Source organism: Paroedura picta, chromosome 5 (assembly GCF_049243985.1).
Source record: "Paroedura picta isolate Pp20150507F chromosome 5, Ppicta_v3.0, whole genome shotgun sequence".
Classification (NCBI taxonomy): domain Eukaryota; kingdom Metazoa; phylum Chordata; class Lepidosauria; order Squamata; family Gekkonidae; genus Paroedura; species Paroedura picta.
The window spans coordinates 45,423,069-45,484,016 of record NC_135373.1 but is presented as its reverse complement, the minus strand read 5'-3'; the positions used below and the strand labels follow the sequence as shown (position 1 = coordinate 45,484,016).

General features: G+C 45.2%; 3 protein-coding genes across 5 annotated transcripts; 1 reads left to right on the top strand and 2 right to left on the bottom strand.

The window, feature by feature from the left end:
• The first annotated feature begins 1,622 nt into the window (after positions 1-1,622).
• On the top strand, positions 1,623-23,496 carry LOC143837616 (RH-like protein). 2 transcript variants are annotated; one of them, XM_077337649.1, is made up of 10 exons: positions 1,623-1,992; positions 5,843-6,029; positions 12,099-12,249; positions 14,463-14,610; positions 15,481-15,644; positions 17,075-17,212; positions 18,538-18,674; positions 18,810-18,889; positions 20,179-20,252; positions 21,914-23,496. In XM_077337649.1, the coding sequence occupies exons 1-10, from the start codon at positions 1,860-1,862 to the stop codon at positions 21,938-21,940; spliced, it is 1,239 nt and encodes a 412-aa protein (XP_077193764.1). In that variant the 5' UTR covers positions 1,623-1,859; the 3' UTR covers positions 21,941-23,496. The 2 variants fall into 2 exon arrangements, with proteins under 2 accessions (XP_077193764.1, XP_077193765.1); XM_077337650.1 differs by lacking the exon at positions 1,623-1,992 and adding an exon at positions 3,753-3,885.
• On the bottom strand, positions 23,178-31,700 carry TMEM50A (transmembrane protein 50A). 2 transcript variants are annotated; one of them, XM_077337651.1, is made up of 7 exons: positions 31,542-31,700; positions 29,825-29,968; positions 28,958-29,070; positions 27,411-27,478; positions 26,112-26,204; positions 24,665-24,725; positions 23,178-23,495 (listed from the first exon to the last, which is right to left on the bottom strand). In XM_077337651.1, the coding sequence occupies exons 2-7, from the start codon at positions 29,915-29,917 to the stop codon at positions 23,450-23,452; spliced, it is 474 nt and encodes a 157-aa protein (XP_077193766.1). In that variant the 5' UTR covers positions 29,918-29,968; positions 31,542-31,700; the 3' UTR covers positions 23,178-23,449. The 2 variants fall into 2 exon arrangements, with proteins under 2 accessions (XP_077193766.1, XP_077193767.1); XM_077337652.1 differs by lacking the exon at positions 31,542-31,700 and adding an exon at positions 31,401-31,530.
• A 1,331-nt stretch (positions 31,701-33,031) lies between these two features.
• Positions 33,032-41,865, bottom strand: SYF2 (SYF2 pre-mRNA splicing factor). The gene is made up of 7 exons (XM_077337644.1): positions 41,687-41,865; positions 39,328-39,435; positions 38,192-38,317; positions 36,777-36,894; positions 36,371-36,461; positions 35,075-35,173; positions 33,032-34,221 (listed from the first exon to the last, which is right to left on the bottom strand). The coding sequence occupies exons 1-7, from the start codon at positions 41,726-41,728 to the stop codon at positions 34,056-34,058; spliced, it is 750 nt and encodes a 249-aa protein (XP_077193759.1). The 5' UTR covers positions 41,729-41,865; the 3' UTR covers positions 33,032-34,055.
• Positions 41,866-60,948: the final 19,083 nt, after the last annotated feature.

Here is a 60,948-nt window from a genome sequence, read left to right as displayed (position 1 = left end):
GTATTGAGTCTGCCATGAAAACGCTGGAGGGCATCACCCCAAGGTGACTCGGTGCTTGCACTGGGGATACCTTTACCTCCCTTGGTTAGTGACACTTCCAGGGGTGACTTCCGGTAGTTATACAGTAAAGCACCATGTGACTTTCTTACTACCTCTGTAAGTTAAAACCTTACACATAGGCTCCTGATAGTATATAATCTTGACCCAAGGAGCAGCTCACTTGCCTCGAGAGTGAGAAAACCCAACAATGTGTCAGAAGAAAGTAATTCGATAAAGGATGGGGTCCGTATTCAGGTGAGGCCTGGAGTTCTCTTGGAATTACAACTGATCTCCAAACTACAGAGATCAGGCCCCCAGGTGAAAATGGCAGCTTTAGAGGGTGGCCTCCAGGGCATCACATTCCTACTGAATTCTCTGCCTTTCCAAAATGTTGTCATTCCCAGGCTCTGCTCCACAGCTCCAGGTATTTCTCAGCCTTGTTGGCTACCCTGAAGAAGAAGATGAAGAAGATGATGAAGAAGAAGAGTTGGTTCTTATATGCCACTTTTCTCTATCCGAAGAAGGTTCAAAGTGGCTTACAGTTGCCTTCCCTTTCCTCTCCCCACAACAGACACCCTGTGAGGTGGGTGAGGCTAAGAGAGCCCTGATATCACTGCTCACTCAGAACAGTTTTATCAGTGCCGTGGCGAGCCCAAGGTCACCCAGCTGGCTGCATATAATCCCCTCCACACACACACACAAGAGCCCATATGTTGTGTATCTGCTTGAGTTGTTGCTGGTTAACAGGATAGTTACAACTAGGGGTGCCAGCCTCCAGGTGGGACCTGACGATCCCCTGGAATTATAGGTAATCTCCAGACTAAAGAGAGATCAGTTCCCCTAGAGAAAATGGCTGCTTTGGAGGGTGGACTCTATAACATCATACTCCACTGAGGTCCCTCCCCACCCCAAATCCTGCTCACTCCCAGCTCCACCCCCAACATCTCCAGGTATTTCGCAACCCAGAACTGGCAACTCTAGTCCTACACTGGTTCAATTCCTATCTCACTGTCCAATTCCAGAAGGTGTTGTTGAGGAACAGTTGGTTGGATCTCTGCTTGTTATGCAGTGGAGTTAGCTCTTTCTGTTTGACACTTCCATAAAAACTGCTGAGAAATGTTGCCCAGAAACTGAGAATTAAGCTTCAACAGAATGTGCAGTTCTCTTTCTCCTTTCTCAGAGTGCCTAGTGAGGCAGCGGATGTTCCAGATCAGTGCTTGGATGAAGGCCAATGCACTGTAGCTTGGTCTGGAAAAAGATGGAGGTGCAGTTAGTAGTTTCTAAACCAAATCAGAGCCTGGGGCTAAACAAAGACACTTGGAACCTATGTACTCTGCCGCCTTTACTGCTATTCAGAATCTGTCACTCAAGACGGCTGCCTCTTTCTTCCCTTGAGGGTATCCTCACATCATCCCACAACCCTTTCTATTGTTTCTGTGACGATCCATTAAGCTGTCAAATGGCTTCATTCAGCCAGTGCTTCAGATCCACCAGGATATTGACTGGCACATGGAAACCATGTCATATGGAGGCGTTTCCAACAGTTGTGTCTGTAATAATCACCCTGAGAAGATATCCTCTGACTGCAGGGCACAAAATAGATAGCTGCTGCTGACACCCATCAATGCAAGCCAGGCCTGTTCTCCCACTGCTTCAGATAAGGACTAAGGAGGCCACTGCCTGGCGCTAAGGCCTAATCAGGACTCCCTTATCACGTTCAGACTTTCTCTGCTACATTCTTTTTTAATTTGAGACAGATGAAACATTGAAACAGAAGGACAGATACAAATGCCTGCTGGTCTTTTTTTTAATGCCGTACAATGACTTCCCAGTACCCTCCAAGTCTCCGGATTCATCTGCCAGTTCTGATCCTGATGTATGAGATAGCTTTCATCCTGGTATTTTATTTTTTTGTTTCATATGACAGTCAAGGGGACCTTACTATTTACCCGGGTAAGTCTGCAGATGCATTTTTATGGATTAAACCTCGATTAACTTCAGCGGGTAGTTTAATTAACAGGAAATGTCATTCAATCCGCTCGGGCTTTGGTGTGCACTAATATTTCATGTAAGGATCTGCCTGCCAGGCCGAGGACTTTCAAGATTCATTGTCATGATGGGGAACTGTGGCTTGCTGTTCTCTTGAAGTTATTTCAAGTGCTTTAGTGTCTCGAGAAGGCATCTGCTAGGGATGCCAGCCTCCAGGTGGGACCTGGGGATCCCTCAGTTTTACAGCACATCTCTACTGTGCAGAGATCAGTCCCCCCTGGGGAAAATTGATGCTTTGGAGGGTGGAACCTATGCTACTGTACCCCAATGAGGTCATTGTCCTTCCCAGGCTCTACTCCCAAATCTCCAGGAGTTTCCCAGCCTGGATCTGGCAACCCTGCCCCACCCCTGCCCCTGTAGTTGGAAAATAATTGACCAACTAACACCTTTCCTTGTGCTGTTCCTTATACAAAGATGATGTAAAATATTGGGTGAGATCCTATCAGCTTTTCTAATAGTGACAAAGGGAGGAAGCCCCCTGCCCCATTTGAACACCCCAAAGGGCTCTGCGGCAGGGATATTATTGCAGGACCCATGTGGACAAAGGCTGCCTAGGACAGTAGCTGTAGCAAGGAGGAGAGTTTGGTGAGATGGGAGTGGAAAAGCTCATGGGTTTCAAGCACCAGGACTGCCCCGGTTGAAGGATTTTTCAGCAGTGGAGAAATCAAGGCGTGTTTCCCCACAGGGGAAATAGCATCTCCCCAGAGAGTTCTATGAGCAGAGAAGCAATATGGAGCAGCCAACAGGAACAAAACAGGCAGTTCAAAGCTATTGTTGCATTGTCCCCTGCCTCCACTGTGTTGATGGGGCTGAGCAATCATTAACTAGTTCAGGGCAGCAGCCTTACAGATAGATGGGAACCAGGGAGGAAATACACCATGCGATCCTAAGTAGAGTTACATTCTTCTAAGACCACGGGTATCAATGGATTTGGAAGGGGTGTAACTCTTCCTAAGACCTAGGATTGCCAGACGCTCTGTGGCCACCAGCATGGATGGGGAGATGGAGTTGCCATCTCCAGTTTGGGAATCTCCTGGAGATTTAGGGATGAAGCCTGGAGAGGACGGGGAGCCCAATGGGGCACAATACCATACAGTTCACCTCCCAAGCATCCATTTTCTCCAGAGGAACTAATCTCTATAGCCTGGAGATGACCTGCAATTCCAGGGGATCCCCAGGTCCCACAGGAAGGCTGGCATCCTTACTCAGATCCCTGGGCCAAGCTGGAGGGAGTCTACATCACCTCCCACTACTGGGTTAGAGAGCCCAATTTCTTGGCTCAAGCAAAGCAGGTCTTCCATGTTAGTGTCAACAGATCCTCAGCTCTCAAGAATCTGCCTTCTAGATGATGTGCAATGTAGCTCTAAGCAATAAGGCATACACACATTGACACACGAGAAAAATGAACAGACAGGTTCTAGTGGTGTGCACTTGCATGTCACCAGTGCAGTTACAGTATTCCTTTTTCATTTTTGTAAAGTCCCAAACCCCATAGAGACTACCTCAAGTTCCAGGATGAAAGAAACTGGTGTGTGTGTGTGTGGGGGGGGGGGGAGGTACAGAGAAAAATGGAGAATCTAAATTAATGGCATTGTAAACCAAACCCTCCTTCCCTTCCTAGCCATTTTTCTCCTGGGTGACCTGAGTAACACATTCCCTACTAAGAAAGGAACACGATATATTTCCAGAGATTCTGCCCTGCTTAGAATGGATCTGGTCTCTGCAGCATGCCTGTTAAGGAACTCTTCCACCGAAGCCAAACTGGCTGGATGTGATAGTAGCCTGCTTATCACCAGGGTAGGTGCAGCATCTGTCCCATGCTGATGTTTAAACCAGCCCAACCCGTCTTAAGCCTCTTTGGCTGGTTATGCCATGCAACTGGTGCAAACACACAGGGGCGTGGTTAATGTTGGCATAGTTTCAATATGTAGAGGGAGCGCAGCTCCAGGCTGCTTAAAGAATAAAATAGTGTTTATTCAGAAGAGAAACAACTGTGTATAGAAAGAGAGAGAGAGAGACCTAACTAACTATTCTGATTTTTTTATGTAGTCTTTTTTGTTTGTTTGTTCAGCAACTCTTTTGGAGGCAAGCAGGGAGGAAGCATGCTCAAATAAGCAGGAATTCTCTTGTTGAGACAATCAGGACACTGGAGATTTTATCTAATTATGAGGAAATTCCTATTCCAATCATGCTAAATACACATCTCCTCTGATGTCCCCTGCAGGACACTCTTTGTATTCAGCTCAGTCTTGCATACTGCAGATCTTGCATATTCCAACAGTTAACAAGGTCACTCCAGGATCTAGGAGAGCCAGACTTGAATTCCCCTTCAGCCATGGAAGTTTGCTGGGTGACCTCTACCTCACCTACCTTGCACAGCTGTTGAGGGGATAATACAGGGGAGGGGAGGATGGTACTGGAAGCTGCTTTGGGTTACTATTGGGGAGACAGGCCAGCAGTTCTCCTACTAGCTGTTGTTTGTTTCCTCACCTGCAACTGGTCCCCACTTAGTGTTAGATTTGCAGCTTGATCTTAACTGCATTGACTAAGGAGGAGGCCCCTTTTTATTCTCAAGCCACTCTTTCTGTCTAGTATGTCTTGTCCTTCAAGGAACACTCAGGATGCTAAGAACATACCTCTTCCCATTATCCTTTTACCATCACAATAACCCCATATGATGTAGATAAAGGAAGAGAGCAACTGAATCCAAGTCACCCAGTGCATGGCATGGAAGTATGGGGATTTGAACCCAGGTTTCCCAGTTCTTAGTCTAATGCTCCCAGCTACTGCAGTTAACCACTAGCTGCCTTGGAGGCCCTTCTTGGGCAAAAGTTTGGCAGACATATTTTGTAAATAAATTTCTGTTTCTGAATGCTGAGAATTTTGCTGGAGTAGTGTCACCAAGTTTAGCTTTATTGGGACGAGAGAGCAGCCAAGGTTTATGGTACCCTTGAGAGACTGCTCATAAGCAAACAGGCACTCCCCAGCAGGCACCAAATTCCCAGTGAGACAGGAGAGGAGAGAGACCCTGCGCTGCTTTACCTTAAGCCTAGACCTCCAAAATGCTCAACTATCTTGTTCCATTCTGTTGTTCAGAAGATGGCTAAGGTTGCCAGTAGGGATGCCAGCCTCCAGGCGGGACCTGGGGATCTCCCAGAATTACAGCTCATCTCCAGGCAAGAGAGATCAGTTCCCCTGGAGAAAATGGATGCTTAGAAGGTGGACTGTCTGGCATTATACTTTGTCAAAGTGCCTCCCCTCCCCAAACCCCACCCTCTGCAGGCTCCGCCCCCAAAAGTCTCCAGGTTTATCCCAGCCTCGAGCTGCCAACCTCCATGTGGACCTAGAGATCTCCCAGAATTACAATTGATTTCTAGGTTACAGGAATACCCTGACTATAATGGATATGTTACAGGGTGGACTGTATGGCATTATGCCCAGCTAATGTTGTCTCCCACTTAAATTCCACGATCCCCAGACTTTTATTTGAAATCTCCAGGAATTTCAATACCCAGCATTGACTTCTTTACGATGGACACTAAAGAGGAAATGACCCCTAATAAACCCATGCAACACCAGCTGGTAGGCCTGCAGCAGCTTGACCATTGGAACACATACTGAGAAGCTAGATCAAGTGTCCTGCTTCATCCTAAGGAATATGATATTGTCCATGACAAAATTCATCTGCTGAGTTGTTTGTATTAGCAGTAAGATGCCCCTCATGTCCAGCATGACATTCTTCTCTGCCACACAGAATTTCAAGATGTCAGCGTCATGGTGTTTTTTGGTTTCGGCTTCTTCCTGTCTTTCTTGAGAAGATATGGCTTCAGCAGCACTGGATTTGGCCTTCTTCTCGCTGCCTTGGGAGTACAGTGGGCTGTGATCATGGATGGCTTCTTGTTCCATTTCTCAGACGGGAAAGTGAGGATCAGTCTTCAAAGGTAGCAAATGTGATTTGGAGTGCCTTTGAAAAATGGCGAGCAGATCTCGGACTGGGGGCATCCAACTGTTCTCCCAAGGAGTCTTCCTCCAACTTAAGAATCCCTTAAGTTGGAGAAAGGCTCCTTAGACTGGAGGAAGGCTTCAAACTTGAACCAAAAGAAAGCAGGGGTATTAGAGTGGCCAGCAGGGGAGAAATGGGGAGCACGACTCAAATAGGTCTACGTGTGTTAGAGGAGGATTTCGCCACACAACACAAGACCTTTCTGAAGTAAAACAAGATTCAAGTGGGTAGCCATGTTGGTCTGAAGCAGCAGAACAAAACAAAATCAGAGTCCAGTGGCACCTTTAAGACCAACAAAGATTTATTCAAGGCGTGAGCTTTCAAATTAATATTTGTGGGTCTTAAAGGTGCCACTGGACTCTGATTTTGTTTTGTTCTAGTAAAACAACTTACCTACTAAGGAATAAAAAGAAAAGTGGGGGAAAGAGACATGGAAGCCAGCTCTTGTAAAGCAGGGAAAGGGTTCTCCTGACCAGGCAGTGGGGAGGAAGTGTGGGGACAGGTCCCTGAAGCAGAGAAGCAAGAGGCTAACCATGAGGCTGGGGTCACAGGATGAGTCCCAAACCGGCTACAAAAAATGGGGCCAAGGGGTAATTCTTTATACTCTTTTGCTACAAAGGGGGCAGGGGGCTGGCAGTGGAATGTGGGAATAATAATGCAATCTTTTGAAGATAAGGCAGGCTGAAAATAAACCTTTTGGCTATATGGTAGAGGGGAATTTTCTCCTTTTGCATGGGGAATGTCTAAAGCAGTGGTCCCCAACCCCCGGTCCGTGGATCAGTCGGTACCGGGCCGTGGCTACTCCTCCCCAGCTGCTGCTTCTGGGGCTGCCCTGCCACTCTGCCACCGGCTTACCTTTGGTGCTCTCCAGCAGCTGCCATGGCTGGGGCTCCCCTTCAGCATGGCACTGGGCAGCTGCTGCTGGCAGTGCCCTCCAGCGGGCGGTGGGAAGTTGGGCACCGGCGGGAAAGCAAGTGGAGCAGGGGCTCAGGCAGCAGCGGTGACATCCCTCAGCAAAAGACTACCCCTCCTCCCGGGCCTCAGTAAAATTGTCAATTGTTGACCGGTCCCCAGTGATAAAAAGGTTGGGGACCACTGGTCTAAAGTATTCTGTTAGGGAGATCTGGGAGTTAGATATGGAAGGAATACTTGTAATGAATGGAAACTGGCAGGAATCTTCCTCTTTGGTCATTGAGGTATATGGAGGGAATTGCTGGGATCAGGCAGTTGCTTATTGTTTTGGAAATCTCAGTCACTACTTAGTAGCGTATTGTCTGGGAAGGGGCTCTGAGGTCTTTGGAAGAAATGGCCCTCCTCTGGTTGGTATTCACTTAATTGGCAGAGGAGCTGTGACCCTCCTGAGATCACTTTAATTCAGGCTCACACTTGAGGTATACATGTTTACAGAGAAAACTTGGGAGGGGGGACAAGCCATAATGAAAATGGGGGTCCTCAGGGGGTGAGGGTCTCAGAGACTGCAGGGACATGTTGCACACTGGTGTCCCCATGTGGCTGCCTCACCATGCATTCAACATGTGGCAGACCATTTTGACATGCCATGCAAGTTTGCGATGGGACATTATATTTGAAGTAGGCAGAAGAAAAAGAGTGTTACCATTTTCAGGTATATCATGCTAGAGAATAGATTCAAATAGATTACAAAACTCAATACTGTGACATACCCAGGACTCAATAGAGACAAAGGCTTTTTATCTCACTATTCATGCTAACCTTGTTCAGCTTGTGTATCCATATTCCTCACTATGTATTTTATTTGTGATAATATGACTGTAAGATATGGCATTGTAATGGAAGTTTGAGTTTGACTCTCTGGCCTTGGGAAGTGACCGCCAATTCCCTGGAAGGAATGTCTCACAGTTGTATGGAGCAAGCAACATATGGAGAGGTGATAGCCTTTGATCTCTAATAGCAACATTTTGGTTTCTCTCTGTAAAGTACACTAAATTCTAGGGGATTGATTGGCTGTTTTGACAAAGGATTATCATTGGCTGTATTTGGTTGTGACACAGATTAACAGAATTGATTTTTGCTATATATTCCCTGTCATGTAAGAAGATCATAGTCTGACAAAGGGTGCTTGCACTCGAAAGCTCACGCCTTGGATAAATCTTTGTTGGTCTTAAAGGTGCTACTGGACTCTGATTTTATTATGCTAGAGAATAGACGGTCATTTGCTTAAAGCCACTGTTCTATTTGGCTATGCCTAAATGTATCTGGTCAGTGGAGGCATTAGTATGAATGTATACGTGGATTTTAATGAGGCCATACTTTAAGCCTTTGGTTTTTAAGTTTAATAAATATTCATATTCAATTGTACATTACGTTTTACCATATAGAGGCTTGAGCACATTTTCCTTATTTTGACCCTTTGGGCAGGGGCGGGGGGCGGGGGGTGGGTCTTGACTTGGGTCAAGATATTTTCTCTTTTTTGTTGTGGACATGTGCTTAAAACATCATCAGAAATAGGTTCACTGAAATTTAAATTTAAAAAATGGCCTCATATTTCTGCCTTCGATGTTCCCAGGGGGCAGGGGCGGGGTGGGGGCAAACACAATTACAAGTCTAGCAGTGCCACCCTAAACTGAGTTCTATGTTTCTAAGCCCATTGATTTCAACATGATTATATCATGTGGTTTAATATATGGGGCACATAAACAGATTGGGGACCTTTAGTGTTACCTGCAAGGGAAATGCCATTCATTCAGAGGACAGGGTATCCAAATCTAGGTTGGAAATTCCTGGAGATTCTGGGGCGAAGCTTCGGAAAGGTGGGGTTTGGGGAGGGGAGGGACCTCAGTGAGGTACAGTGCCAAAGTAGCCACTTTCTCCATGGGAACTGGTCTCTGTTGTTTGAAGAGCCATTATTCCCACATTCCAGTGCCAGCAACCTGCCCCTCTTTAGTCTCAGCAAACAGCTATAAAGAATTCTGAGAGATCTACAGGCCCTACCCAGAGGTTGGTAAGCTTTAGCAGAAAATCCCTTCCTTCTAGGAGCTGGGCAGCAAACATAGAGCAACGGTGTGAGGTACACTACAGCAGAGGTGGCCAAACTGTGGCTCTCCAGAGGTTTGCCACAGTTTGGCACCTGTGGCGTATGCTGGCAGGGGCTCATGGGAATTGTAGTCCATGGACATCTCTAGAGTCACAGCTTGGCCACTTCTGGACTAGAATAAAAGAGAATGGCTGGCCCAGGTTCAACCAGTGAGCTTTAAGGCTGAGTGGGGATTTGATCCTAGTTTACCCATGAGAAAAGGAAAGGAAAACAAGATTTCTTCCCTGGGATCCATTCTACTTTGGGAGACAAGGTGTCCTCTCATGTTTATTGTTAGCCGCCATGAGCCTTTGTGTGAATGGTGGGGTATAAATATAATAAATAATTATAATGAGAAAGCATTATAATGAGAAACATCCAACCTGTTTTAAGTTAACCCCATCTCTGACTTATACTCCTTAATAGCTTTGATCCCTGTATCTCTGAAAGGACAGATAGGTTCCCCCCTTGTTTCTGAAGATCTGCTGATACCTAGATACAAGTTCCTTGAACAACTAATATTTTTGCATAGCTGCCTGTATTATATATGATCACAAAATTAATGGCCTTGTCTCCTATCTTAATCAGGCTCTCCATCTTCTTCCATGAAGCCCTTCACAAAATAATAATAATAATAATAGTAATAAATGTGCCCATTAGCTAGAAAATGAGCATTTGAGTGAGTGGATTAATCAACACATGTAGTTTATTGTGAAGGTATTTAGAACTGTTTGCATCTCTGCTGTTACTTAAGTCTCTATTGATTTCCTTTTTAAAGAAAAGGACAAGCAGAGTTGTTCAGTGTTCAGCAATGTTAGCACAGGCAAACAGGATCGAGGACAGCCTGCCAGTCTTGTGGGAATTACCAAAATCTCAGTATATTTGCTCATTTAAGCATTTATATTCCGGGTTTCACCCCAACTGGAGCTTAAAGCTGTTTACAACATAATTCCCTCTCCTCCATTTTATCCTCACAACCTTCCTGTGCTGTGGCTTAGACTGTGTAAGTGGCCCAAGGTCACCCAACCAGTTACCATGGTGAAGTGGGGGACTCAAACCTGGGTCTCCAAGATCCTAGTCCTCACTGCCATACCGACATACAACATTGCTTGTCTTCTTGGATTTATTTTATTGTTGCAAGCTGCTTTGAGCAGGTAAAGACTAAGAATCAGAATCACACAGAATTGGAAGAGACCACAGAGGACCATCCAGTCCAGCCCCCACTTTCTCAGGGGCTTAAAACACACACATTCCTGACAGGTGCTTATCCAATCTCCTCCTAAAAACTTCCAATGAAGGACACTCCACCACACTGCAAGGCCATCTACAGACAGCTCTCCCTGTCAGAAAATATTTAAATGGAACCTCCTTTCTCATAATTTGAACCCACTGTTCCTATCCCTTGTCTCTAAAGCTATAGTAAACAAGTTGGGCCCCCCTTCAACATGTCTGCCTTTTATGTAATTAAAAACAGCTATCATGTAGCCCCTTAACATCCTCTTTTTCAAGCTACACATACCCAACTCTCTCAATCTCCCCTTGATTCAGGTCAGATAAGCCCGAAAATTCATTTGAATATTTTTCAGGTTTATCCGATACTAATCAAATATCCCATCTGTTTAAATAAGCTTGATTCAGCTGATTCTTGATTCAGCTGACTAAGACAGACCCCGCCAAACAGTGCGGTATGAACAGGGAAAGGGGACACTGTGGATCCCCTTTGGGGAGAAAAGCAAGGTAAGTATCTAGGTAAGTAAATAGATAATAGATTTGTGGAGACTGCAAACTATTAGTATATAGGGAAAGTGAAGGACAGACAAGTAATGAAATAAAACAAAATCATTGCTTGAGATGTGCTTTTCATATGTTTAGCAAACAGAAAGGCAAACTGCATGATTTCAACTTGCTTTAGATTTCCCCTCATCCATGCATAGCAGCCAATGATATGAAGCAAGAGTGGGGCAATTTGAAACAGAACAATGGCATTTCCTTTCTTTTCACTGATAGGGAGAAAGAGGAGCAGACTTCTGATGTCAGCAGCAGTCGTACACCATATTCAGGGTCTATTCCACACATGTTGGATGATGCACTTCCAATGCACTTTAGAAGTAGTTTTTCATGTTTCACACAGGAAAATCCAGCTGAAAAAGTGCATTGAAAATGCATTATCTGACGTGTGCAGAATAGACACAAGTCTGCTTTCAGCCTCCAATTCATTCCTGTTGTCTCTGTTGCAACATGCCACGAGGAGAGGACAAGGAACAAACCTTGTACACCACAAGGTGTGTGCTAAACTCAGAAAAACGGGGCAGCTGGTTGAAGAGAGTGAGTCAAAGGAATAAGATCTTCTATAGATGGCATTTGACTCCTAATGTTATCAGTAAAATGTCTAAGCAAACTGATGGTAAATGCTGGAAATGTCACAATACTATTGGATCTTTCTTTCATATGTTGGGGAATTGTAAATAGATTTTAAAAATTTGGACAAAAGTCCATGATAAATTGCAAATTATGTTCAAATGCCAATTTGTATTAGAACAAAAAACTATGTTGTAATCTACCAGCAGGTCTCCCTAAGCAAGGGGCAGAATTTTTCTTTCATGCAACAAGAACAGCAAGGCTTATTGTCACTTCCGATTGGAAGCAACAACAGGAACCACACAAGGACTCAAGATGCTCAGAACTCAGAGAGCTAGCAGGAATGGCTAAACTAACACACTTGGCTAATCATAGATCTCCAGAAGAATATCAAAAATGTTGGGATGAGTATTTAAAATGTCTGTAAATTTCTATCCTACAGCTTTCTGTAATTTTGGAATATTGCTAAAATAATATTTTTCAAAAAGACAGTGAGTCAAAGAGTGCTGCAAAGACAAGTCTTCTCCCCTTCTCCTGACCTGCAGAACAAACCCTTCCCAGGCTCCAAATCAATATTGTTTTTTCCCTCCCTGAAAGCATCTTAACAGCCATTATGAGCATCCCCACGGTGTTGATTTCCTCTGGAGCTGTCCTGGGGAAAGCCAACCCAATCCAGTTGATCTTGATGGCGATGATAGAGGTGACCGTCTTCACCACTAACCGATGGATTGCTGTGGATATTCTGCAGGTATGGTAGCCTTCCTTGCTACAAAGAGCTGCCACAGATGGGAAAGGATTCACTCTCTTTAGAAGAGCTGAGGAGGACAGGGACTTCAGTGGACTAGAGTCCATCCCTTCTCTCTTGGGGAACTGATCTCTGTCACTTGGAGATGAGCTGCAATTCCAGAGCTGGGGAGGACAGGGACTTCAGTGGAGTACAATACTAGAGTCCATGCTCCAGACCATCCCCTTCTCTCTTAGGGAACTGATCTCTGCAATTCCAGGGGCTCTCCAGGTCCCACCTGGAGGCTGGCATCCTTATGGGGGCAGGGGCCTGGCAACCCTACATGGCACCATTCGAAATTAGGTACTGTGCATCTGGGAGTGGAGTTTCCAGTGGGAAACTGACTGTTGTGGTTTGTGCGGAACCAGGAGGGAAGCTTAACAATGTAATAAAGGTTGCCAGCTCTGGGCTGGAAAATATCAGGAAAGCCATCTTGGTGTAGTGGTTAGGAGTGAGGACTTCTAATCTGGCGAGCTAGGTTTGATTCTGCGCCCCCCCCCCCCACATGCAGCCAGCTGGGTGATCTTGGGCTTGCCACAGCGCTGATAAAGCTGTTTTAACTGAGCAGTAATATCAGGGCTCGCTCAGCCTCACCCAACTCACAGGGTGTCCTGTTGTGGGGAGAGGAAAGGGAAAGGGATTGTAAGCCGCTTTGAGACTCCTTCAGGTAAAGTAAAGCAGCATAGAAGAACCAACTCTTCTTTGGGGGTAGAGCTGGGAATGAGTGGAATTTGGGCCAGGGAGGGACTTTAGTGGAGTATAATGATATGTAGACCACCCTGCAAAGCAGCCATTTTCTTCAGGGAAACTGATCTCTGTCATCTAGAGATGGACTGTAAAACCAGGGGGTCCCCAGGTCCTACCTGGGGAGTTGCCTTTCATTTCAAGTGTTAACTTGAATGTGCCTCACCTTACTCATAATCCACCCTGCTCCCATTTTCACGCATGAAGGCGAATGAGGGAATAAAGCAGGGAGAGTCAAACTGCAGCCCTCCAGATGTCCATGGACTACAATTCCCAGGAGCCCCTGCCAGCATTTGCTGGCAGGGGCTCCTGGGAACTGTAGTCCATGGACATCTGGAGGGCCGTAGTTTGACTACCCCTGGGATAAAGGGAGGGAGGAGGGTCATCTGCACCACTTCGATGAGCAGGAGGGGAGGCCTGTATTGCAAAATCCTCTCCAGCAATAAACTCCCTGCAAATAGAAAATGAGCTCAGCGGGCAAAGAGTGGAGAACATTTCTTCCTGCCATGTTTTGTTTCCATGTGCTGGCTTTGGCCCTGAGATTATGGGAATGTGGGGCAAGGGTAGGGGACACTTAGTGGATAGCTTCAATACACTGACATGGAATCAAGCAGGGAGTGTGAGGGATGAGTTAATCACCCCTCTTAGAATTACTCCGGAGGTGTTCTCTTCCCCCACCTCCAGCCCCTATATAGGGTTGCCAGCTTCCAGATGGGCAAAAAAAGAAAACCTGCTGTGTAGTAACAACACAGCTAAGTAAGAGTTGACACAATATGGAAAAGGTTTATCCAGAGCTTTAAAAGCACAAACACAAAGTTGGCATACTCCAAAAGTGTGGAATGATAAGAATCCCACTGGAAATTCTGAATCCAAATGAGTTCCTGGATAAAACCTGCGTCCTCAGTGTACCCCAACCCAAAACCTTTACTGCGCAAGTGCCAAGAGGCCTCCAGATAATGAATCCTCATTAATATCTTCATGACTTTATTGCAGAGCAGCAACCAGTAAAACATACGGGACTGTGAGCTTCCAGATGGGGTTCGGAAGATCACTTTGAGTTGCAGCTGATTTCGAGACTGCAGAGATCAGTTCCCCAGGAGAAAATGGCTGCTTTGAAGGGTGGAGGGTGGACTTCAGTTGTCAGGTCCCTCCCCCCAACCATAGGCCAGGTGTACTCTATGGCAGGGGTAGTCAGCCTGTGGTCCTCCAGATGTTCGTGGACTACAATTCCCATGAGCCCCTGCCAGCGAAGGCTGGCAGGGGCTCATGGGAATTGTAGTCCACGAACATCTGTAGGACCACAGGTTGACTACCCCTTCTCTATGGCATTATACTTCATAGAGGCTCCACCCCCAAAATCTCTAGATAGTTCCCCACTCAGAGCTGGCAACCCTAGCTATGAATGAAATGGTGACTGTCTTTATCAATGGCAGGTGCCAAATCACTTGAGCCTGATGTACGTCCATGTGTTTGGAACATACTTTGGCTTAATGATAGCCTGGTGGCTGCATCATCCCTCCCTGAGTCAAAGGGCAGAGAAGGAGACTTCTAGGACAGTCTCTCATCTGTTTGCAATGCTGGGTAAGTTCCTTGAGTTGTACAGGGGTATGTGGGGAGGGGGGCACTATTCTCTCTTTTTGTGATGTATCGTCTTGGTTTCCTTAGAATGTATGGCCTCAATTAAACACATAATTGTTCGTGTTATTCAGGTTGTTTCTTGTAGTTACTGATTTTAAGGGGATACTAACCATCCTCCCACTCAACCACAATGATATTCTTCGAGGTGGAACCTCTTTCCTCTTCCCAAGGATGCTCTTTGCCACGTCTAGCCAGGATGGCTAAATGGAGCCTCCCTGTTTAGAGGCATTATATCTCAGAATGCCAGTTGCTGAGATACAGCGACTGGGAGGATACTTGACTCTTGGTGTTTTGATTTCTGAGTTTTCCAGGACATCTAGTTACACACGGCCCCATTCACTACTAACCTGTTCTGAAGGCAGAGCAGGCCACAATCCCACTGAGCCACTGGTGATCCTCAGTGCTGAATGGTATCCATGTTTTTCTCAGCTGTGTTTTGCTCTAAAAACAACCTTGTGAGGTAGGTTAAGCAGAGAGAGAGAGAGAGAGAGAGAGAGAGAGAGAGAGAGAGAGAGAGAGGGAGGGAGGGAGGGAGAGGGAGATTGGGCAAAGGTTTCCTAGAAAGCAGGGTCTCCCATGTCCTAGTCTAGCACTCAAAACTGCTACGTTACAACAGTGAGTTTGGTTGCAGAGTTAGTGGCATTTCACACTGCAGGTTTTTGGCATGGAAATGGCAGCTTGTTGGTGGCTGCTGTCTCAGAATGGCTTTGTGTACAGTCGGCTAAGTGAAGAGGGCTGCCAAAAAGAATGGCTTTGAATGGTCTGAAGGACTGCAAGGGCACTAATGGTCATTTTGGGGGGGGGATCTGACAGGTACTCTCTTTCTTTGGATGTTCTGGCCCAGCTTCAATTCAGTCCTGATCGATGCGAGGCTCAGAAGTGTCGCCATCTACAACACCTATTTTGCAATCGCTTCAAGCACCGTGGCTGCCTTTGCGCTTTCAGCGGCTGCCAACAAAGACGGAAAGCTCAGCATGGTGAGTGAGAGCCCTTCAGAAGGAAGACGCTTGCTTTTAAAATTCTTCCCATTGCATTTTCAGGCGTATTTAGGCCTCCCATTTGCCTGCTTTATTGGGGCCATCCCCAGTCCCAATTTCCTGCCCTTGTAGAACTGAGAAGGGAAAAAGGCCTCCACACAGTGACTCTCTAGGAATCACCCTAGCCTCTATGGTGAAGACCTTAGAGGCTAGGGCAGGCAGCCTAGGTTGTCACCCAGAAATGACAGCGCATTATTCCCAACCTCTACCTGCCACAAGCACTGCCCCCCAGTACCTCCTGATATTTGCCAAGGCATTGTTGGGAACTCTAGGTGTAGCTGTGGAGACAAATAGTAAAAATGTTTGGCTTGCAGGAAGCGCAGTGCTTCAATGAATATGGAACTTATCAGCTGGGTTATGTGTTTAATTGTGTTTGCTGGCATGGCTATGAGAATGTTAGTCAGTGACAATATTATCCTCTTTATAAAGGTAAAGGTATCCCCTGTGCAAGCACCGAGTCATGTCTGACCCTTGGGGTGACGCCCTCTAGCGTTTTCATGGCAGACTCAATACGGGGTGGTTTGCCAGTGCCTTCCCCAGTCATTACCGTTTACCCCCCAGCAAGCTGGGTACTCATTTAACCGACCTCGGAAGGATATATGGCTGAGTCAACCTTGAGCCGGCTGCTGGGATTGAACTCCCAGCCTCATGGGCAAAGCTTTCAGGCAGCTGCCTTACCACTCTGCGCCACAAGAGGCTCTAAGATCCTCAAGATCCTCTTTATATCAGTCTACAAATTATTTCTTTCCCTTTTTTGTATTTTGTGTGAAGTCTAAGTCTGTAACAAATAAATTGAATTGAGTCTGGGCCATGTACGCAAACAAGGAAGATGTATCTCTTGGAAAACTCCCCCCCCCCATATGTTGAAAAATACATCTTTGTAAGTTAACATGAGAGAATTCATTCCTAAAACAGAAAAGGAAAAAAACAACAACAGCTAAGTGAAGACTGAGCATGTCTCAGGAAGTGCCCATTGCTGACAGCAGATGAGCACCAGGAACAAAACAGGTGCAAGAGAGCCCTGTCAGTCTGCTAAAATGTAAAGTGTGCACACATTGCACTTGCCAATTGGACCAAAACTCATGGCCTGCCTAAGCCCCTGAAAGTGTATAGAATCCTGGAGACAGGGATGAAGCCAACACACCTGATAGCTCTGAGCTCAAGGACTGGGGCGAAGCGGAGTCAACATCAGGGAGCCAGAAATGCCCAAGACACAGCTAAGATGTTTTAACCAGGGCTACTGAAGCCTGTGGGTTGGGCCAAAGCTGATCTCCCTACCACAAGAAGCTGCACCAGATAATGTCTGTACATCATTAGGCTGCATTTCAACATTGGTGATCATTTTTCTTGGTTTTTTGCTTGTTCAAAAGGCCCAGATCCACAACGCTACACTGGCTGGTGGCGTTGCTATTGGTTTTTCGGCTTCCAGCATCCAACATCCTTGGATTGCAATCACTTTGGGCCTGCTGGCTGGGATCGTGTCCATTCTGGGGTCTGTCTTTTTGCAGGTAATCTATCACAAAATTCAAGCAGTTCAGTTCAAAGTGGGAACCATGAGAATTAGGATTACTGGATTCTTTTGCTGGTGGAAGGAGATCTGTAACAGGCCAGGGCACTGGCTCTGTCTTCCTGGGCAGAGAATGTAAACTCTGATGAGGGGTGGGTTGACTAGAACTACCCCCAAAGGCAAGATTTGAGGGTCCTCCAGAGGCATCCTCCGAACCTCCAGGAATTTTTTTGACCTGGAAGGTAAATTCAACAGAATCTGAACCCTTCATCCCTACATCTCAACCCTGTCCAAACTCTTCCCACCACGAGCAAGTGGGACACCTTAAGTGCTGACAGTCTATTCCAAGGAGGTAGGGTTTAATTCTCTCCTGGAAGGTGGACATAAAGGGTCAGCTGCTCTCCAATGAGGATGGGGGCCACCCTACCACACCACAACTCCCCCCCCATTTCCTTTAATCTAGTGTCAGTGGTCTTCTGCCTGGACACTTTCTCCCCACTCCTACCACTGGACTCTTCCTGAAAACGAGCATGTCATCTAAAGAGGTCCTTTTTGGCCTAGTTCAGTTTTAGGACCTGAGTGCCACATTCAGACTGCAGGACTGCGCCAAGGAGTGTTCATGTTTTCTCTGTGCCATTCATCTTACGGCAAAACCCGTCCAGCAATCATCATCATATAACAACAATTTTATTTTATAGCTCACCCTTTCTGGTTGGCTATAAATTCAAGTGGTATTTTTAAAAATAATAACTTAATGTCCTTATCAATTTTTACCATTTTGAAAAACTTTATTGTAGTTCTACTAGTTCTTTGGGATGAGAACACTGATACTGCCCCTCTCCTAAAGTCTTGTCTCTTTACCTGCTTAATGCTTGGAAACCACTGCCCACTTTCAACCATATACAGTATTTGCTGGCGTATAAGTCTACTTTCCCCCCCTGAAAAACATGCCTCCAAGTGGGGGGGTCGTCTTATACGCCGGGTGCACTTCAGTTGGGATAGACATAGCTGCCCATAGTGGCCCATAGTATTGTATTTTGAGTGGAAATGTTGGGGGGTCGTCTTATACGCCCAGTCTTCTTATACACCGGCAAATACGGGTACTTGTGGCAATAAGGGCTAGAAGCTTGTCCTTAAAAAACTAAAACTGAGATAATCTGGGAAGTGTATTTTATTCCCAATGTCTCTACAGTTCTGCGTCAGTGTGATACATGCACAATCTTCTTCCCAGCAGACCATGTCCCATTAAATAGTCTTTGACCTGCAATTGAAAATAATTCAGTGTCTCTCCGCCCCGTATTTTTAACATGTCCCTTTCCAATCCAGAAATGCTTGAATACTTACCTGAGGATCCATGACACCTGCGGAGTCCACTCCACGTTTGGTTTGCCCAGCTTGCTTGGTGGGGTAGCCCACATCCTTCATACCATAGTAGACCACTGGGGATCCAGCAGCCAGTCTCAGTAAGTTGAACCTCACTAAGCTCATGCAGGCCCAGCCAAATTTAGCATCTCACATGCAGGGCCATGAAGCCACACCTCCTCATTTTTGACTGACCCTTTGCTGGTGTGTGAAATTTCATTGTTCTAAATTTGCAGCTGGGGTTACATGGCTTTGATGGAACTCGGTGCACTCTCTCTGAGCATTATCCTAAGCCTGGGAGCTGGGCTTCTTACAGGTTTGTATCATCCAGCTTTTCTGGGGAGTACAGGTAAGTCATTGAAGGTGGAGGACTGGATGGGGTGTGTGTGACGTCCATATTCAGGTGGGAACCACTGATATATCTACAATGAAGCGAACGGTGGGCTTTGATAAGGTCAATCAAAGATAAGATGTAGAGAAAGGAGATTCCATGGATTTTCAGCAGCCCCAGGCAATGATTAACACCTATTCATGATTACTGCTAAGGACTGCCTGCCTGTTGCTTTAACCATGGTTAACCCTTCCCTTCCCCTAAAGCAGGGGTAGTCAACCTGTGGTCCTCTAGATGTTCATGGACTACAATTCCCATGAGCCCCTGCCAGAAAACACTGAACATCTGGAGGAACACCAGTTGACTACCCTTTAAGTTGTCAAGTTAAGCCCTAGAGACACTAGCAAAACTTTCTGATCACCTTAACAAGAGAGAGACTGGAAAACTGTCTTATCTATGGCTTTGGCTGTTGTACACGACAAGCAAGGGAAACCCAGAGCAATTTGAGAGTCTGGGAAGATTCCCTAAGCTCAGTCAGCATTGTGTAATTGTTAAGAGCTACAAACCCTAATCTCCTCCTCCACATGCAGCCAGCTGGGTGACTTTGGGCTAGTCATAGTTCTCTTAGATTTGTTCTTGAATAGCAGTTCTCTCAGAGCTATCTCAGCTCCACCTCTCTCTCAGGGTGTCTGTTGTGGGGAGAGGAAGGAAAAGGTGTTTGTAAGCTGCTTTGGGCCTCCTTTGGGTAATGAAAAGTGGGGTATAAAATGAGCTCTCTCTCCAGCTCTCTTTATATCCTGGTCTGCAGTCAATCTATGACCACATGATAGTTAAACAAGATGACTGCAGAACAAAATGGGAGTCCAGTGGCACCTTTTAAGACCAACAAAGATTTATTCAGGGTGTGTGCTTTCATGCGCAGGAACGCTTCCTCAGGCAATGGGACAAAAAAGATGACTGCAGAAAGCCAAAGTGTCTTAATAGGGATTGACTTTTCAGAATTTCAGGCCTCAGTAAGCAGTACTGAAATTATTTGGGTACCGAAACAAAATGCTCTTTTTCTAAAAACCTGATTGTTAAATATTTCAACATAACTGTGATGATGAAATATTTTAACTGGTTTCTAATTGCAATTTTATACTGTGGTTGTGAACCATCACAGGTCAGTATCCCCGAAAGAGGCAGAATAAAAATCTAAAAGTAAATAAACTAATTAAAGCCATTTGTGTAAAGTGCTGGCATTTTCACCCCAAAACATTTTCTTTTAAACCCAGGTTTCCTGTTAATTTCTAAATCATGGAAAGGACCCCATTTCACAAAGTACTTTGATGATCAAGCTTATTGGGAGGTAAGATTGGACTTTATGCGACCTTTGTGGCTTTGTGCAGCACAGGAAGCGCAAGTCACCATTTAAATCCACAGTCTTTCCTGCAAATGCAGGGCAGATACCTCCAGGGAAGGAGCACCATCAGCCAGCCTCCATCCTCTTGGAGGAAACAGGGAAACACAGTCCAAGAGGGGGAAAAAGGAGTTTAGGATCCTAGATGAGAGGGATATGGGCACTGTTCACTGTAGGCTAAACTGATTTAAGAGACATTCCCTCGTACAGGGGACTCTCAGGAATGGCAAAGAAAGATTCATGTCCTCTAGTACCTTAAAGATCAACAACATTTCCAGCTTTTGAGAATCCTAGCTCCCTAGAGGAGGCTGTGACAGCTAAAGCACTATGAAACAGACAGAACTGTGGTCCATCTATATATTGCACCATGTTACTCTCCCCCCTTCTATTGTGTTCTTAACCTCTGGTTTACCACAGCATCTAAACCACTTAGCTGCCCCTGAAGTTCTACTCTGGCAAAATATTATTCATAGAATCCTAGAGCTGGAAGGGGCCATACAGGCCATCTAGTCCAACCCCCTGCTCCATGCAGGATCAGCCTAAAGCATCCAAGATATCTGTCCAAGCTGCTGCCTGAAGACTATCAGTGAGGGGGAGCTCACTGTCTCCTTAGACAGCCTATTCCATGGCTAAACTACTCTGTGAAATCCCCTCCCCAATATCTAACCAGTATGTATAGTTTAAAACTGTTTCTGCAGGTCTTATCCTCTCTTACCAACAGGAACTGCTCCGTGCCCTCCTCTAAGTGACCACCTCTCACATAACTAAAGACAGCAATCATGGGTATTTTTTAATACCAATCAATATTATTGTTCAAACAGTCTGTGCATTTTGTGCATATGCGCTACCTTGTTTTACATTGATTAACCCTTTTTGGTAGTGGGGAGGCTGTTGGAAACATGCTGACATAGGTAATTTTGGATAATCTCCCCCCTTTATCCCTAAGCCAGATAACAAAGGCTGCTTCAAAACCAGTTTTAGGACTGTAGTGCATATCTACCTAAGGGCATGCTCCACTGAATCCAGTGGGTCTTATTTCTTAGTAAACATGCCACTGACTGAGCTACATCATCTGAAATACGAAAAAAACCATGCACTAAGCCTTTATGAACACTGATGTGTTTCAGCCAATAAAATGCCAAAGGCTTGGAATTAGGAAACTTAAAGTGAAAATTTTACTCAGCCCTGAATTCACCGAGATTGCCTTAGGAAAAACGTCACTATTGAGTGTTGCTTGTTCTTGTTAAAATGGGAGACATCCCTTGCAGATTTGAGACAAGGATGGATAGAGACTGCTTTGCAATGTTTGATTATCCAGGGGTGGGCAGGGGCGAAGCGTCTCCAACCTAAAAGTCACAAATTCTTCAGGTTGCCACGTTAATGGAATAAACACAAAAGAACTATGTTTGTCTCCCTTGCTCGGATCATGTCCTTTAGTAATAGTCCTGTTCATATCAAAATGGAGGTAGCCGAAGTAAAGGTTTAAGGATGTGGTATGAACAGTAAAAGTCTATATAAAGAATGAGAGTTTTAATGTATTGAACATGACTATGAACATATTTACCTCCAGCGTAGGTTTTCTCATCTCACCAATATTATTTCACTTCCAGTTCCCCCACTTAGCTGAAGGATACTGAATACAGACATCAAGACTGCTGCAAACCAGACGCCGGAGAGAATAATTTTCTGTTACTGTCAGACTGTGCGGAATACCATTATGAGACTTAACAGCTGTTTCTTTTGAAACCTCTAGCAATTCTGTGTTAAATGTTTCTCATTAAACATTTGTTTGCAATGCTAAATTAACATTATTTATATTCTTCCTTTTGCCTATGAGGACCCAAAGTGGGGTAGAACATTCTCCCTTTTGTGCATTTTTATCCTTACAACCATGCCGCAAAGTAGGTTTGACTCAGAGTGTGTGACTGGCACAAGGACACCCAAGTAGACCAAGTGGTCCTTAGTCAGACTTTCTAACCACTGCATGGCACTCCTTTCATTGCTCTTTCAGAAGGCTACCATTCACAGTAATACTTTATTAGCACATTTTTGAAAACAGATAGGATTTTGATGAAGGTGTGCAGGGACTGTAGAGCAAGTATTCTGAACTCCAGTCTCACATATGTACATTTCATGCTGGGCATAACTGGGGATGGATATGAATTGGCTCACAAATCAAAATTTGGCCAAACTTGAGCCAGTTCAGACCTTCAGACATCTGGCCGGTTTTGCTGTTCAGGGCCAGCCATTTAATTTAACCCTTTCGTTTTACTTTGCCCCTTCAAAGTGGGAGGGAGGCAAAACGGAAGGGTTAAATGGCTGGTTGCCATTTAAACCTAACAGCTGACCCATGGACCTGCTAAACAGTGAGGATTAAATAGCTGGCAGCCATTTAACCCTTCCAGGGTGATCCCTGCTCCCTTTCTCCAGAGGAAAGGGGAAAAGGTGGCCTTTCCTGGGCAAGCTCCCCTCCTTTCTCCCACCCCCAGTGATCTGCAGCTAGTAGAAAAGAGGAACTGAACTCCTTGGCTTGGTTTGGGTGGGGCCCTTTTGGCTCAGTTCAGGGTTCAGTTTGTGGGGTGCCCCAAACCACCCACATTTGTAATTAAATAGGTTTTTAGGTTCATTGTCCATCCCTAATGACTACAACTCCCACCTATAAGACCGTACCCTGTGGTTGTCTATTTACAAGGAAAAACGGACAGGGTTGACCTTCACTGTGACCCTTCCAATGAGGTTCTAGGATTGTATCACCCCCCCCCCCCCAAACAGAATAAAAAATATGATGCTGGCAAGGCAAACATACTCCCATCTGTGAGACTTTGCATAATCAAAAAATAGTAATTGTACTCTGAAAACACATACATAAGGCTATTTTGTTTAGTATTAATTTATTTTAAAAAGTGAAAGGGATTCACAATGATACCCTTTCCTTGTCAGTTTTATATTTTAATCACATGCTACAATATTGGAAAGTTTAAAGCCAAGAATAGAAAGCTGCTTTAAAGTCGGGGGGGGGAAATAGGGAAATGCATTACATGATTTTTAAAGTGCAGTCAGTTTTCATCTTCATTGGTCATCAGAGGACAAGCTTTTTATAAAATGGGAGTGGGCAATTAAAAACAGATAAATAGGCACTCCGTCACTTACTGCCACAAATCTTCAGTGCGACCAAATTTAAACACCAGACCACTGTTAATGAAGGAGATATAGGATTGTCAGTAAAAGCAGAGCATAGAATCATGGAGTTGGAAGGGACCTCCAGGGTCACCTAGTCCAAGCCCCTGTACATTGCAAGAAATTCACAACCACCTGCCCACCCACAGTGACCCAAATTTCATGCCCAAATAATGCCCCCCTCCAAAAAAACATAACAGTTTAGCCTCCTAACCCTAACGTGGTGATCGGCATTTCCTTGGGCATGCAAGAAAGGGCTGCGAAAGCCAAGCACTGACACAACACTTCCTACCCACCCACTCAGTCTGCCTAGGTTTACAGAATCTTTACTGTTTCTAAGAGCAACAGGAGCATAGAAAAACAGCGAAGAGACACCATAAAGATTATGCAGGACATAGGAGCCTTCACAGCTGTTGTGTCCCTGCTAGTCCATTTAGACCAGGGGTGGCCAAACTCTGGCTCTCCAGATGTCCATGGATCTGCTAAACCCAGCAGAGCTAAAGATTAATCATCGAAGTGGGGAAGAGTGGTGGTGGTGGGGGGAGTTCCCAAAACAAACCTCATTCTTTCATTTTAAAGGATTTACAGATGATTAATCAGAGAGGTTCCCCAAAGCGGTTTCTATGCTGTCAAGTTACTGACACCATTTAGTGGATGCAACTGGGGTATTGCTAAAGAACTACTGGTCACACAACTAGAATAGAAAGTGCCACTCAACTATGCATGGCAGGAGGTAGGAGACAACCCTTTCTTTTTATCTTCTTACTAGGGTATTTTTAGCTCATGGCCGAGGCCTACACTTACAGCCCCCTTCCACTGCGCTGTCCCTTGTATCTGCCCTTGTAAAACAGCAGTGCAGGGAAGAGGAACTCCCCGCTGAAAGGCAAATAAACCACGGCATGTGCTCAAACTTGATTTTTTACTTACAGCAGGCACACACTAAGCTGACTTCGATGCCCAAACCACTGCTTACTGACATAGCTGGATGCAGGAACAAGGCTCTTAAACCACCCTGAGCCCTTGCCCCATCTCCCTTGATAACGTCATTCAAGAAGCTTCATTTCTAACCATTGTACTGTGCTGCCAACTGCCACCAGTTACCTGGAGTCATCCTCAGAAAGACTCATCCAAATGTTCAAACGACTTACAGCTTAAGCACTGACGAATACGGAAGGTATGCTTACCCAAAAAAGATAAAAGCATTTTGGAAGAATACCGCTATTCCTGGGTACACTTCTGGTTTTTCTAATGGGAAAAGGAGATTTTATTCAATGTCCAGGAAGTCTATCCAGAAGACACTTTTATTTATGGCTGCATTTTGATTGCCACTAGCAAAAATCCAATCAATTGGAGTTTCTAAATCTATGACTTTTACAGGTTTTCTCGTTGTTGTTTCAATTGTGCTTTTATCATGTTTTATTTATACCGTTAAGCCACCTTGAGCTACACAAGGGAGAAAAGTGGCTAACCAATGTTTCAAATGAATACATAAATAAATACCCTCCTCCATTATCCAACTTCTGTAGGCATCATTAGAATCAGTACTGCCAGAATCTTGCAATCAGGTAGCCAGTCCACAAAAAACGTTGCTAGCTGCCTGCTCACACATATCCTCTCTAGCCTTTTCAGGTTCCCACTGCCTAAGTCCAGGATGAGGTAAGAAACCATGGATGAAAAACAAACCATGAACAAACCATGGATGAAAAAGTAGATTTATTAATTATTTATTTACTAGGGGCCAAGCCCGTTGCATTCAGGAATACAACGTGCGCTATATTAGGGGGGTAGAGCGGAAGAACTCTGCAGACAGCCTCCTCCTCCCCTCAGGACCTGGAAAGGCTGTAGGCAGCTGTTATAGAACTCACTGGCAGGGGCAGCTCTCACACAGCAGGGATCTGCAGCCTACAAGACTCAGAGGGAAGTGGAACGAAAAGGGGATGGTCAGGAGTGGGGAACAGAAGGTGAATGCCTGGCTGCTGTTCAGACAGGCTAGCCGATTGGAGGAGGAGGCACTCAGGGGTGGGACAGCTGCCCTGAGTGGGTGTTAAGCGCTTAGTGGCACTTAATCCATGAGACACGCTCCTCCTCCTAGCCCTTACCAGAAATATATAGTGGAACAGATTGTATGGCATGTCCATAGTATAGTCAGGAGATCCTAGGATTGTCTGGCAGCCAGGCAAGAGACGTCCAGGGGTGGTTCGCCAGTGCTAGCCTCTGCATCATGACCCCTGGTGTTCCTTGGAGGTCTCCCATCAAAATACTAGTCAAAGTCAACCCTGCTTAGCTTCCGAGATATGATGAGATTGGGCTTGCCTGGGATATCCAGGTCAGGAAGTAGAAAAGCAATGCTATGGACACTTAGACCCTGAAGTTCAGAAAAGGAACATTTCAGGCCCATGCAGTGGGTAAACACTTTGAGCTCTGGAACAGCATAAAATGTTAATATCAATGTAAATGTTCTGGTTTTGTTGAATCTTTAGGCCAATAAAGGTATTCTGACTGATTCAGTGGGTAAACAGGATCATTTTGCTTCTTGTACAGTACACTGTGCAGTTTGTGACCAAAATACATACAGATCTTCAAAATGCACAGAAAGGTATGCGTTTCAGAAGGTTGTTCTTGTTACCTTACCTTTAATAACGTAGCCTCCAAAGAGGATCCACATGGATGCGATCAGTGATCCAAATGCCAACATAAAGCCAATGAAAAGCCAGATGCGAGCCCCTGTTAAAACAACAACAACAAAGAAGAGGTGGCAAAATTTCCAAATCATCCCAAAAGGAATCTGGACTTTGTGCAATCAAAGACCTAAGGACTCTTCACATGCACTAGGGGACATCTGCACATTTTCCATGTGGCAGCCTCTTGTGGCAGCATTCCACGCTGTGTGATTTGGTACAATGCAGATTTAGATGCATCAGAGAGTGAGCATTTTTATTGCTGTGCCATATGTCTGCGCCTCTTGTGGCGCAGAGTGGTAAGGCAGCCGTCTGAAAGCTTTGCCCATGAGGCTGGGAGTTCAATCCCAGCAGCCGGCTCAAGGTTGACTCAGCCTTCCATCCTTCCTAGGTCGGTAAAATGAGTACCCAGCTTGCTGGGGGGTAAACGGTAATGACTGGGGAAGGCACTGGCAAACCACCCCGTATTGAGTCTGCCATGAAAACGCTGGAGGGCGTCACCCCAAGGGTCAGACATGACTCGGTGCTTGCATAGGGGATACCTTTACCTTTATGTTAATAGCAAAGACCGCACAGGACACTGGCCAAGTCTCAGCTCAGTTTCCACTTGGGACTAAAGCTAGTTTGATTGCTCTCTTTTATAACAGAATGAGTTTTATATTCCATGTTTCAGCCTTAAACACTGTCTTCACAGTTCTAGAACAGCCTTTTTCAAGCTTTTGACCGCGGAGGAATCCCTGAAGTATTTTTCAGGCTTTGAGGAACCTCAGAAGTGCTGCAATCATGCAGAGAAATGGGCATGGAAGTAAGATGAGGGAGCCAGCCAATCAATTTCCATTGCTGAGAAAGAGCAACAGGGGAAGGGGGTTCCAGTGACATCTAGTGACATTAGCAGCCATCCAAACTTCTGAGATAGACTGGGTAACCCTTGGGGACCTCTTACATAACCCAAGGTTCTCTGGAACCCTGATTGGGAATCCCTGTTCTAGAAGTTCTTGCAAGAGACTCATTAAAACTGCATAAACCTAATTGCTTCAGTTATTTATTTTTATTTATTATATTTATATATTGCCCTCTCTGAAGGCTCAGGGTGGTTTACATAAAACAGGAACGATACAGATAACTCAGTATTTATAACAATAATAACACAGTGGTAGATGACATAGTGGAACATTGGAACAGTGGGGAGAACATTAAGTCAACTTGTTCATTGTTCTACACTTGTACTTTCTATTTGTCAGAAGCCGAATACCTGTTTGCCCAAGGCAGCCTTCACTGTAACTGTCCCCACGCACTTGTCCATTGGATACGGCATTGATCCTGCATGAATAAAGGCACAGAATGCAACATGATCAGGTGCATCATATCTGTAGTAGAAATCATTCCTTGAGCACATTGATCCTGATTTGCATTCTGGTAACAGACTCAAACTTGAAAGAAAGGGTACACAGTAAACAATAGTGTTATTGAAGTAAGAATCACAATTTTAATAGATATTGATTTTATATAGATTGAAGTACTTATTTCAAAGCCTACAGTCATACCTACAGAATATAGCTTCCAATCTCAAGAATCTGACTTGATCCCACTTACAGACACAACTTATTCACACTGATGCCAAACAAGCAAACTGGAAATTTGACGTTTCTAACTCAACACTACACTGTGCCAGCATGGAAACAGCTTGTCCTTTACAGCACTGTGGGGTGATTTTGGTATAGCCCTTGAGTCTATTATGCAAAAACAGAAGAGTCTCAGGAGGACTGCAACAGGATGTGGCCTCACGATAACAGTCCTTCAACTTTTCTCACTTCTAGTGGTTATTTGTAACTACTGGAACATGTTTACTCATCATTAGGGGATGCATGGGTTATGTGAATGCATCCCGGGAATTCTGGTTTATATTCAGACTCTCATCATTTGTCAGCATACCTCAAGTCATACAGATTCTCAAATTATAAAACTACTACAGATCACAACTATGTGGACAAGCAAAAAAGAATTCATGCTTATTAGATGAAATCCACAGATATGAGGTTACCAGATCTGCAGGCACAATGGGACTTTATTGTCTCCTATGGACAATTTCAGATCCCACACATCAAAAATGGCTTCTGAAATTCAAGGGCATTTTAAAAGCTATCTGACGCAATGTGAGGGAGACAGAGGTGCAATATCAGGGAAAACACCCACCCCCCTTTTTAGTAATTTTTCAGTGCATTTTTTTCAGTCTTCTAGCAGGGAATGCACAAAGCCCTGCTACTAATAGAAGAAAATATGATTTTTCTCTTAGACCATTATAAAGAGAGAGAGGATGTGTGGACTCCCCAGGTGCACTTCCTAAATACACTACAAGCAGTAGCATCCCAAGCAATGGATTGAGGAGGGCATAATTGTGCAAAGGATGATACTGCAAGAGACACAGTCAGATGTACGCTATGAAAAACATGCCACATCTTGAACCCCACAATGTTTCCAACAATAGATATACATTATTCTTCATAACAAGTTTCAATAAGAAATCCAGTTGGATCATATTTTATATTTTGACAAAATATAAAATAGTTCAGCAGTGGAATAGGCTGCCTAAGGAGGTGGTGAGCTCCCCCTCACTGGCAGTCTTCAAGCAAAGGTTGGATACACACTTTTCTTGGATGCTTTGGGCTGATCCTGCGTTGAGCAGGGGGTTGGACTAGATGGCCTGTATGGCCTCTTCCAACTCTATGATTCTGTGATTCTGAAAACTTTATACACAAATTCTACAGGAATTATGAGTATTGAGATGGGACTTGTACCTACATGAGGAATGCAGTAGTAGCTATAACTCCACAAGCATGGTATGAATGATTGAAGTCGTCCATATGGGGGTATTTAACAGCCGCATCTATAATAATCCACCATCCTGTAAAAAACTATTTTTGGGGGGAAAACGTCAGTATAGTCATCCTTGTAAACCTCTATAGTAATATCCAAAAGTCAGCAAGAGGGCATATCGGACTTGCAGGACAGTCTGCTCCTAATCTTAAATTGAAACATTTTCAACAAAACAACATCAGTAAGGAAGATCTGGCATAATTTTGTTCCCTAGTGTAGTATTCTTTTAGGGCTTAATTCAGTCCACGGGTATCCTTCCTAGTACAGGTGTTAAATTAACATAGCACAACTAGAAACATAATAGAAGCCTGCTGTAGTGAACAGGAAAGTCTCTTTACTCTGTATTGTTTCTGCACAAAGCATAACTGTCTACAAACTGTATCTCTTGCATTTCAAGGCCTTTTGGCCTTAAAATTCACAGCCTGTCAAGGATAATGCTTCATGACTCTGATGAAGTGGACTCTTGAAGCTTCCGCCACTAGGCAGTTAATTGACTTTCCTGTAATAAGACTAATATGGCTATTGCTCTGGAATTTATCACTCTGAACATGCAGTACCATCTCATGATAGTGTCTGCAAGCTTATGCACACTTCCTTGAGATTAAGCTCCACTGACCACCATGGGGCTTACTACACAAGAGCCGGCTGTAACCTTGCCTTCAGTGTGGTTGCACACACACACACGTTTACACATGCAGGAGGTAATCAAAAGTACAGATGTCAGTAAACATTATGCACAAAGTTAACAGGGAAAATAATTAGGAAACACAAACAAGATGGCAGTATACTCACCAGTAACCCAGCAGAAATAGAAGCAATTGTATTCCTCTTTTCTCCCCAATCAATGCACTCCGAGCATCTCAAGTTCTCAAAAAAGCCGGACATGTTTAAAGGCTGTGAATATCCTAGCAGACAAAACAAGCTCCAGATCTCTCTCTAAGTAATATAGAAAGAGAACATGCCAATTACCATCCATTGTTAAATCTAATCTTTTTTTTTACACTCCTATTAAATGTATATACAAGCATGCTAGAATGTAAACAGAAGTATATGTAGGCACCAAACCTAGAAGATCATGCATTCATTCTACAACAAGCAATATAGGCTCCCTTAAAATATTTTTATGGACAGTAGCAGATGTAAATCTCTCCTTGCTGGTAAACCCAAACCCACATTGTAGGAATGAGAAAACATTCATAGGAGCTGTAGTCTTATTCAGCCATCTTTCCACTTGCAGGAAAACTACAGGGTTTCCTCTGCAGCATTTTACTTGGAACAGGTGTTCATTGTCCAAAGATGCAGCCGGAAAATGCAAGCCATAAACATTCCACAATGAAGGAAAAGCTTATCCATCATCTCCTGAAGCCACTATCAATAGCTATTAGCCACAGTGACCACACAGGCACTCCATGTGTAGGGATATCATTCTTCAAATAGCAAAGGTAACATCAGGCAAAGACCTCAGCCTCTATGCCCTGTTTGTCCCCCTCCCCAACAATGGTTGGCCACAGTGTGAAACTGGACTAGTTAGACCACCGGTCTGATCTAGCAAGCATCTTATTATGCTCTTCACACTCTGCCGCGCTCTCTCCCACCCCTGATCTCCTATATGCACACTCTCCTGATCAATTATTATTATTTGTATTAAAAGGATATTAGCATGTGGGAGGGGCCAGGGCTCATTGGTGGAGCTTGGCATACAGAAGGTCCCAAGGGAGATCTTCATCATTTCCAGGTAAAGTAACTCGGGCAGATGATGTGAAAGACCTTTGCTTGAGATGAGCTGCCAGTCAAAACAGACTAGACTGATCTTGGTAGCCCAGTTGTCAGTAGATGGCAGCCTCATGCATGCAACATAAAAACATTTCCCCCCTCCCTAATGGGGGAGAGGTCTGTGTTGGTCCACTGCAGGCCCTCTTCTATATTTTTACCCCACCCTTCCTCAGGACAACACACATGCTTCTCCCCTCCCTCATTTTGTATGCACAACAGCCCTGAGATGTAGGCTAGACTGAAAGCCTGGGTGTGCATACACTCAGTGGTTCCAAGAAGAGGTTGCCAATTTACTGGTGGTGCCTTTAGTCACGGGATTTCAACTGATCTACTCTACAGACATCAGTTCCCCCCGGAAGGAGGGGGAATTCACCGCAAGCATTGCCCCCAAACCTCCAACACGGGCGTCGGCAACCTTATTCTCTGGTCACCCGCTGACAGGGTTGCCAGTCCACCTGGTTGTTCTGCCAGATTCAGGTCGGGGAGCTCCTGGAGAATTGGGGGAGGAGCCTGGGGAGAACAGGAACCTCCGCGGGGTACAATGCCACGGAGCTCCAAAGTATCTATTTCTCCCTAGGGAACCTGATCCACGTACTCGGAAGAGGAGCTGTCATTCCGGGGGATCTCCAGGTCCCACCCAGAGAATGGCAACCCTGCCCGAGAAAGTCGGAGAGCTGAGCCCCGCCGCCGCCGCCCAGCTTGGAGGGATGCCGGGGCTCTTCTCGCATCTGCTTACCTCCTCCTCTTCTGCACTTCTCGCCTCGGCAGCCCGAATGCCTCCGAGAAGACAAAGCCGGCCCCGCCCCTTCAAGGAAACAAATATCGATCGGGGACCCGGATGGAGGGAGAACCACGACGCAGGCGCGCCCGTGGGACATGTGGAGGGCCGACTCCGCGGGCATGCGCGTGACATGCAACCACGCGGGGCAGCCGAGAGGGATTTCTGCGCTTGAGTGGCAGGTGGGGGGTGGGGGGTGGGGGGAGGGGGGAAGAGAAAGGAGCGTTTCCCCTTTTCTTTTCGACCGCAGCGAGCGAGGGGAGGGAACGAGGGATGGAGAGAGCTGGCGACGAAGGGATGGGGATTTGGGCATCAGGCGCTCCAGCGGGAGATAGAGGAGGAGGACCGGGAAAGGTCTGCCCACTCTGGGTTGGGGAATACCTGGAGACTTTGGGGTTGGAGCCGGGAGGGGACCGCAGTCCAGCCTCCACATTAGCCGTTTTCTCTGTTGCATGTAGATGAGCTGTAATTCCAGGGGATCCCCAGGCCGCACCTGGAGACTGGCATCCTTATCTGGGAGAGGCCTGGGGATTTGGAAAAAGGGTGTGTGTGTTTTTGGGGGGGGTGCAGTTTGCGAGGGAACATAGTGGCACTGCACCCTCCAAAGCAGTCAGTTTCTCTCAAGGGAACAGACCTCTGTAGTTTGGAGCTCAGTTGCCATTCTGGGAGATGTCCAGGCCCAGGAAAATGCTTGCATATTCTCAGGGAAGCAGAGATGCACAAGGAAATAAATATTCCTGAAGAAGACTCAGGTTGAAATGGACTCTATCTGGGAAGTTGCTTGAGGAAATTTGGTTTCTTTAATTTTCTGCCAAATTTAGTATTTTGACGAGTTTTACATTCCATTTGTAGGAAATGTTTTTCTCCATTTGGGAAGTGCTTGATTGAAAAAGAGTTTAAATATAAGGAAATATTTTTGTACCTTATAGGAACATACAAACCACAGTCCACATAACACTTCATTTGGACCAACCAATATAACAAGGCAATGTGCAATCCTTCAAGCTCTACACAGAATTCTTTCTCAGGGTGGATGTTACCATTGGCCACCATCTTTCACCACTTTTTTGCACTACACCCATGTGCTCGGTGCTGGAGAGTAAATATAGATTGGTTATTTTCATTTCAGGTTGCACCATAGTTCCTCCAACCAAGAAAAAAAAATGGTCTTCTCCACTGGGCAAGCATTCCCACAGTCTGTGGAAGCTAGGCATAAAAACTAGGCATCAGGCTTCACCCAAGGCAGCTGTCTTGGTGATTGTATTCAACTCATCTGTTTCTGAAGCTTAAAGATGGTGAGGTTTTTAGCTGTGGAGGGATAGACTGATATTTATTCTCAGCCTTTTTCCTACCAAAAGTATTCAAGTAACGTGTGTGCATACTAACACAAACTTCCCAATATATGAAATCTGCTAATTGTATTACAAATTAGTCCCAGTAAAGACCAGTAGAAGCATATTGTTTATTTAAAGTCTTACATGTATCTCCATAAATTCAAAAGGCAGTTGACCAAGCAACAATTACCAACAAAATGCAATCTATCAAAGAAATACAAGGTTAAAAATATTAAACCTCAGTGTCAGCAGGTATTATTTCAGAGGCACTCCATAATTTGGACAGGGGGCCTGCCCTTCCTGTTAGGCAAGGGGATCCACACTTCTGTTAAACTGAATCCCATTACATCCTTCCAAGTCTTTCATAAAGAGGCAAAGACTTCTGGTGAATAGTAGTGGGCCTATGGCTTCAATCTGTCCTTTGACTTTCAAGGTAAGGTTTCTCTCCCTCTCCTGTCTGTGAAGGGAAATGTTCAGAGGTTTCCTGAACAAGCAAATGGAGGGGCTACACTTCAGCTGCAGAACAGCAGCATGATATTTATGGGCCAAGCTTTGCCCTCCCCCATTAAAGTAACAGAAACTCAAGATGAGTCAGTTATAAATGTGGATATGCATCAGGATGTATTAAGAAAGGGTCGTGTGGATACAATCAGGACTAAAAGCCAAAAATATTTTTTTGGGCTTTCATTTGCCTTTCCTGGAATTTCGCCACATTTCAAAGAAGTATTTGCTTAGACAACAGGATAATTTAATCCAGCCACTATTTGTAACATTTTACAGCAGAACTTTAGTTTTATAAAAATCAAAATATTTCATAATACAAGAAAGGCGCCTTCTATTTTCCCCACATAAACCTTAGTCCCTCAAAAACCCGAATCTGCCAAACATCTTGAACTGGAAACAGGATTTCAGGTACCTCCACATGAAAACTGCTAAGGGATAATCACCTGTGAGTTCACAGTCAAATCAAAATTGAGTTTCTCTGCTATGCAACTATTTATGCGTATGGCGAACCACTGTCCTTCTGAAACTTCTGATAAATTATCATTAACCTGAAGTTCACTGAATAGTTTTAAAAAGTCAGTTTCTGATCTTTATACATTCTGGATGGCTCTGTGGCTGTCTTCGCCGTTCAAGCCTAAACGGCAGTTCCTCTTTCCAAGTTCTGTTTGATCTCTGCTGTGTATTTGCCATAGAACCTTTCGGCCTTCTTATTGAACTTGGCATTCCTCTCATTAATGTAGTCAATATCTGCGTCGTCATTGTAAGGACGCCTCCGGCTGTATTTCTCACGCTTTTGGATTCTGGAAGAGAAATTGGGACAACCTTTTCATGTATGTGTCTTGTGTATGTAAATAAGCATATTTGCATTCATTTTCCCACAGTTCTCTCCTGCCAAATGTGGAATCTTCTTTAGGAAGATGACTCCTTCCAAACTCCAGTGAAAGATCTCTTCATTAACAGCAGCAGAAGACAACCTGTTTTTTTGTAACTTGCTTCTCACTACCTGAAAGCAACTTACCATTGCCTCCTCCCTCCCCCCAAAACAGACACCCTGTGAGGTCGCGGTGAGGCTGTGAAAGTTCCAAGAGAACTATGACTGGCCCAAGGTCACTCAGCTGGTTGCATATGGAGGAGTGGAAAATCAAACCTGCCGCTGCTGCTGTTGTTAATCACTACACCGACTGATTTCAGACCAATGCCTGCATAACACTGATGTGTAAATTATAGCCCAACAATCACATGGGGCCCCCAGGAGTTTTACAGATGGCCGTCAAGTAGGTTAATCTGCAAGGAGGGACCTGAATTGGTTCTTCTTGCTGCCAGTACTGGAAACAAAGGAGTCAGTGTTCAGCTCAGTATCCCCAGAAGCAGGTGGAGACCCAAAGGCAGAATTCAAGCAGAAAAATAATTGTCCTTGCTGTTTTGGGAACATTCAAAGGAAACGCACACTTTTTGCCTATACTAGCCTTACAAAGTCAAAAGGATGGCATCAGAGTGGGGGGGGGGGGAGAGCATCACCAGATTCAAGCAGTGTCTCTCGCACCGCTCTGCCTCTTCTCAGCCAATCCAATTCTTTCAGCATCTCTGCTTGGTCAATAACAAAGAAGTCACAGTACTGAAATTCAGCAGCCACTAATGGCATTTACTACTTACTGTTTTTCCAGATCTTCAACCATTCTATCAACCCCTTCTTTACCAGGCACATGAGTTCCATGGAGGAGGCTATTTGATGTGGGATAAAACTCTTCACCACTGAAAGAGGAGGGGGGGAAATTGGTGAAATGCAGTTTTAAGTAAAACAGTCCTCAGCTGCCTCCTAAAGACAAAGGAGACCAGGCACACCTCCTTGCAGAAACTGCTCCATAATTGTGGGGCCGCCACTGAAAAGGGCCTCTATCATGTACCCACCACATGAGTATCTTTGATTGATGGGGCAGTCAGGAATGCTTCTCCCTGTGATCTTAATTCTCAGGAACATAGAGAAGACAATCCTTTAGATCAGGGGTAGTCAACCTGTGGTCCTCCAAATATTCATGGATTACAATTCCCATGAGCCCCTGCCAGCATTTGCTGGCAGGGGTTCATGGAACTTGTAGTCCATGACCATCTGGAGGACCACAGGTTGATTAACCCTGCTTTAGATAACCTGGTCCTAAGCCACGTAGGGCTTCTCTCCTTTAAAAATTTCTCCACATCTAGTCAAGAAAAAGCCACAGAATCCCCAGACTCTACAGACCATATAAAACACTGGTTTACCATAAGGGGCTGCAACACCTGACTTAGAGTGGCCTGAGCTTCCATGGCCCACAGATTTGATGAGCCACTCAACCAAAGAGGTCCTTCAGCCATTAAAATTGAGTTCTGATTCTGACACCATGTTTTGTTGCTATAGTTCACATAAAGTAGAAACACCAAATCATTCTCATGGTTCCACCCGCCAAAGTATCTTGACACATGTGAGCCCACTTCCTACTATAAAAAACCCTCCTTTTAAGGGTCCATAAAGACACACAAGGCCCGATACCTTCCAATCTGAACCGGGATGCGTGGCGTACGATCCAAAGAGACAAAATGTGTACTTCACATCCACACACTGCAAACTAGCCTCCCCCTCTTCAGAAGCCTCCAGCTGTTACCAAAAGAAACAGCTTGCAACACCCACAAAGAATCTGCTTTGAGCCCTCTTAGAACTACTGTCCCCAGTTTGTTCTTTCATCCAGTCACCCTTTGGTAGCCACCGGCTTCTTCTGACAATGGAGAGGAAGCTGGAGATTGCTGGCAGGCTGCCATAGATACTGAGGAGGCCAGAAGGAGTTGTTACGGCTCTCAGTTTTGACAGCTACTCTTTCAGTCATCCACAGGCTTCCAACCTACAGAAGGGATTTCATAGGCAATTGGGAGAACTGGATACACGACTGAGAAGCTGGACCAAACAAAAGCCAAACTGACCTTTCTTCTCTGAGCTTTGCATACTTCTCCAAGTCAGGCTTGATCTGCCTGGTCAGTCTGTGATACTGACGCAACTGAGCAGCTGCATAATCTGTGGAACAAAGAAAATGGCTGTTGAACAGAAGGCCTGTCTCAGGTAGTAGAGAAAAGTGCTGACTTGGGGCAATTCCACAGGGTTTTCAAAGTAGGAGACATTCAGAGGTGGTTTGCCATTACTTGCTTCTGGGTAGCAACCCTGGAGAGCTCCTGGGTGTCTCCCATCAAAATACTAACCAGGGTTGACCCTGCTTAGCTTCCAAAACTGGACTAGCCTGGGCCATACAGGTCAGGGCTGGCCTATGTTAATGACTCTTGTCTTAATCGCATTCACAGGCTGAACTTACTAGAGTGACCCTTCAGCTCTTACCTGAAAATCCAAGATCCGGATTTCTTTTTTTCTTTTTCCTCTCGAAACGTTCTGCATCCTCTGCGCTGATTTCTAGCAGCTTCACTCTTTCGTAATCTTCACCTTTTGCTGCACATTCCTACGACATGGCAAACAGAGAGCTGAAGCACAAGTACAAAATCTATCTCCTAGGGAATCTTCCTGAGAAGATGCATATCCTCCACAAAATATCACTAAGGGGCAAACTATACCTAAGCCATTTACATATATAAGGTAAAGGTAAAGGTATCCCCTGTGCAAGCACCGAGTCATGTCTGACCCTTGGGGTGACGCCCTCCAGCGTTTTCTTGGCAGACTCAATACGGGGTGGTTTGCCAGTGCCTTCCCCAGTCATGACCGTTTACCCCCCAGCAAGCTGGGTACTCATTTTACCGACCTCGGAAGGATGGAAGGCTGAGTCAACCTTGAGCCGGCTGCTGGGATTGAACTCCCAGCCTCATGAGCAAAGTTTTCAGACTGCTGCCTTACCACTCTGCGCCACAAGAGGCTCTTATTTACATATATATATATATATATATTTGTAATATTTAATATTTTGATGTAATATGGGGGAATTAGAGAGCATACTGGATCAGGCATGTAGTAATGGAGAAAATGAATAACCATGCTGAGAGATACTGTGGTATAATGGTTAGAGTATTAGATGTGGAAGACCCAGGTTTGAATCACTGCTCTTCCATGGAAGCCCAGCTGTAATTTTCTCCAGAAAACTCTAGGCAATCTGATCATGAAATGTCTGACATAACAGGCTGTTTTGCCCAGAGGCTTAAAAATATGCAAGACAGCTTGCAAAGTAATGCAGAATTTTCTCTTCCAATATCCACAGTCTACATTTAACATTTCAGGTGATCCTAAATTAGACCATGATATGGTATAAGTAAACCCAAAGCTACTTGTGCTATACTTACAAAATTGTGGGTCAGAGATATTTTGAATATTCATTTCCCATCATGATCTTATTCTATTAAATTGCAAAATCTTGCATGTTCAAATTTAGCCAGGCTGTTTTTCTTGCTTTTAGATTGACAATATACTAACCTACTTTACAGGGTCCTGGGGATTACCAAGGAAACATAAATGATGCATTCAGCATTCAACGATGCTATATAAAATATTAATCATATGTAAACAGGATTCTCATTTAATAAAGAGTGATTTACTCTCCAGTAAAGCAGCATAGGATCAGGCTGTAAGACATTACTGCTGCATCTGCTGAACTTTGTCCTTGGCCAATGGGCATACAAACTGAACATTCATGGAGATGGATAACTGGGGTCCATAGCATGCTCTGAAGCACTGGTGGGATGAAATTTTGGAACGGGGATAAGAATGCACCATTCTGACTGGCACAGACTGATCACACATGCAAACATTACCTTTTTCTTTTCTTCCACTTTCAGTTCCCATTCTAAACGGGACTTTTTGGCTTCCCAATTCGCTGGCAACTTCAGCCTTTTATCCTCCTCCACAACTTCTTGGTGGTTTAATTTGCGAGCTTCATTCTAAAATGCAAGCATATACAGAAAGACCTGTCCATCAGCAACAGGCTGGCTAGTGTAGACCACAGAAATGAGAAAGAGCTGTACAGCTCCTAATTTATTACAGAGCAGGAATATATCCAACTCAGAAGCTTGGAGTAAAAATGCAGATATATTGTTTGCAGACATGCCAGCCCTACCCACTCGTTGGCAGTATAGGTTAAATCTGAGACTTTTAGAACTTGCTCATTATGCTATATATCAGGGTTTAGGGCAATACGCATCACTGCTGTAATGAAAGATATAACACTATGTTTAACTTCAGTGAACAAGAGACCTTTAAAAAAATGTGGTTAAGAAGAAAGGTGAGATTTACATGTAGGATTACACCTTAGACTGGAGCTCTTTATGTGATCTCAGATTTGCTCACTGTGGCCCAGATTCGTTTCAATTATTGAAAAGATCAGAAGGGCCACAAAAGGGAATATTAACTGGCCCCTCCTCCATGCTCTGCACTTCTGCAGTAACAAGTGCATTGCTGGAGATGTACCATATTGCATGAGAGAACTAGCACTGGACTAATGAGGCAATTTAAAATCAAAGGACCCTTTCCCCCCTGTCTAGTCTTGATCTCTTCCAGGAGAGATTAGGACCCTGTGGGACTTTAAACAACTCCGCAGGGTATGCAGAACAGAGCCGTTCAACCAGGCATACAGTTGGGGCCCTGACAGGCCTCCAAGAGATGCTGACCTCACTGTCTGAGACTGGATTGTTTAAAGTTTGGATCCCCCAATCAAAACATGAATTAGTTGGGGGCTATATAAGAAGAATGGTTTTCTTGTATTTATGTGGATTTTAAAATTTTATTATTGATTGTGTTATCTGATCTGAGCATAAGAAGGGTGGGTTACAAAAATAAAGGTTCTTATTATAATGGAGTAACTACAATGTAGTTATAATGTAGTTACTACAAAACCTGGCAAGCAAAAAGAAGCCAGAGGTGGAAGCACCAAACCTGCTGATGGTGAGCTTACCCTTTTCAAATGAAGCTCTCTGAATTTCCTAAGACGCTCCTCTCTCTTCTGTGCAGCTGCATCTTCTATTATAATGGAACCAGGATCCTCTGAGATGTCAGGGGAGGTCTGGAATTCAACCAAATATGCTATGTGAGAAAACATCTACTTTGAAGTTCTGCTTTACAAAGTACAGCTAAAGAAGCAGCAGGTTCTTCAGTAAATTAGTTTTGGCTATCCCCTCCCCCCCAATGATTTAAGGCAGAGGAACTTTAATTTTAGGGAATCTCCTTATCCAATAAATGTAATTTTTTAGGCATTCTTCAGTTGTAAAAACAGAGGGATAGTTAGAATCATAGAATCACAGAAACACAGAGTTGGAAGGGGCGATACAGGCCATCTAGTCCAACACCCTGCTCAACGCAGGATCAGTCCAAAGCATCCTAAAGCAATTCAATAGTAAGAGTAATCTGCTACTCATTGGCTCCAGTACTATGCAGACCAAAGGGCTACGTGCAGTTACAGCACTCTGGGATGATTTATGGCATCATACATAGACTGACCACTGCTTATGATTGCAAAGGCAAACAAACAGGTGAAACACTTGGGAAGGAATTTACTGTAGTCTCCCCCACCAATGCTCTATAATGATGACTCCTGCATGGCTTATCTTCTCAATGCTTTGTGATTTTTCCTCCTTCTCCATAGCATTGGAATGCATTCATGCACCTTTAGGAGGTTCCCCTCATTTTCTCCATTTTCCTTTAGCCTTCTTTGCTCTAAAGTTTTTGGAAAGATCACAAGAAAATCTGAATGGTTGCTGTATGAGTGGGAGGCAATGTTTTCTACAACCCAGGCTACCACACAGTACTGCACTATCTCCTACAATTCTTGAGCTGTTTTTCATCTTACTCTTTCATGGTATATAAATTACTCTTACAGCTTGTTCCTCTGTTTTTTCTAATACAACAACATTCTCTGCTTCCATTAATATTGATGTATTTACTATATGGCATGTGTGAGCATGACCAGAAGATCCTAACATTGTCTGGCAGCCAGGCAAGAGACATTTGGAAGTGGTTTGCTACTGCCTGCCCTCACATTACGACTCTGGCATTTTTTGGAGGCTGCCCTTCCAAGTGCCAGCCAAGGTTGACCTTGCCTAGGGTATATAGCTGTGCATCATCACCACCACCCTATAGGTACACCACCCCACTTCACAGCCCATCCTCCTCTCTCTATATCTATATCTATCTTGTACCTTGGATCTTTGTATGGGTATTGTGTAATTTATATTGTTTTTTGGGGTATTTTATTGGGTTTTTAAAATGTCATAACCTGACATGAGCCTTTTGGGCTAAAAATTGAAAAAATAAATAAAATAAATTGCTCCCACCTTTTCAACTTCCCACCATCCAGCATTAAGCTATTCTTTCATGACTTTATGATTTCTTATCACTTTTCCCTCCCCAACTGTACCCATACATTTTCTTGCTGTCCTTAGCCAAGAGGCCTCTATCATTCACCTTACATTAATTTCCTTATTAACAGTTCTGTGGAATGCAAAAAAAGAAAAAAAAACAATTGAGTAAGGGGTGGGAGAGGCATGGGGCTAGCCATCACAAGAGCCCAAGAAGGATTCTAAGAAGAAAAAAATTAGAAACCACATAGAAGGGAAGAGGTGAACACACGACTGCTTGGTTAATATGTAGACATTAGACCACAGAACTATTTTAAGTGACACAGTCTCTGCCACTGAGACAGCCATAAACTGGATAATCTCCCCCCCCCCAAAAAAAAAAAGATAATGTGACATAGTGACCAGAGGACTACTACTGGGGAGACTCAGATTTAGAGACCAACTCACACACACACCGCAAGAAACCCAGAAACAGATAATCTGACACCAAAGCCTAAATCACAAGGTTAAGACAGAGCTATTCAAGCCACCCTCCCTGGTGGATAGGGAAGAGATAAAGCTGCGACCAGGACAAATAAACATAACCAATTCATTGGACAGGAGAAGAAGAAAGGAAGAACCTAGACCGCCATCTAGCATTTTGCAAATACCGTATTTTAACCCCCCCCCCCACCGCCTTCTTGGGAGACTGAGGATATAAGAACAGAATCTGGAAGAACCAGATAAGTGGGCAGCCGTGTTGGCCTGAAGCGGCACAACAAAATGTGCGTCCAATGGCACCTTTCACTTTGTTGGTCTTAAAGGTGCCATTGGACTCAAATGTCGTTGAGAGAACCAGGTTCCACTATAGGGGCTCGATCTCGCCTTCTAATATAGAAGGCATTCAAAGAACCGCATTAAAGAAATTAAAAAAATAACGATGGGAATTAATAACAGACTTTCTTTCTCCCCTTCCCTTACCATCGGAAGCGAAGGACCGTCGCCCACTTCCAACGCCGCCATCTTCGCTCTTGTTTTCGCGGCGACTACTTCCGCTCTCTGCGTGACGTCAACAAAAGTGGGCGGAGACAAAAGGCAAGGAACCCTGGAGGGAGGGCGCGCGGGATCCAGGCGGCCGTCTTTCGTCACGGTCAAGCTGTTGCAGGGGTAGTCAAACTGCGGCCCTCCAGATGGCCATGGACTACAATTCCCAGGAGCCCCTGCCAGCGAACGCTGGCAGGGGCTCCTGGGAATTGTAGTCCATGGCCATCTGGAGGGCCGCAGTTTGACTACCCCTGTCAGGACATTTTCCCCCTCTAGGTAATTGGCGCCCGTTAGTGCAGGAGTGTTAATCAGATGGCCCCGTAGGCTGGAACTGGCCCAATCCGAGGCTCTTATCCAGCCTCCAAGCCACTGGTAGGAGGGGCGGAACGGAGGAGAAGGCTGATGTGTGTGAGGGAGAGAGAGGTGAGCTGGTACACGGCATGAGCTGCGTGTGGTCAATGCTGCCAAGAAGTAGAAGGAAAGAAGAAGGGAGGCTGAGGTGAAATAGCGGTGGTGGTGGGAATGGCGGCAAAGGCTGAGAAAGACGAGGCGTGATGCCCCCTCCCTCCACTTACTGCAGGTCAGCAACGGTTGGACAAGAAGAGTTGGCTTGTATACCCTACTTTTCACTACCAGGAGAGTCAAAGTGGATTACGATCACCCTCCCTTCTCCCCACTACAGACACTCTGTCAGGCTGAGAGAGCCCTGATATTACTGCTCAGTCAGAACAGTTTTCTCAGTGCTGTGGCAAGCCCAAGGTCACTCAGCTGGCTTCGTTTGGAGGAGCAGGGAATCAAACCCGACTCCCCAGATTAGAAGCTGCTGTTCTTAATTACTTCACCACTAACCTAGGTGGTGGCGTGGTGTAGAATCAAGCGGCCAGCGCTGCTACTGCTGCATGATATTCCATACAAATTGGACAATCTACTACACATTGGAAAATTTACTTCTCAAGTTCTTTGAATGCTTATTATCCAGTTTGACATTGAGAGGAGTGTTGGAGAGAGTAACAAATTAGTTTGACACCTCTGCCCTAGAGATTGCAGGAAGTAGAGGATAAGGTCTTTCTGGAGTGGTGAAGAGGAAGGAAGCGGACAAACAGGTTTCCATTCAACTGTGAATTGTTATATTTGGTAGATGAACCAGAGTTTGATGCAGGGGCCAGACAGTGTTGTTCATCCAAAAAGTGCAGTATATATTGCTTGCACATGCTTTTATTTATTTATTCACTTCACCCTCTTTTCTTTCCAGTAGAGACATAAAATGGGTTATGTTATGTTGTCTTCTGCTTCACTTTTCTTTGCAACAACCCTGTGAGGTATGTTAGGCTGGGTGACTGGCCCCCAGTCACACAGTGGACTTTGTGAAGCATCACATTCTAACCTAAGCTTCCCCCCCCCCCCCCGTGCAGGAGCCCTGAAATAATATTTCAGTCTTTGAGAAGCACCAGAAGGGATGTCAACTGGCTGTACATGCCTGCCATGTGCCCGGAGTGACATGTCACTGGAAGTGACATCACCACCTGCCTTCGCAGGCAGGCTCAAGGAAGTTGGGGGGGGGGAGGGACAGGAGGTGATTTAAGATGGGAATAGGTGTGCAGACCCTGCCCCCTCTGAGATGCAGAACCCACAAGAGAACTCACTCATGCTCAGGAAGGGGGGAAGGGAGCAAGGGGAGTGGTCAGTTCCCAGTTCCCTAGCTGGTGGCTGAGTTTATTAAGGCATGAGGGGAAAGGCTACAGACCCCCTGTGGGAGTCCGTGGACCACTGGTTGGGAATCCCTGCTCTTAACTCCTACAGCCCACTGGCTGTAACAAATCTTAGCTGCAATGGCTTCATCCTTAAAGCCCTAGCACACATTTCATATTAAAGAAAAAATGCTGTCCAAAAGGGAGAATGGTGCAAGAGCCTAGAATAGGCTTTCTCAAGCAGGGTTTTGTTAAACCCTGGGGTTTCTTGGCAGCCCTAGAAGGGCTTCCTGAATGGGTGGGAGTTAATTTTGAATATATATGTTTAAATTGTTAAACATTTATTGAGTGTTATGACCGTATATGGCCATGCTGACCCACCCCCCCCTCCCAAAATGACCAATGATAGGCCTGGAGGGGGTGGGAAAGGGAGGAGACCCAGGTGTTTGTGTGTACAGCTGAGTTTCCCAATCATATTCTGCACAGTGGTGCCACTTCTGGGGTTTCTCGAAGTCTGAAGAAAGTTTCAGGGGTTTCTCAACAGTAAAAAAGTGGAGAAAGGCTGGACTAGAAAGGGATCACTGATGGCATTTTAGCGGCCTCCTTATTCTATGGCAAGATCAAGTTGCATGTTAGGAGTGGTGCAGCAGCTAGAAGGCTGGACAAAGATATGGGAAGACCCAGGCCTACCATTAAAGCTGACTGGGTGACCTTGGGACCAATCACTCAGCTGAACCTACCTCACAGGGTTGTTGTGAAGAAACATGGACGAAAGGAGGACAACACAACCTGCTTTGAGTCTCCACTGAGAAGAATGGTGGGGTATAAATGAAAAAGAAAATAAAGGCCTGCACCCATCTCAGGATATAAGAAACAAAGCCAAGAAAATAAATAAGCAAGGAAATAAATAATTGTGAAGTTGGGTTTTTACACATGAACTCAGAGGGATTGTATCAAGCCAGCTAAGTTTTTGACTGACAGCCTGCAAAATTTCTTCTCATGTTACTGCAATACTTGTTCACGTACTTGCAGGGTTAAAAAATTAAATATTCTGTTCAAAAATGTCAACCTGTTAGCATTCTGTCTCTCTGCATCAGCGTTTCAGCTATGCTTGCATGTGAACATAGGATGGCAGCATAACTCCAAATATTCACTGACATAGATGACAGATGACAGAGTAAAGATGTTCTCTAGAAAAATTAGCATAGTGTTGCTAAAAATTAGGCCTTTGAGCATATGCCATGTTCCCCCTCCCCCATCAGCTCTTGTTTTAAGAAAATGCTAAGGAGAGAATTTCCCTGAACATGAGCAGAATATTTTCCCCTTTGTGAACACACAGAGTCATCATTGTAGAGATCCTGGTTTCTTACTTCAGAAAGCATGCAACAAATAGACCACGACTTTATAATAGTGGTCAGCAATGCAATCCTAAACAGGTTTAGAAGGGGTTGATTCTATGACTGAACTATAAAAAGCATTATAGCTTGGTGTTCACCACTGTCTCCATGCCCCTCCCTTTCAGAGTCAGGTGTGCACACTTTCTTGGGAGTAAGCCCCATTGAGCAGACCCGAGTGGAATCCTGAGTAGACCTGCTGAGGGCTGCTCTCTCAGTGCTTGAATAAACTTTCACGGGCATTTAAAAATGCTGAACAAAATTTGAGTCCAGTGGCACCTTTAAGACCAGACATGTTTTATTCAAGGTATAAGCTTTTGTGTGCATAGCACACTTCCTCAGATATTTGATGAACTCAAATTTTGTTCTGCTACACTCCTCAGGTTTAAAAGGCTGTAACACTGCATGTTGATCAGTTACAAGATAAGAAGGAAATCAATATAACTAGATCAATAACAAGGTCTGACAAACAACCCCATATAAAAGAGGATTCCTGAATTTTGTCCCGATATTTCATAAATTCCTAGCAATGCCTTTGAGCTTTATTAAAGGAACACTCAGTTGGAATGGGAAGCCTCATCTATAACTTACATCCATGCTCTGAAAAACAAGAGTCATAAATATTTTATCCTGTATCTGGAGCCTCACCCTTTCCCTGTGCACCATTTTGAGACTGGAGCGTAATACCCATCCTAAGATCTATTCACTTGTTACAGTGGATGCATTACAACCTGCTTCTGGGTATGTATGCCTGTTGTAAGAAGAGCTAATTCATGTCCACTTTGCAACTGGGTACCAGTATGTGGATCAAGGTGCAGTTTAAATAGTATGAACATTTAACACATCCATACATGTATTCAATGTCGTGTGAAAAATTGCTCAGCACCATGTATAAAGAAAATTACCCAGCATACACTGCAAATGGGATCATGGTAACCTGCAAACGGGATCTAGTGTCTACAAGTAGAGTGCCCCCAGCCTCTCTCAACATTTTTACAACTGACAAATCCCTGAAACATTCTTCAGGCTTCAACAAACCCCAGAAGCAGCACAGAAGCTGTGTTCATGCCCCCAGGGCCCCTCCAGGCCCATCATTGGCCATTTTGAGAAGGGGTGGGTGGTCATATCACCCAACAAATGTTTAACAAATTTTAAATATATATATAAAAAAATAAACTCCCGCCCATTCAGGAAACTCTTCCAGGGCTGTCAAGAAATCCAAGAGAAAGCCTGGTTCAGATGGATAGTTCATCCACAATTAATTGGCAATACAATTAATCCAACACAAAGAATGAGGAAGAGAAAAACAACTCCCCCAATTAACAAAAACTCTCAACCCCCCCAAAAAGAGTCAGCATCAACAAATCAAGGAACCCAATGATACATCAGCAGAAGCACTAAAGCTGGCATGTCAATGAACATCCAGAATGAGATGCTCAGTCTGGATGCAAGGAGTTTACCTGCTGCCTAGCCTACACATCCAGAATCACTCACCCTACACTCATTTTCTGAAAAGCAGGTCTCCTTCCATAACTCCAAAGATGTGAGGTTCTTGCACTTAAAATCAGGGAAGGGCGAGGGAGAGCTGGGTGAAGGTATATTTAAAGGGCTGCACGGATCCAAAATCCAAAGCACAGTTCACAGTCATTCCTTTTGGGGGAGCAGCTACACTGATACAAATGTGTACACACGCTTCCCAGTTTTCCCAAGCTCTTTCTCAGGCTCTGTATTACCAAGTACAAAACTTAAAAAGGAGCTGGGGAAGACGAGTTGTGGAGAACACAAACAGCGGCCCATAATTTTCTGTCTTTGTAGCCGGATCAAACATGAGGTGGATGGTGATTTGTTTCTGGAAAGTTCAGATAATAGGTCCCTTTGCAAACAGCTGGGAACGCCACTGCTACAGTAAGCTTTGGACTGATGCTGTCTAGTGGGGTGCCCTCTGATGGAGATCTGCTCCATTACTTGGTGCTATCTTGTGGCACTGTGCTGGGTCTGTGGCATTGCAGCAGGGTTGCTAGCCTCCAGGTGGGGCCTGGAGACATCCTGCAATTGCAACAGTCCTTCGGATCACAGCGATCAGCTCCCCTGGAGAAAAAGCCTCACCTTGGAATCTCCAGGAATTTTAAAATCCAGAATTGGCAACTCTACATTGTAAAGATTAACACATTTCCTCCAATATAAGCCTTTGTGAGCTAAAATTCACTTAGGTGTGTGAAGACAATGACTGTAAGGTGGGCCCTGGAGCATCTAGCTCAAACAAAAATGTATCCATGGTCATTGACCAATAGATATAAAAAATAAAAGGAAATAATGCAAAAGCATTAAGATCAAGTCAATCTTCTGCATTAAAATCCAAATTCAGAAATGTTAAGGACTTTGAAAGACAGTGTTACAGAGTCTCCCAATTTTAAATTCTACTAAATATATGTAGAGGAAATAGACTAAATACAATGGTCATTAGATCAGTTTTTCTGTACTGTACTAGCTAGATGGACAAATTTGGCAATCTTATTTCTCTACTAGAAAATAAGCCCGCTGTACTCGAAATACAGTGGGTGCTAGCGGGGCTCGGGGGTTTTGTGGGTCGGCTCTCCAGCTGTGCTGGACCAGGGGCTGGACCCGAGGCCGGGCGTGGGGCGGCGTGTGAGCCTGTGCCGGCTCGTCCTGGGCCTCCCCCCCGTGGCGCGGCCTACCTGGGCCTGTGGGGGCAAGGCAGTGAATGTAGACGGTGGAGCTGGAGACGGGGCTGCTGCTGATGGGCTGGTTCTGTGGTGGCAGGCGGGGCTGGTGTCACGGACAGTAGTGTTGCAGCCTGCGCCTCCGCAACTGGTCCCCGAGCCTCGTCCACCGGGCAACATGGGCAACATGGGCCGGCGTGTGGGCGGGGTGGGTGGCGGTGGCGCCGTGTCCTCCTGCGCCGGGTGGCGGCGCGGGCCGCTCCCAGCTGTGCGGGCCGGTGCGAGGTGTTGTGCAGGCAGCCATGGCTGGAGCTGGCGCCATGGCTGCCGCCGCTGGCCTGTCCTGGACACTCGGCAAGGTGGCGACCTGCCCTCTCCAAGGCGAGGCAGGTAGTGGTGGCGGGCGAACTGGAAGGGGGGTGGATCGGGAGGAGCAAAGCACCTCCCGATTTGTCAATCGGGAGGCAAGGGACCAATTGCCAGCCGTGCTGCTGATTGGGTCCTCCGATTGTCAGTCCGGGGGAAGGGGCCTATCGGCACCCTTCCTCATCCCGGACAGGGCCCGCCCTCGGGGCCCTTACTGCTTTATTTTATCCGCTCCGCTAGGAGCGGTTAAAGATGGGTGTCTGACAAAATCAGTTTGAGGTGATCTACCTCAGTCCATTTGTTCTTCTTTTAAGGTGCCACAAGAGTCTTTGTTACTTTGGCAGACTAACATTGCAGTCCTAAACAGAATTTTTCTCTCTTGAGCTAATTGATCACAATGGATCTAGCTGGGTGCAGTTCCGGTTAGGCTGGCAATGTAGCACAGCTACTTTGCTGGAATTTCTCTTTCTGGCAGCTCACATACTTTTCAGTCACATGGCGAAGTGAGCCAGCTAGGTGTAGTGGTTAAGAGCAGCAGTAGCCAGGTTTGATTTCCTTCTCCTCCTCCAAATGCAGTCACCTGGGGGACTTTGGACGAGAGCCAATTTGGTGTAGTGGTTAGGAGTGCGGACTTCTAATCTGTCATGCCGGGCTCGATTTTACATTCCCCCACAAGCAACCAGCTGGGTGACCTTGGGCTCGACACGGCACTGATAGTGCTGTTCTGACTGAGCAGTGATATCAGGGCTCTTTCAGCCTCACCCACCTCACAGGGTGTCTGTTGTGGGTAGAGGAAAGGGACGGCAAAAGCTGCTTTGAGACACCTTTGTCTAGTGGAAAACGGGTATAAAAACCAACTATTCTTCTCCACTGGGCAGAGGTCCATAGTTTCAAGAGCTCTGAAGGGGCACTTTGCCCTGCAGGAGGAAAAAGTTGTATGAGGATCATAGCTGCCTTTCTTCCTAAGGACATAAGAATTATGTTCCGATGGCTAGGCAGAATAAAGATCATGTTTTCTTGGGGTCAATACATCTTTAAATCATGTTCTGAGTCCCCCCCCCCCCCATTGCCCAGTGTCCTTTTGGGTTGCAATTCTAATCCTTCAAAGCACAGACACATAATCGTTTGGCCCAGGAGCAGAAAGCACCTGAGTGATGGCTGAACAGAACTTAACCTGGTTATGGTGGTACTCTGTTGAAAAACGAGAGAGTGCTGAGGGGGCCCAATCAATTCCTTCACAGCCAAATGACTGCAAGGCCGGCTTTGAATTTCAGCTAAATGGTCAAAGACCCTTAAACCAATGATCATAATTGCATTAGATTAAAGGCCCCCTGATCAGATAGTTCAAATGATGGTAATCTGTCGAATGGGATTGTGGATTGCAAGGAGAACGAAAGATGACATCCCAGCCAGGGAGCGTTTACGTCTTGTGCACAAAATGGCCGGGGATCTCTATCTTCTGTTCAGAATTCACCCTAGCCTCACATAGTACCTATGAGCTTGTTGCAGTACTTAGCAATTTTACGGCACTTCCAGAGTGCACATTCATAAGTGAGTTATCCTTACTACGGCCTTATCAGGAAGGCCAGTATTGGAAAGAAGAATTCTCAATCCCCCTTTACACAGTTTCTTCTTGAAGTCTAACAATCCATCCCAATCAGGAATGTAGAGTCTTTTTTAAACCAAAGAGAGGAGGGAAATTCTACAGCATTTCAGAATTCCACTCTTCAGGACCGCCCCAAACCTTCCTGCCCTGCTGCCATAGGACCCTGTAGCACGTAACATACCCAACCTGGAGAGCCCAGGCAAGCTGGATCTCATCAGATCTCTGACGCAAAGGAGGGGTAGCCCTGGCTAGTATTTGGAAGAGTGGCCTCCAAGGAATACCAGAATTGTGATGTGTGGGCAAGCAACGCCGCCCCATGTCCCAATATCTCTTGCTTGAGTGCCAGACAATCTCAGGATCTCCTGGCTACAGGACACATGTGCCATAGGATAAATAAATAAATTACATGTCACACCAGCAACCCCCCCCTCCCCCCGTGGAAGAGCTGAAGTTACAAAAGGTTGCACAGAGATTTAATGGAAAATTACAAAGAGCAATAAAAGAGAAATTCTTCTTTTGAAAGAAATAAATCAGTGCATATACCTTTTAAAAAATGAATTTTGGAAAACAAAATTCTACATTAACGCTAAGTTGAGAGGCATTCTCAAGACTGCCTAGTAAGTTCAAAGTAGAGTTACAAGGTGAACAGCTCATCCTGGTAGCAAGGACATTATATCAGCTGACCGGTCTAGTCATTCCGCAGAAACCTTGAGGCCTTGCATATGAGTGTTCTTGTTGCCCGGAGTAACTTTAAAGGGCTGATTTGCACATGTAGGGTCATTACTGTGTCAAGTGATGCCTTGCATTGGTCACTCCGCCATCACAGGCAAGACTCTTCTTATCACCCAGTGACCATTCAGACTAGGGTTGGGAACAGGCCAGGATTAAAAAAACACCCTGCTCCTTTTAATAGAGGCTTGACTGGGGAAATGGGCAGCTGAATAATTTCATGGAATGCAGGTCAATTCTATCAAACTGATTTTAAAAAGGGGGGAAGCCTGAGGGATCACTTGAAGAGCGGCAATCTTGTATCAAACGCAGCATCCTTAAGCAGTCATGTTCCAAAGAGATAGATTCAGGTGGGTAGCTGTGTTGGTCAGAAGCAGAAGAAAGTGTGAGTCCAGGGCACCTTTAAGACCAACAGATTTTAATGCAAGGTGTATGCATGTGCTTTTGTATGCATGTGCTACATTCAAGAGACGTAATGGTGCCAAGCTTTTAGCAGCAAAGGAAATGTGTCTCCTCAAAGATGGACATATTTTTTATCCTGGCCCCAGCTTCCAGGAAATACAATCCATTTCTGATCCTATACATGGAGTCCTCTGACAAAATGCCTTCTGGTCTAGGAAATCTGCTAGCACAAAAATGTGTTGATCCACATGATTCTTGCTCCTCAGTGGCCTAGGTCTAGGACATATTTGGAAGGAATTTTAATGCAATACAGTTCCTCAATGCATTATCACAGCAGGCTTCTGGTACATGAACTTTACATTTGTCCTGTGGGAAGGAGACAGAGTTTTTTGAGTTGTGCCTGTTTCCTGCTTTGTCAGCTCCAGCCAATTCAGGTTATTTTGTTGTCCCCAGCAAAGTTCTTGGCATGGGCAGTCCTGGTGTGCCTTATTGTGACCCCCAGAGGTTTTTTTCAAAGTAAGATACATTCAAAGTTAGTTTGCCATTGTCTGCCTTCGTGTCATAACCCTGGTTTGAACCTGGGACCTCCTGCATGCAATGCAGATACTCTGCCATTTCTTCAGATGCAATGAAATGGAAGTTACCAGTTAGGGTTGCCAACATCCAGATGGGACCTAGGGATTTCCTGGAATTACAGTACAGCTCATCCCCACCTTTCCTTTAAAGTTGGTGCCGCTTAGCTTGCCTGGAGAACTGGCCAGGCAGAAAGCAAATCCAGCCAACCAACCAAACTTCCTTCCTTCCTTTCCAATAAATACTTGCTCCCCCATTCATTCTGCTCATTGCTGATAAATGATTATAAAAGGTATTTTTGCAGCTTTGCTGAGAGGTGCCTTCACGTGGCTTGAGAATGGGGATTTGGCTTTGCAGTACCACTAGTCATCTTCTGGTTGATGAAACTCACTTGCTTTTTAAAAGCCGGAACCTTGCTGAGTTTCCTGCAGAAGAGGGCCTAAAGTCATTAACTGTGAATTTAAAATGAAGCAGATTTACAGTATATATCAAAGAAATATAGGATGTCGGTAGCTATCAGCAGGGGCTGAAAAGGTTGTCTTCTCTTGGCTCTTCTCAGTTTAGGACTTATGCAAAAAAAAAAAAATCAACCCAGGAGTCTGTATTCCCAAACCTTTTGTTCCTTCTGGATCAATCTTTAGTTTGGTAGCTCCAAACCAGTTTTGGGCCATTTTGAATTTTATGCCAAGGCATGACACTGGTTCTTATGCTTCTAGCAGAATGACTCTAAAATGAACACAATAATAATGAACTTTAGAAGATCTTGGCTAGGACACTGAGCAAATGCTCTGGAGATACCTTTTGGTGCTGGTGGATCCAGGGGGGTTTTTTTGGTGAAAGAATCCAGTTTTTGACACTGGAACCCAGTGCAGTTGCTACCTATTTGTGTTAAGCTATAGTAATGGGGGGGGGGCAGAAAAGGAAGAGAAGAGAAAAATCTATCCTTGTGCCTTGAGTTTTTGCCATGTTATTCCTTTAGCATTTATATAAGCACTGCAGTGTAGTGGTTGGAGTGTCAGGCTAGGATCTGGGAAACCTGAGTTCAAGTTCCCATTCAACCATGAAACTCACTAAAGAGCCCTGGGCCAGGACCCACTCTCAGCTTAACCTACCCCGGAAGGTAGCTGTGAGGATAAAACAGGGAAGCTCCCCATACCAGAGGGGTTTCTTTGGGCCCTCCCAGTATGCCAACCTGAGCTTCTAAGAAGAATGGTAGGAAAAACATGTTCTAGTGTAGAAAAAAGACAGGACAAGGGTGTTCTAGTGTCTGGTTAAATAGCAGTGACCTCTAATCTGGGGAACTGGGTTTGATTCCCCACTCTTCTCTGAGTCTCACTTATCTCACAGGGTATCTGTTCTGGGGAGAGGAAGAGAAAGGTAAGTCACCCTGAGACTCCTTCAGGTAGTGAAAAGTAGAGTATAAAAAACCCACTTAGTTTGGGGGTGGCCAAACTAAGGCTCTCCAGATGCTATGAACTACAATTACCATGATTCCCTGTCAGCATGGTGGTCAGGAGTTTGTTTGTATGCTTGTTCATTCATTCATCCCCTTCCAGCATGGTGGTTAGGAGTTCATGGGTATTGTAGTTCATGGGCATCTGGAGAGTTACAGTTTGGCCACCAAATAGTACAATCCTGTTAAAAGCACTTTGAGGACTTTGATATTGTAATTCTTAGAACAGCCCTGTAAGCTAGGACATCAGCTTCATCACTGTTGTTGTTGTTGTTCATATTGAAGAATGCTGTGATTGGGGGAGAGTAGCAAGGTCACCTTGTGAGGTTTTGGCAGAGGTGAACCTTGGAATAGACTTACATCTTCTAGTTAGATTTGTTTTGAGGCCCAGCTTAGTTTCATCCGTTCCCTGCTTCCATTCTCCTGATTGGAACCAACCCTATGGTGGGAACACTTGAAAGCCCCTCATGCCATAGGATCTGAATTGGGCCTCTGTGCAGGTGTTATTTACAAAGGAATTGACTTGGGAGCTCCAAGGGATGAGTCATAACTCAGGGGTAGAGCATATTTGCATGCAGAAAGTTCCAGGAATTCCCAGTTAAAGGGATCAGATAGTAAGTTATGTGAAATATCTTTGCTTGAGACCCTGAAGAGATGCTGCCATGTACAGGTGATAATATTGGCCTTGACAGATTAACATCTCAGTATAAAATAGCTAGAAAAGGGCCATGACTCAATGGTACAGAATCTGCTTTGCATGTTAAAGGTCCCATGTTCAGTCCCTGACACCTCCAGCTAAAAGGTTCAGGTACCACGTGATGAGAAACACTCTGGAGACCCACTGCAAGAACAGAAGCACAGAAGAACCACGAGCTGACTTAGCTTAAGGAAGCAATATGTGATTCCTGCCCACTTCCCCTGCTACAGGAACACTGAACTCTAAGATTTGAGTTCTGTTTATCACTGGTGGAAGAAGATATGGCTGCCACTTTTGTCTTCTGCTTCCAGGAACATTGGCTTGGTTCCTAATTAAACTGGATTCTGCATGAGATGGACACCAGGTAGTTCTCACATTCAGACGTGCCTCTGTCCCTCAGGTGCATGTGTACATGGTGTCTGGTTTTGTGAACTGAGCCTTTGGTGAGCGTGACCACATTGCCACCCCCAGTGTACGTGTGTGGGCCCTGAGAATGGTTGCACACAGCCCTTTCCATGCCCCCCCCAACAAACTGGGGGCATTGTGTCACAGGAAATGAACGAAAGGGGAATACTCTCTCCAAGCGCTCGGGGAAGGATAATGTAATGCTTCCCTTGGATCAATGCAGATTTGGGTTTGTGAGTTATTAGGACAAGGTCATAAACAACCTCGGCAACCACAAAAGTAAAAGAAAATAATAAATCTTAGTTTATCTCCTGAGTTGCTTTTTGAACTGTCTTTTTACAAACCCTCCTTGAAACCAAACAGAGTGATCCAAAGCAGAGTTACACCCTTCTTAGACCAGTAATGTCAAGAAACTTAGAAGGGTGTAACTCTGCTAAGGATGCCCCTGGAAATGCACCTTCGAGGCATCTGTTATGTCTTGCATAAAAGCCATGTACTCTTGTGTGAAAGGAGAGCTAGCAAACAGGGTGATTTGGAACATGAACACGCTTTGATGTCTTTCCCCAATGAGCTTAACTTGAACAAAGCCTCGCCCAGCTCAGAAAAACATGCCAAACTGGTGATGGTTTATTTGTCTCCAGGTCTAGAGCTTTTTCCCAGTCTTGCAGTTGTTGCAGTGGCCTGCTCATACTTTTGAATAAAACTGGTTGCAATTTATTAAATTTTGTAAACAGCCATAGGATCTTGATTGGTGTTTTGGGGTATTTTAACACTGTCAATCTTTGATGTCTGTCCTAATTTCTCTATGGAGAAAGATTGACTATGTTGACAGCCGATAGGGTAAATTTAATAAAACTGAAGGGAGTACAGGATAAAAATATGATAAATATTGCTCCCCCCCAAAGACCCAGATTCCTAGAGATAAAAAGAAAACAAGTTTTTAATCCTTTGAGTTATTCATTTTTTTTACATTATTCAAAAGAGTAACTTTCAAAATTTATATATTTTAATCCTTACTGGATCACTGTTCTATTGCTACAAAAAGGCAAAAATAAGTATTAAATAACCTAAAGAAGACTCCATCCCAGGTACATTTTTGTGCACACAAAATGCATTATTATCAAGACTCCAAAATGACAGAGTTTATGTAGCCATAATTTAAATTAAAACCTTGTCGTATTGTGCTTAATGCTCTGAAGTTGCACAAGACTGTAAAACTGAAAAAAGAATTAGAAAGCAGAATTGCCCAGGATAATTCCACGAACTGCTCCAGTGAAATGCAAAGAAATCTTTTGCTGGAATTGTTGTAATGTTAGATTGATACATTAAGATTGTTGAAGACTAGAGGGGAAATGTTTTGATGCTCTTCTATAATTATTTTGTGAGTTTCTGTACCTCGCTGTTCAGATACACTTGAACCACCCAAACAACCGGAATAGCAAGGCTAGAAGGTGGATCCTAAATCGAACATTTCCACACCCTGGTGAAGTTGGCTGCAATGGGGAACTGTGCAACTTCTGGGGAAAACAGGACTGGAAGCTGAAGTTATTCCCTGGCTGGCAGCAAGCTACGGCAGCAGGAAGGAGCAAAAGTATTTCTTAGAAGGCAAAGAGCCAATTTATGGAGAACTGATCCAAATCAGGCAATTCAGGACCTGGGAGAGCTCCTAGGGATGGAAGGTGTTGCCCAACAACATCTGAAGCCCACTTGAACCCTTACATCTCCAATCATGGTCTGTTGACTTTTATAGCCCCCACTTTTGTCAAAGAATGGGAAAGGCTAGATTTGAAGCTTGGAGCCACTGGGTTCAAATGGTACAATTTGATTTACCAACAGGCAGGAGAAAAACCATCTATGAAGAAGAGTGGGGTTTTTTTTGGACGCTGCTTTTCTCTGCTTGAAGGAGTCTCAAAGTGGCGTACAATCACATACCCTTCCTCTCTCCACAACAGACACCCTGTAATATAGGTGAAACTGAGAGCCCTAACAGGACTGTGACTAGCCCAAGGTCACCCAGCTGGCTGAGTGCGGAAGACCAGAGAATCAAACCCAGTTCTCCAGTTTACAGGCTAGCTTAATCACTACACCAAGTTGCTTAGATGGTGAACTCACGATGAATCTGAGCTGAAATTCCCAGGTTCACAGCTGCAATTCCCAGGCAACACAATTCTCTTCCATTCCCCAGACAGTTCTATCTAGACAGTTGGCCCTTAGATTATGTTTCCAGTGATTTCATGGGTCAGATAGTCCAGTCTCAAGGATATTGTATTGGATGTGGTCAGCACTGAGTGTGGTATGTCTCAGTTCTTATCATCTTGTTTTTCAAAAACTGACTAACATGGCCTCTGTTCCTCCATTATCCCATCCACTTGTTATATTTACTGGGTGGTCTGTATCGCCTATTGGGGAAGGGCCATGGCTCAGTGATACAACAGCTGCCTTGCATGTAGAAGGTCGCAGGTTCAAGTCCCAGCATCTGCAAGTAAAGCAGTGGTCCCCAACCTTTCCGAGGCTGGGGACCGGCAGGGCATCGGGCCGCGCCCCCGCGGACCGCGCCCGTGCGGGCCACGCCCGCGGATCGGGCCGCGCCCGCGGGCCGCGCCCACGGATCGGGCCGCGCCCACGCCGCGCCCGTGGGCCGCGCCCACGGATCGGGCCGCACCCGAGCCGCGCCCGGGCCGCGCCCAGGGATCGGGCCGCGCCCGCGGATCGGGCGTGGCCCGCACAGGCGCGGCCCGGCCCTGATTCCCTCTCCCCGCCTCCCGCAGTAAGAAGCTTCCCGGGCCGCAAGCTTGTGGCCTGGGAAGTTTTTTACTGCGGGGGCGGGGCGGGGAGAGGGAGCCGCGGCCCGGTGCCATGGCCTTTGCGGCCCGGCACCGGGCCGCGGCCCGCAGGTTGGGGACCACTGAAGTAAAGGATTTCAGATTGCAGGGGTGTGAAAGGCCTCCAATAGATATCCTGGAGAGCGGCTTACGGTTAGAGTAGACAGTACTGACAGTGATAGATCAATGGCCTAACTTGGAATGAGGCAACTTCACATTCATAGGGTGGGACTGTGGACATGCTTTGTACACAGAAAGGCTCATTCCCTACATCTCCTCTTAAAAGGACCTGTTAGTGGGGAATATAAAAGTCTTCACCTAAGACTCTGGAGAGCTGCTGTCATTCAGAGTAGGCCATAATGGCCTTGACAGAACATTGTTGTGACTCAGTAAAGGGCAGTTTATGTGTTCATGTGCTCAGTTCTCCTTTGCATTAAATAAAATGGAGATCAGCCATTAAAAGGGGGGGGGGAATCTGTCTGTGCTAATTCAACTAGTTTGAATGCAGCCTTTGTGATAATGTGTAGTCCCACCTCTGGGACTGTATATTCCAGAAACTGACTGGAAATGGTTTGAATTCTAACTCTAATAGGTCACCGGAGAGGGAGCTGGCTATTCTTCATGGCCCATCCCCTCGGCCGGTCCTAATGACAGACAGCTAGGTGCTGAGCTTTGGTCTCCCCCACTCAGACGCATTCAGAATCTGCTCCCGCCTGCCCCTTTCTTGAAAATATGACCACATTGCTTACTTTCCTGGCTTGGGGGCACAGCAGTTTTCACTAAAATTAGAGAGAAGGAGGGGAAGAAGCAAAAGCAAGCATTTTAGTTGCCGCAAAACGCAAGGCTTTCCCCCCCCTTTTAAAAAGAAGATTGCTCTTCTTGCATTTATGCCTTGCCGATGTCTGTGTTGACAACACACTTTAGTTGTCAATAAATATTAACAGACAGCTGGATGCTTGGAAGTAGCTTATATGGCAACTTCCACAGAAAAAAGTACATTGATTGTGAATGATGGGTTTTGCCAGGAGAGGACAGGCCAGACACATGGCCCAGTTGCTTGTAATGCGCAAATCGTCTGTGGGGACAGCTATAAGGCAGCCTGACAGTTATTGCAAAGCAGGACTGAGAAGCTGGTAATGTTAAAATAGCTTATAGAAACGTTTGAATCTTAAGAACTATTTATTTAGTGCAATATAATCCTGCTCTTGAGAGGGAAGGTGGCATGTTATCACCTGAACTTCTCGGATCTCAGAAGCCAAGCTGGGTTGGTACTTGGTTGGGAGACCACAATGGAACACCCTACTGCAGGGGTAGTCAACCTGTGGTCCTCCAGATGTTCATGGACTACAATTCCCATGAGCCCCTTCCAGTGTTTGTTGGCATGGGCTCATGGGAATTGTAGTCCACAGACATCTGGAGGTCCACAGGTTGACTACCCCTGCCCTACGGTGTAAGGCAATTGCAAGCCACGTCTGCTGTTCACTTGCCTTGACAGCCCCTTGCTGGAGTAAGCAGAAGTTGATTGCAACTTGATGGCACATGTGTAAGTGTATCCAGCCCTTCCTTCAAGGAGACCTGGTGCAGCGGTCATATGTGGATCTTCCCATCTCAGTTAGATGAGAGGAAATGAATTGTCCAAGATCATGAAGGAAGATTCCATAATGCTCATTCTGCACACATTGGTCAATGCAATGCACTTTAGAAGATTTTCCTGTTCAGCACAGGAAAACCCAGCTGCAAAAGTACATTAAAAATGCATTATCTAGTGTGTGCGGAATGATCAGAGTGGAAGTTTGAACCTGCATCTCCCAGGTCCTAGGCCAGCACTCTAACCATTATACCACATTGGCTTAGTTGCTAACATCAAGAAATTGAATTGTACACATTGCCAGGCGGTGAATCATCATTAATCAAAATGATCAGGGATCCTGTGGCAACTTAAAGACCAATAAACTAATTTTGACAGTCAGATGGTGTAGTTATATATCCAAAGCTACAAACAGCAGAAAGGGTAGCTGTGTATGTATGCATAGTGGTGGTGGGGTATCAGTGGAAAAGAGCAAAGGATCCAAGCAGTGTGTGGGTGTGGACCATCTTGTGCTGTTGATGATTGAGCAATGTAGGACGCATCTGAACAGTATACATAAATCTGAAAGAAGAGAGACAATTAACCGCCTCGAGTTCCTGTTGGGTCCAAGTCTATTAATACCAAATCTGTTTCGGGATTCCAACTCTGCCGTTTCCTGCTGGAGCCTCTCTTTGAAACCCAGCTTCTGAAATGCTGCACCGTTTATCTAAAGAAATATGCATGCACACAAAAGCCTATAACCAGAATAAAACTTGGTTGGTTTTAAAGATGCTCCTGGACTCAAACTTTGTCCTGACCCTTTAAATCTGTTGTTGACCATCCAGATAGGCTGAAATGCTACCTCACTGGCTTCAATTTCCATTTTCAGTGTCTGAATTTGTGTCCACTTATATTCTTGTTGGCCTTGCAGGTGACAGGGGGGCACAGCTGGCTCATTGTTGCTTATGTTATCTTAAAGGTATGCGGATAAACTAGCCCTAGCAGGGGTAGTCAAACTGCAGCCCTCCAGATATCCATGGACAACAATTCCCAGGAATTGTACTCCTGGGAATTGTAGTCTATGGACATGTGGAGGTCCGCAGTTTGACTACCCCTGTTATTGGGTCTTGTGCTGGTGTCACTTGAGTGTGCACGAGGATGGAGCCTTGGCTCAGTAGTAAGGCGTCTGCTTTCTATGCAGCAAGTCTGAAGTTCAATCCCCGGCATCTCTTGTTAAAAGGAACAGGTAATCGATTATATAGAAGTCTTCTACTAGAGACCCTTGAAATAGGGCTACCAGGCAACCAGTGAAACCTGGGGAGAGGCAGGAACTTACAGAAGGGCGGTGGTGTAATCACTGTCCCTGCATGATGGTACAACTTCTGCTACCTGGAAATAATGGGCGATGGTTGGTGGCATTTTTAGAAAGTAAATCTCCAGTTTTTGGTTGGCAGAGTCTGTTTCAGCTTGAGTACCTAGTTTAGCCCAGCCAAAGAGAAAACTTCTACTAAGAGCATTGATTCCCCCCCCCCTTATAAACTGGTGAGGATTGTGTGCCTGAGCAATGTCTTGCCTACGTCTCCTTGGCTGTTAGGGATGATGCCAGAGGAAGGTGGAACAAATAAGTCTGTGCTTCCTGTTGCACCCTGTACAGGTTTCTCAACCTTCTTGGCCACACCTAAACCCAAACCCATGTGGGACTGCAGAGAAGACCGACGATGAACTACTGTTTCCATCATGGCTTCCGTTGCTGTTCTACTCTCTTCGGTCTCCCCTCTCCTCTTGCTTGTGGACCTCCTTCTTTTGCCTTAGCAGGATTTGCCAAGCCAAATTGAATCAAGGTAAGCTGGATCCTTCTGAGTCAGTTCATTAAAATAAAATCAGTCTCACTGACCACGGCCACTCGTTAGCCAACATCTATTCTTTCGTCACATTTGCCCATGAAGCCTAGTATCTCCCTTTCCGTAACAGATGCTCAAGAATGTGCATTTGATTTTAGTTGCATTTCCACAGGTCACCTGAGAGTGGCAGGAATGAGATAGGAGAAAAGGGCCAATTGTGCAACTGTAGGTGGTGGTGGAAAATGCCAAGCACTGAATTCACTTGGCAAGTCTGACCTGTGGATGAATCGCTGCAGAGATGCCATTTTGGCAGGTTCCATAGGGTTACCTGCACCAGGTTGGGAAATACCTGGAGATGAAGGTAAGATTTGAACAGGGAGAGACTTCATATTCCAAAGCAGTCATTTTCTCCAGGTGAATTTATCATCTGGAGATCAGTTGTAATCCCAGGAGATATCTAGCCATCACCTGTAGGATGACGTCCCTATCCTCCTTTCACCTTTTTGTTCTTACAAAAAACCTGCAAGATGGGGGGGGGGAGAGAGAGAGAGAGAGGCTGGCCTAGGGTCACCCCGTGAGCATCATGGTGGAGTGAGGACTGGAATTCTCACCTATGTTAACCACTACATCCACGGTCTCAGCCCCCCCCCCCAACTTAAAATGGCCTCCCATTATGCGTTCAGTGGGTTAATCTTTGGATGAGCTGTTGAAGGCTTTCGTGACCAGAGTCAACTGGTTGTTGTGGGTTTTCTGGGTTGTGTGGATGTGGTCTGGTTTTGCCAGCAGCTGTGGCTGGCATCTTCAGAGGTAAGACATGGCAAGAGGGGAATCTCTCTATGCTGAAGTGTGGAGATTGTGAGAAGAGGTGCTGGGCATTTTACTTACTTCTTGGTGTGTGTGTGTGTGTGTAACGTATCACATTCCTCTTTTATCTGGGAGTCTCCCAGGGGATGGATTGGAACTAGGAAGAACTTT

Bases quoted from the DNA above. Each gene is read 5' to 3' on its own strand.
- LOC143837616 (XM_077337649.1), top strand. From the start codon at position 1,860: ATGACTTCCCAGTACCCTCCAAGTCTCCGGATTCATCTGCCAGTTCTG. The intron at 14,611-15,480 runs GTAAGTTCCTTG...GGGATCTGACAG, and splicing joins TCATCTGTTTGCAATGCTGG to GTACTCTCTTTCTTTGGATG. The intron at 18,675-18,809 runs GTAAGTTGAACC...CTAAATTTGCAG, and splicing joins GGATCCAGCAGCCAGTCTCA to CTGGGGTTACATGGCTTTGA.
- TMEM50A (XM_077337651.1), bottom strand. From the start codon at position 29,917: ATGTCCGGCTTTTTTGAGAACTTGAGATGCTCGGAGTGCATTGATTGG. The intron at 27,479-28,957 runs GTAGGTACAAGT...TTATTCATGCAG, and splicing joins GCTACTACTGCATTCCTCAT to GATCAATGCCGTATCCAATG. The intron at 26,205-27,410 runs GTATTCGGCTTC...TTGTTTTAACAG, and splicing joins AGGCTGCCTTGGGCAAACAG to GGGCTCGCATCTGGCTTTTC.
- SYF2 (XM_077337644.1), bottom strand. From the start codon at position 41,728: ATGGCGGCGTTGGAAGTGGGCGACGGTCCTTCGCTTCCGATG. The intron at 39,436-41,686 runs GTAAGGGAAGGG...GTTGAATTCCAG, and splicing joins ACGGTCCTTCGCTTCCGATG to ACCTCCCCTGACATCTCAGA. The intron at 36,462-36,776 runs GTAAGAGCTGAA...TTTGTTCCACAG, and splicing joins TCCGGATCTTGGATTTTCAG to ATTATGCAGCTGCTCAGTTG.